Source organism: Sphaeramia orbicularis, chromosome 21, assembly GCF_902148855.1.
Source record: "Sphaeramia orbicularis chromosome 21, fSphaOr1.1, whole genome shotgun sequence".
NCBI classification, from domain to species: domain Eukaryota; kingdom Metazoa; phylum Chordata; class Actinopteri; order Kurtiformes; family Apogonidae; genus Sphaeramia; species Sphaeramia orbicularis.
The window spans coordinates 59,633,374-59,700,950 of record NC_043977.1 but is presented as its reverse complement, the minus strand read 5'-3'; the positions used below and the strand labels follow the sequence as shown (position 1 = coordinate 59,700,950).

The 67,577-nt window shown below is 38.9% G+C and overlaps 2 protein-coding genes across 2 annotated transcripts; one reads left to right on the top strand and one right to left on the bottom strand.

The window, feature by feature from the left end:
• The first annotated feature begins 28,505 nt into the window (after positions 1-28,505).
• Positions 28,506-38,298, top strand: gjc4b (gap junction protein gamma 4b). The gene is made up of 3 exons (XM_030125213.1): positions 28,506-28,649; positions 35,525-36,701; positions 37,126-38,298. Exons 2-3 carry the CDS (start codon positions 35,558-35,560, stop codon positions 37,137-37,139), a joined length of 1,158 nt encoding a protein of 385 aa, XP_029981073.1. The 5' UTR covers positions 28,506-28,649; positions 35,525-35,557; the 3' UTR covers positions 37,140-38,298.
• Positions 38,299-40,698: 2,400 nt separating this feature from the next.
• On the bottom strand, positions 40,699-55,176 carry LOC115412090 (lactase-phlorizin hydrolase-like). Its single transcript, XM_030124383.1, has 17 exons — positions 54,879-55,176; positions 54,669-54,791; positions 53,831-53,859; positions 53,659-53,752; positions 52,564-52,636; positions 51,805-52,477; positions 50,268-50,916; positions 48,623-50,176; positions 48,210-48,478; positions 46,972-47,262; positions 46,683-46,881; positions 46,006-46,208; positions 45,807-45,901; positions 45,505-45,636; positions 44,502-44,758; positions 44,132-44,368; positions 40,699-41,051 (listed from the first exon to the last, which is right to left on the bottom strand). The coding sequence occupies exons 1-17, from the start codon at positions 55,174-55,176 to the stop codon at positions 40,699-40,701; spliced, it is 5,529 nt and encodes a 1,842-aa protein (XP_029980243.1).
• Positions 55,177-67,577: the final 12,401 nt, after the last annotated feature.

Below are 67,577 nucleotides of genomic sequence, written 5' to 3'. Positions count from 1 at the left end.
TAAAGGTTAAATAATGAGTGTGTTTTATATAAGGTTAAATAATGAGTGTGTTCTATATAAGGTTAAATAATGAGTGTGTTCTATATAAGGTTAAATAATGAGTGTGTTTTATATAAGGTTAAATAATGAGTGTGTTTCTATATAAGGTTAAATAATGAGTGTGTTCTATATAAGGTTAAATAATGAGTGTGTTCTATATAAGGTTAAATAATGAGTGTGTTTTATATAAGGTTAAATAATGAGTGTGTTCTATATAAGGTTAAATATGAGTGTGTTTATAATAAGGTTAAATAATGAGTGTGTTCTAGATAAGGTTAAATAATGAGTGTGTTCTATATAAGGTTAAATAATGAGTGTGTTCTATATAAGGTTAAATTATAGGTGTGTTTTATGTAAGGTTAAATAATGAGTGTGTTTTATATAAGGTTAAATAATGAATGTGTTCTAGATAAGGTTGAATAATGAGTGTGTTCTAGATAAGGTTAAATAATGAGTGTGTTCTATATAAGGTTAAATAATGAGTGTGTTCTATATAAGGTTAAATAATGAGTATGTTTTATATAAGGTTAAATAATGAGTGTGTTCTATATAAGGTTAAATAATGAGTGTGTTTTATATAAGGTTAAATAATGAGTGTGTTCTATATAAGGTTAAATTATAGGTGTGTTTTATGTAAGGTTAAATAATGAGTGTGTTTTATATAAGGTTAAATAATGAATGTGTTCTAGATAAGGTTGAATAATGAGTGTGTTCTAGATAAGGTTAAATAATGAGTGTGTTCTATATAAGGTTAAATAATGAGTGTGTTCTATATAAGGTTAAATAATGAGTATGTTTTATATAAGGTTAAATAATGAGTGTGTTCTATATAAGGTTAAATTATAGGTGTGTTTCATGTAAGGTTAAATAATGAGTGTGTTTTATATAAGTTTAAATAATGAATGTGTTCTAGATAAGGTTGAATAATGAGTGTTTTCTAGATAAGGTTAAATAATGAGTGTGTTCTATATAAGGTTAAATAATGAGTGTGTTCTATATAAGATTAAATTATAGGTGTGTTTTATGTAAGGTTAAATAATGAGTGTGTTTTATATAAGGTTAAATAATGAATGTGTTCTAGATAAGGTTGAATAATGAGTGTGTTCTAGATAAGGTTAAATAATGAGTGTGTTCTATATAAGGTTAAATAATGAGTGTGTTCTATATAAGGTTAAATTATAGGTGTGTTTTTTGTAAGGTTAAATAATGAATGTGTTCTAGATAAGGTTGAATAATGAGTTTGTTCTATATGAGGTTAAATAATGAGTGTGTTCTATATAAGGTTAAATAATGAGTGTGTTCTAGATAAGGTTAAATAATGAGTGTGTTCTATATAAGGTTAAATAATGAGTGTGTTTTATATAAGGTTAAATAATGAGTGTGTTCTATATAAGGTTAACTAATGAGTGTGTTCTAGATAAGGTTAAATAATGAGTGTGTTTTATATAAGGTTAAATAATGAGTGTGTTCTATATAAGGTTAAATAATGAGTGTGTTTTGTATAAGTTTAAATAATGAGTGTGTTCTATATAAGGTTAAAGAATGAGTGTGTTCTATATAAGGTTAAATAATGAGTGTGTTTTATATAAGGCTAAATAATGAGTGTGTTCTATATAAGGTTAAATAATGAGTGTGTTCTATATAAGGTTAAATAATGAGTGTGTTTTATATAAGGTTAAATAATGAGTGTGTTCTATATAAGGTTAAATAATGAGTGTGTTTTATATAAGGTTAAATAATGAGTGTGTTCTATATAAGGTTAAATAATGAGTGTGTTCTATATAAGGTTAAATAATGAGTGTGTTCTATATAAGGTTAAATAATGAGTGTCTTTTATATAAGGTTAAATAATGAGTGTGTTCTATATAAGGTTAAATAATGAGTGTGTTTTATATAAGGTTAAATAATGAGTTTGTTTTATATAAGGTTAAATAATGAGTGTGTTCTATATAAGGTTAAATAATGAGTGTGTTCTATATAAGGTTAAATAATGAGTGTGTTCTATATAAGGTTAAATAATGAGTTTGTTTTATATAAGGTTAAATAATGAGTGTGTTCTATATAAGGTTAAATAATGAGTGTGTTCTATATAAGGTTAAATAATGAGTGTGTTCTATATAAGGTTAAATAATGAGTGTGTTTTATATAAGGTTAAATAATGAGTGTGTTTATATAAGGTTAAATAATGAGTGTGTTCTATATAAGGTTAAATAATGAGTGTGTTTTATATAAGGTTAAATAATGAGTGTGTTCTATATAAGGTTAAATAATGAGTGTGTTCTATATAAGGTTAAATAATGAGTGTGTTTTATATAACGTTAAATATAGAGTGTGTTCTATATAAGGTTAAATAATGAGTGTGTTTTATATAAGGTTAAATAATGAGTGTGTTCTATATAAGGTTAAATAATGAGTGTGTTTTATATAAGGTTAAATAATGAGTGTGTTTTATATAAGGTTAAATAATGAGTGTGTTCTATATAAGGTTAAATAATGAGTGTGTTGTATATAAGGTTAAATAATGAGTGTGTTCTATATAAGGTTAAATAATGAGTGTGTTTTATATAAGGTTAAATAATGAGTGTGTTTTATATAAGGTTAAATAATGAGTGTGTTCTATATAAGGTTAAATAATGAGTGTGTTTTGTATAAGTTTAAATAATGAGTGTGTTCTATATAAGGTTAAATAATGAGTGTGTTCTATATAAGGTTAAATAATGAGTGTGTTTTATATAAGGTTAAATAATGAGTGTGTTCTATATAAGGTTAAATAATGAGTGTGTTTTATATAAGGTTAAATAATGAGTGTGTTCTATATAAGGTTAAATAATGAGTGTGTTTTATATAAGGTTAAATAATGAGTGTGTTCTATATAAGGTTAAATAATGAGTGTGTTCTATATAAGGTTAAATAACGAGTGTGTTCTATATAAGGTTAAATAACGAGTGTGTTTTATATAAGGTTAAATAACGAGTGTGTTCTATATAAGGTTAAATAACGAGTGTGTTTTATATAAGGTTAAATAACGAGTGTGTTTTATATAAGGTTAAATAACGAGTGTGTTCTATATAAGGTTAAATAATGAGTGTGTTCTATATAAGGTTAAATAATGAGTGTGTTTTATATAAGGTTAAATAATGAGTGTGTTCTATATAAGGTTAAATAATGAGTGTGTTTTATATAAGGTTAAATAATGAGTGTGTTCTATATAAGGTTAAATAATGAGTGTGTTCTATATAAGGTTAAATAATGAGTGTGTTCTATATAAGGTTAAATAATGAGTGTGTTCTATATAAGGTTAAATAATGAGTGTGTTTTATATAAGGTTAAATAATGAGTGAGTTTTATATAAGGTTAAATAATGAGTGTGTTTTATATAAGGTTAAATAATGAGTGTGTTCTATATAAGGTTAAATAATGAGTGTGTTTTATATAAGGTTAAATAATGAGTGTGTTCTATATAAGGTTAAATAATGAGTGTGTTTTATATAAGGTTAAATAATGAGTGTGTTCTATATAAGGTTAAATAATGAGTGTCTTTTATATAAGGTTAAATAATGAGTGTGTTCTAGATAAGGTTAAACAATGAGTGTGTTTTATATAAGTTAAGAACATCAGTCAGTAGAACATCTGGATCAGACTGGACTTCCATTGTTGTCCAGGGTCCAGACAGAACTACTCATGTGTGTGAAATCATGTTGGATGGTTGCCATGGCAACCTGGTGTTAATACCATCAAATGGAATGAGTGGTGCACTTGTGTTTTCCTGTGTGTGTGTGTGTGTGTGTGTGTGTGTGTGTGTGTGTGTGTGTGTATCCAGGAAACAGAACAAGGGTTGTTTCATTCACTCTGACATTATGTGTGTGTGTGTGTGTGTGTTGGACCGTCTGCCACATGGTCCTGAAGAATGTGTTCACACACACATCACATGTGTATGAGTGTGTATATAAGTGTGTATAAAATTGTGTATGAGTGTGTACATGAGTGTGTATATAATTGTGTATGAGTGTGTATATGAGTGTGTATGAGTGTGTATATAAGTGTGTATAAAAGTGTGTATAAGTGTGTATATGAGTGTGTATATAAGTGTGTATGAGTGTGTATATGAGTGTGTATGAGTGTGTATATGAGTGTGTATATAAGTGTGTATGAGTGTGTATACGAGTGTGTATATGAGTGTATATATAAGTGTGTATGAGTGTGTATAGAAGTGTGTATGAGTTTGTATATGAGTGTGCATATAAGTGTGTATGAGTGTGTATATGAGTGTGTAAGAGTGTGTATATTAGTGTGTATATAAGTGTTTATGAGTGTGTATATAAGTGTGTATGAGTGTGTATACGAGTGTGTATATGAGTGTATGAGTGTGTATAGAAGTGTGTATGAGTGTGTATATGAGTGTGTATATAAGTGTGTATGAGTGTGTATATGAGTGTGTATGAGTGTGTATATGAGTGTGTATATAAGTGTGTATGAGTGTGTATATGAGTGTGTATGAGTGTGTATATGAGTGTGTATATAAGTGTGTATGAGTCTGTATAGAAGTGTGTATGAGTGTGTATATGAGTGTGTATATAAGTGTGTATGAGTGTGTATGAGTGTGTATATTAGTGTGTATGAGTGTGTGTATATAAGTGTGTAAGAGTGTGTATATTAGTGTGTATATAAGTGTTTATGAGTGTGTATATAAGTGTGTATGAGTGTGTATACGAGTGTGTATATGAGTGTATATATGTGTGTATGAGTGTGTATAGAAGTGTGTATGAGTGTGTATATGAGTGTGTATATAAGTGTGTATGAGTGTGTATATGAGTGTGTATATAAGTGTGTATGAGTGTGTATATAAGTGTGTATGAGTGTGTATATTAGTGTGTATGAGTGTGTATATGAGTGTGTATATAAGTGTGTATGAGTGTGTATACGAGTGTGTATATGAGTGTATATAAAAGTGTGTATGAGTGTGTATATGACTGTGTATATGAAAGTATATGAGTGTGTATATAAGTGTGTATATGAAAGTATATGAGTGTGTATGAGTGTGTATATGAGTGTGTATATGAAAGTATATGAGTATGTATGAGTGTGTATATAAGTGTGTATATGAAAGTATATGAGTGTGTATGAGTGTGTATATGAAAGTATATGAGTGTGTATGAGTGTGTATATGAGTGTGTATATGAAAGTATATGAGTATGTATGAGTGTGTATATGACTGTGTATATGAAAGTATATGAGTGTGTATATGAAAGTATGAGTGTGTATGAGTGTGTATATGAGTGTGTATATGAAAGTATATGAGTGTGAATGAGTGTGTATATAAGTGTATATACCACCAGTCCAAAGTTTTAGACCAGCCCAGTTTTTTCCAGTTCTGTCTGTAAATTCCATCAGTTCCAGTTTAATGAACAGCTGTAAATGGTCCAAAGGTCAGAGTGAACTGACAGAGGAAAAAAACAAAAAAGGTAAGGTTAAAGAAAACTGAAAAATAATGTCCATTTCAGAATTATACAAAAAGGAGAACAAGAAATGGGTTAACAACTGAAAGCAGTTCAGCAGCAATGGAGGTTGATCAAGTCTGGAAAGTTGGTGGTTCAATTCCTGCAGGTGTCCCAACGTTTGTGAATTCCTTCCACCCCCTGTGTCTGCAGAACAGGAGTGTGGAACACACTGTGGTACCAGACCCATGGAGCCGTACTGGAACAGGACTGGACTGAAGAAAGGAGTGTGGTACTGTAATAATGGAAAAGAGGAAAAGGAATGAACCAGAGAAGAGAGACAGAGCATCAGAAGAGGGAAAAATGGAGGTGTGTCCTCCAGAGAAATGTCCAAGAAAGTCCAGGTGTCAGGAAGTCCAGTTTCCTTCAGCATCCAAAGGCACTGAAACTGGACTGGAAATGCAGACAGAAGAGGTCTGGAAGAAGCACAGACACAACAGAAACAGAAGAAGAGTTTAGGACAGAAAACAGCTGGAGTGAGAGGAGACTGACAGGACAACAGCTGAAAGAAGAGAGAAGAGAGAGGAGGAGGAAGAGAGGAAGAGTTTACACTGAACACACTGAACAGATGAGTTTACACTGAACACACTGAACAGGTGCAGGTCTGATGGGTCCAGTTGCAGCTAAAGCCATTGGTGAGACTTCGGAATCAGAAACAGAGGCTTGGCTGGACCATGAAACAGCACCAGTGGAACTACTGAAGACTGTAGACCTCTTTAGAACCAACATATCTTCCACCCACCACAGAAGACTGGAGTGGACCACCCTCAGAGAAGCTGGGACCAACATTTATCTGATGTGATGTCTTTAGGTCAAAGACAAAACTTATTTCATAAGTTGTATAAATTACTTTCATAAATTACAATAAGTTAAAAATAAATAAATGAATAAATAAATGTTAAATCGATGTTAAAATCTGTTAAAATGCAGTTGGCTTAAGAATTGAAAGAAGTGTGATGTCGCCTCCTTAAGGATCTTTGTGTTCAATGTGCCCTAAGGTTGTATACAGAGTGAGCGCTCTTTTGCTAGAGATGATCTTTGATGTATATTTAGGCCGGAGCCAGGTAAAGCGGGCGCAGGGCCTATTGAGTCTGCAGTGGGCGCATGGGGACGAAATCGCCAGTGACGCGGTCACTTTTCGCCACTGTCGCCACTCTCACACATATTCACATTCACGGCGCTGAGACGTTTCCGAAGATGTATATGACATGTGCACAAATCGCATATTTACACCTGCTCAGAATGAATGGGAGTCAATGGGACACGCCCACTCAGGGTCAGTCACGTGGGTGTAAGTGCACGACAGGTGACATCTGACCCCACACACATGTGGGGGAGCTCGAGAGCTTTCAAATAAATTCAAATACGTGGTTGCCACGGAAACGCCTATATTGTTCTTGCTCAGATTATTATTATTTTTCTTTATTTTTCTTTATTTTTCTTCTCCTGCTCTTTGAGCTCAAATTTGACCCCCTGAACATTTACGAAAACTCACCAAATTTTGCCCAAAATTCAGAATTCAAAACTGTTTTTTCGAAAATTTGCCATCACAAAAATTGCTTCAGCTCAGACACACAAACACCGATTTGGCAAAAATTTGACTCAGACGTCTATCTCCCAGGCCTACACCCATTTATTAAAAGAAATTGAAATTTTGCACTATAGCGCCCCCTGCAAATGTACATTTACAAAAATGACATCAGTTCGGACATACGAACACCGATTTGGCTTAAATTTGACTCAGACATCTGTCTCCCAGGCCTACACCTATTTTTCAAAAGAAACTGAAATTTTGCACTACAGCGCCCCCTACAAAAATTTTTAATATTTTTTGTTAAAATTGTTTCAGTTCGGACATACGAACACCGATTTGGCTCAAATTTGACTCAGACGTCTATCTCCCAGGCCTACACCCATTTATCAGAAAAATTTGAAATTCGGTGCCATAGCGCCCCTTACAATTTTACCTTTACGAAAATTACTTCACGTTAGACATACAAACACCAATTTGGCTCAAATTTGAATCAGTTGTCAATCTCCCAGGCCTACACCCATTTATCAAAAGAAATTGCCACTTCGCTAAGTAGCGCCCCCTACAAATTTACCTTCACGAAAATTGCATCAGTTCAGACATACGAACACCGATTTGGCTCAAATTTGACTCAGTGGTACATCTCACAGGCCTACACCCATTCAATGGAAAACATTGAATTTTGGCTCTTAGCGCCCCCTACAGATTTATTTATACAAAATTTTGTTCAGTTCGGACATACGAACACTGATTTGTCTCAAATCAATTGTCAATGTCCCAGGCCTACACCCATTCATCAGAAGACACAAAATTTGGGGCTAGAGCGCCACCTGCTGAACGATGAGCCTACTTCCACTGGACGTGCCCTTGGTGAGGGCCTTTAAAAGCCGCTTGCGGCTTTAATTTTTATTTTTTTTATTTTTTTTTCTTTCTCCTGCGCTTTGAGCTCAATTTTGACCCCCTGAACATTTACGAAAACTCACCAAATTTTGCACAAAATTCAGAAATGTGCAAAATTGAATTTACATATAGGTTTCGGAGATGTCGGTAAAGAAATGTTGCTGCAACGCCCCCTTGAATAGTGGAAATGCATTACGTCAATGGGAGCATGTCAAATATAAAGTTTGTCGTAGAACCACGAAAATCGATACACAGATTCATCATGAGGAGTCAAACAAAAAATATTATTGTGGCCACGCCCCTAAACCAACCCTTTGTCGGCCATATTGGATTGAAATTTCCAAAATGCTGAGTCAGCGTTTTCGCTGACGTCGTATTTTAACTATCTCCTACTAAGCTGTTTGGCCAAATGAGCTCAAAATCGGTGTACAGTATCTAGAGAAGTGGGGCATCAAAAGTTAGCCGAATTTTTTGATTCGGTGTCACCGTTTTTGTGCGACGAGGTTGAAAACATTGCGAAGTGTTTTCGGGAATTTACAATCACAAAAATTGCTTCAGCTCAGACATACAAACACTGATTTGGCTCAAATTTGACTCAGACGTCCATCTCCCAGGCCTACACCCAGTTATTAAAGGAAATTGAAATTTCGCACTATAGCGCCCCCTACAAATGTACATTTACAAAAATGGCATCAGTTCGGACATACGAACACCGATTTGGCTCAAATTTAACTCAGACATCTGTCTCCCCAGCCTACACCTATTTGTCAAAAGAAACTGAAATTTTGCACTACAGCGCCCCCTACAAAAATTTTTAATATTTTTTATTAAAATTGCTTCAGTTCGGACATACGAACACCAATTTGGCTCAAATTTGACTCAGACGTCTATATCCCAGGCCTACACCCATTTATCAGAAAAATTTTAAATTCGGCGCCATAGCGCCCCCTACAATGTTACCTTTACGAAAATTACTTCACGTTAGACATGCGAACACCAATTTGGCTCAAATTTGAATCAGTTGTCAATCTCCCAGGCCTACACCCATTTGTCAAAAGAAATTGCCACTTCGCTCAGGAGCGCCCCCTACAAATTTACCTTCACGAAAATTGCATTAATTCAGACATACAAACACCGATTTGGCTCAAATTTGACTCAGTGGTACATCTCGCAGGCCTACACCCATTCAAAGGAAGAAATTTAATTTCAGCTGCATAGCACCCCCTACAGATTTACTTATACAAAAATTCCTTTAGTTCGGACATAAAAACGAAGATCTGCCTCAAATTTGAATCAGTTGTCAATCTCCCAGGCCTACACCCATTCATCAGAAGACACAAAATTTGGTGCTAGAGCGCCACCTGCTGAGCGACGGAAATACTTCTACTGGACGTGCCCGTGGCGAGGGCCTTTAGATGCCACTTGCGGCTTTAATTAGGCCCGAGCCGAGTAAAGTCGGCGCAGGGCCTATTGAGTTTGCGGTGGGCGCATGGGGACAAAATCGCCAGTGACGCGGTCGCCTTTCGCCACTGTCGCCACTCTCACACATGTTCACGTTCATGGCACTGAGACCTTTCCGAAGATGTACATGACATGTGCACAAGTCGCATATTTACACCTGCGCAGAATGAATGGGAGTCAAAGGGACACGCCCACTTGGGGTCAGTCATGTGGGTGTAAGTGCACGACACGTGACATCTGACCCCACAGACATGTGGGGGACCTCGAGAGCTTTCACATAAGGCCAAATATGTGGTTGCCATAGAAACGGCTATATTGTTCTTGCTCAGATTCTTATTATTTTTTAGGCCCGAGCCGAGTAAAGTCGGCGGGGGGGCCTATTGAGTCTGCAGTGGGCACATGGGGACGAAATTGCCAGTGACGCGGTCGCCTTTTCCCACTGTCGCCACTCTCACACATATTCACATTCACGGCACTGAGACCTTTCCGACGATGTACATGACATGTGCACAAATCGCATATTTACACCTGCTCAGAATGAATGGGAGTCAATGGGACACGCCCACTCGGGGTCAGTCATGTGTGTGTAAGTGCACGACACGTGACATCTGACCCCACAGACATGTGGGGGAGCTCGAGAGCTTTCAAATAAGGCCAAATATGTGGTTGCCATAGAAACGGCTATATTGTTCTTGCTCAGATTATTATAATTTTTTGTTTTTTTTTAATTATTTTTCTTTCTCCTGCGCTTTGAGCTCAATTTTGACCCCCTGAACATTTACGAAAACTCACCAAATTTTGCACAAAATTCAGAAATGTGCAAAATTTAATTTACATATAGGTTTCGTAGATGTCGGTAAAGAAATGTTGCAGCAGCGCCCCCTTGAAAAGTGCAAATGCATTGCGCCATGGGAGCATGTCCAACATAAAGTTTGTTGTAGAGCCACAAAAATCGGTAGACAGATTCATCATGAGGAGACAAACAAAATATATTATTATGGCCACGCCCCTAAACCAACCCTTAGTTGGCCATATTGGATTGAATTTTCCAAAATGCTGAGTCAGCGTTTTCGCAGAAGTTGTATTTTAACTATCTCCTACTAAGCCGTTTGGCTGAATGAGCTCAAAATCGAAGTACAGTATCTAGAGAAGTGGGGCATCAAAAGTTTGCCGTATTTTTTGAATCGGCATCACCGTTTTTGTGTGACGAGGTTGCAAATTTTGCGAAGTTTTTTCGAAAATTTACCATCATAAAAATTGCTTCAGCTCAGACATACGAACAGCGATTTCGCTGAAATTTGACTCAGACGTCTATCTCCCAGGCCTACACCCATTTATTAAAAGAAATTGAAATTTTGCACTATAGCGCCCCCTACAAATGTACATTTACAAAAATGACATCAGTTCGGACATACGAACACTGATTTGGCTGAAATTTGACTCAGACATCTGTCTCCCAGGCCTACACCTATTTATCAAGAGAAACTGAAATTTTGCACTACAGCACCCCCTACAAAATTTTTTAATATTTTTTATTAAAATTGCTTCAGTTCGGACATACGAACACCAATCTGGCTCAAATTTGACTCAGACGTCTATATCCCAGGCCTACACCCATTTATCAGAAAAATTTTAAATTCGGCGCCATAGCGCCCCCTACAATGTTACCTTTACGAAAATTACTTCACGTTAGACATGCGAACACCAATTTGGCTCAAATTTGAATCAGTTGTCAATCTCCCAGGCCTACACCCATTTATCAAAAGAAATTGCCACTTCGCTCAGTAGCGCCCCCTACAAATTTACCTTCACGATTGAGTCTGCAGTGGGCACATGGGGACGAAATCGCCAGTGACGCGGTTGCCTTTCGCCACTGTCACCACTCTCACACATATTCACATTCACGGCAATGAGACCTTTCCGACGATGTATATGACGTGCACAAATCGCATATTTACACCTGCTCAGAATGAATGGGAGTCAATGGGACACGCCCACTCGGGGTCAGTCACATGTGTGTAAGTGCACGACAGGTGACATCTGACCCCACACACATGTGGGGGACCTCGAGAACTTTCAAAAAAGGGAAAATACGTGGTTGCCATAGAAATGGCTATATTGTTCTTGCTCAGATTATTATTATTATTTTTTATTTATTTATTTTTTTGGTCTTATTTTTCTTTCTCCTGCGCTTTGAGCTCAATTTTGACCCTCTGAACATTTACGAAAACTCACCAAATTTTGCCTAAAATTCAGAAGTGTGAGAAATTGAATTTACATATAGGTTTCGTAGATGTCGGTAAAGAAATGTTGTGGCAGCGCCCCCTTGAAAAGTGCAAATGCATTGCGCCAATGGGAGCGCGTCCAACATAAAGTTTGTCGTAGAGCCACGAAAATCGGTAGACAGATTCATCATGAGGAGACAAAAAAAATATATTATTATGGCCACGCCCCTAAACTAACCCTTAGTCGGCCATATTGGATTGAATTTTCCAAAATGCTGAGTCAGCGTTTTCGCCTAAGTTGTATTTTAACTATCTCCTACTAAGCCGTTTGGCTGAATGAGCTCAAAATCGAAGTACAGTATCTAGAGAAGTGGGGCATCAAAAGTTAGCCGTATTTTTTGAATCGGCATCACCGTTTTTGTGTGACGAGGTTGCAAATTGTGCGAAGTTTTTTTGAAAATTTACCATCATAAAAATTGCTTCAGCTCAGACATACGAACAGCGATTTCGCTGAAATTTGACTCAGACGTCTATCTCCCAGGCCTACACCCATTTATCAAAAGAAATTGAAATTTCGCACTATAGCGCCCCCTACAAATGTACATTTACAAAAATGACATCAGTTCGGACATACGAACACCGATTTGGCTCAAATTTGACTCAGACATCTGTCTCCCCGGCCTACACCTATTTATCAAGAGAAACTGAAATTTTGCACTACAGCGCCCCCTACAAACATTTTTAATATTTTTTGTTAAAATTGCTTCAGTTCGGACATACGAACACCAATTTGGCTCAAATTTGACTCAGACGTCTATATCCCAGGCCTACACCCATTTATCAGAAAAAATTAAAATTCGGTGCCATAGCGCCCCCTACAATGTTATCTTTACGAAAATTACTTCACGTTAGACATGCAAACACCAATTTGGCTCAAATTTGAATCAGTTGTCAATCTCCCAGGCCTACACCCATTTATCAAAAGAAATTGCCACCTCACTCAGTAGCGCCCCCTACAAATTTACCTTCACGAAAATTGCATCAGTTCAGACATACGAACACCGATTTGGCTCAAATTTGACTCAGTGGTACATCTCACAGGCCTACACCCATTCAATGGAACAAATTGAATTTTTGCTCATAGCGCCCCCTACAGATTTATATATACAAAATTTTGTTCAGTTCGGACATACGAACACTGATTTGTCTCAAATCAATTGTCAATGTCCCAGGCCTAAACCCATTCATTAGAAGACACAAAATTTGGGGCTAGAGCGCCACCTGCAGAACGATGAGCATACTTCCATTGGACGTGCCCTTTGCGAGGGCCTTTAGATGCCGCTTGCGGCTTTAATCTTTATTTATTATTTTTTTATTTATTTTTCTTCTCCTGCTCTTTGAGCTCAAATTTGACCCCCTGAACATTTACGAAAACTCACCAAATTTTGCCCAAAATTCAGAAGTGCGAGAAATTGAATTTACATATAGGTTTCGTAGATGTCGGTAAAGAAATTTTGCCGCAGCGCCCCCTTGAAAAGTGGAAATGCATTACGCCAATGGGAGCACGTCCAATGTAAAGTTTGTTGTAGAGCCACGAAAAGTGGTACACAGATCCATCATGAGGAGACAAACAAAAAATATTATTATGGCCACGCCCCAAAACCAACCCTTAGTCGGCCATATTGGATTGAAATTTCCAAAATGCTGAGTCAGCGTTTTCGCTGACGTCGTATTTTAACTATCTCCTCCTTGGTCGTTTGGCCGAATGAGCTCAAAATCGGTGTACAGTATCTAGAGAAGTGGGGCATCAAAAGTTAGCCGACTTTTTTGGATAGATGTCACAGTTTTTGTGTGACGACGTCGCAAACTTTGCAAAGTTTCTTCGTGAATTTACCATTACAAAAATTGCTTCAGCTCAGACATACGAACACCGATTTGGCTGAAATTTGACTTAGACGTCTATCTCCCAGGCCTACACTCATTTATTAAAAGAATTTGAAATTTCGCACTATAGCGCCCCCTACAAATGTACATTTACAAAAATGAAATCAGTTCGGACATACGAGCACCAATTTGGCTAAAATTTGACTCAGACATCTGTCTCCCTGGCCTACACCTATTTGTCAAAAGAAACTGAAATTTTGCACTACAGCGCCCCCTACAAAAATTTTTAATATTTTTTTATTAAAATTTCTTCAGTTCGGACATACGAACACCGATTTGGCTCAAATTTGACTCAAACGTCTATCTACCAGGCCTACACCCATTTATCAGAAATATTTGAAATTCGGTGCCATAGCGCCCCCTACAATTTTACCTTTAAGAAAATTACTTCACGTTAGACATACGAATACCAATTTGGCTCAAATTTGAATCAGTGTTCAGTCTCCCAGGCCTACACCCATTTATCAAAAGAAATTGCCACTTCACTCATTAGCGCCCCCTAATAATTTACCTTCACGAAAATTGCATTAATTCGGACATACGAACACTGATTTAGCTCAAATTTGACTCAGTGGTACATCTCGCAAACCTACACCCATTCAATGGTAGAAATTTATTTTTAGCTGCATAGCGCCCCCTACAGATTTACTTACACAAAACTTTATTTTGTTCGGACATACAAACAAAGATTTGCCTCAAATTTGAATCAGTTGTCGATCTCCCAGGCCTACACCCATTCATCAGAAGACATTGAAATTTGGTGCTAGAGTGCCACCTGCTGAACGATGGACATACTTCTACTGGACGTGCCCATGGCGAGGGCCTTTAGATACCGCTTGCGGCTTTAATTCCCATTTGCTATTTTCTCTGCAGTTAAAGTTCAGAAAAACTCATGTTCACTAAGTGTGCTCTACTACTGTGTGCCTTGGAAAATGTTCGTCTTTGTAAGTGTATATATCTGAAAACAATATTAAGTTCTAGATGTTGGTTGATTGAAACTGTTCTGTGAACGTGTAATGAAACTAACATTTATGCTTTTCAAGCTAGCGATGTGAGTTCATTACATGTGTAGTGGAATTAATAAGAACTGTCTATTAGTCATATAAGTTGGATGTATTTTATATGTTGCAGTTACAAAAACATTAAAGAAAAAGTCAAGTAAAGGAGAACCTCCAACTCAGAACAGAAAGCCTTGTTTGGACTCTATTTTTGTTAGCTGGCTGTAGCTGCACAGGCACATGTGAGGACAGCACATCTGACTTTGACTTACTTTTTTAAAATTCTAAGTTAGTTTTAATTTGAAAATGTTGTAATTTCTATTTATTCTCAAAGTTTGTTTTAATTTGAAAATGTTGGCACTGTTTTCCTAAATATGTAAGTGTGCTTTTTGCATTCTGCATTTTAATAAAGCTTGTCTTTATTTTTTTAACATGATCTTGGCAGTTGTGTTCTTTCTTAATTGATATTGGTGGTGATGTTTTCAGTATGTGAATTATTACCCTGCAACAATAAGTAAATAAATAAATAAATAATAAAAACATTATTATTATTATTATTATTATTATTATTATTATTATTATTATAATAATAATAATAATAATAATAATAATAATAATATATATATTATTATTATTATTATCAGGCCCGGACTGGGTAATCGGGAGGACCGGGACAATTCCCGGTGGGCCAGTATAATATTTAGGCCGCAAGGGCTGGAGTTCACTTTATATATATATATATATATATATATATATATATATATATATATATATATATATATATATTTATGTATTTATGTTTTTTTTTTTATGGCGGGGGGGGTTCAGTCATAGCACTGGGTTGATCACGTAAACTGCAACCGCTGTTCCTGGGCCCCACCCCCTCTACTAGCAAGCAGACCCAGACGCACCGTGACCTGCCGTAATCTGTCCGTGCATAGGGTTAGTAGCTCTGTCCTGTATCTGTGGAGCAGATACCATCTGTGCTCTGTAGGCTGTGGATGCTCAGCTGTGTTTACTGTTTGAAACATGGAGAATAGAAAGAACAAGGGTGGTGTGGAGAAGCAAGAATGAAAAAGAGGAAAGCTCTGGAAGCAAACGCAGCCAAATGTGACAAAATCTGAAACTTTTTCACAAAAACCACCTCCGGTTGGAAACAACTAATGAGGACGATGAAGCGGGTAAAGCACCTTTAAAGTGAGTTAATTATGGAGTCAGTGAATTGTGTGGCATTGTGGCGTGGAACATAAGGTTCTGTCATTTAAATAATAGTCTGATGCGAGGCCACAGAAGTGGGAAACTTTGTCTTGTAGCTCCTCAGAGTCAGAAAGCAGATCCAGCAGCAGACAGCAGCCATGAGCCCACAAGTCCAGAGTGGGCAGGTAGGACTGCTCAGAGAGGGAAGAGGATTAGAAGAAATAGGCTCCAATGAAGAGTATGGTGTAGGCCTGTTCAGTATGAAAGGTATCTGAGATGGTTCAGCACTACATGAATGAAACTGACACCAAGGCTTTGGAAACAGAAGGTTTGTGCTGAGAATTCTGAGCATTTAAACTGTGCTTTAGTGTCAGAAGCAGAGCCAGGAGCCAGTAGTGATGAGGGGATTGTTCCTGTCAGGATGGAAGGAAAAGGTGAGCTGTTGGAACAGACTGTGAACAAGCAGTAGTTCCACTAAAACCACTGTCTAGACCCAAACCATAGTCCTGACCTGTTTTAGTTTTATTATTAACAGTGAGACAGTAAATACACAAAGCCCACAACTGAAAGGCAATAGCACAAAGTAATATTAAATAAACCTGCATATTTAGCCAATGTAAAGATCTGAACTGGTTCAGTAAGTCCAAATGTCTGTAGATTTTTTTTATTGTGATCCAGGTGCAGGAGAGTCTAGAGAAACTGGAGGAAGAGTGAAAGGGAGAGCAGAGTCTACTGATGACAGAGGAGCAGCTCAGCAGCACAACCCTGAACCACTAATGACACACATGAAGGTAACATGTACGGTTAGAATTATATGATTTTAATATTAATTGGTCGTGATCTAAAGTGGGCCGGTCTGAGGTATGAAACTCCAGGGCTGAAAATGAGTCTCAGTCTGGCCCTGATTATTATTATTATATTTTTAATGGGTGGGGCATATTATAATGCTGCACAGATGACCAATCACATGTGAGCTGTCCTTTGTGGTCATATCCAATGGGTTGCTATAAAAAAAATAAAAAAAAAACATCCAATGGCTGTTTCTGAGGCCAGACATGGCAGGCACCAGTGACATTCAAATGTAACCCCCCCCCCCCCCGGTTCACTCCGTTTGTGGCAGTTTCCGGCATGGCTGAACTTCTCAGTAAACTCATGATAATTACTGAGAATCTTTGAAGTTGGTGGGCGTTTACGGAGCCAATATTCTGTTTTTTCATGCAGTGCGCAGTCTGGTAGAAGCTGCATTCAAGAGGCTTGGAGATGTTGAAAGACCTTAATCTTCGTAGGAAATAAAGTGTACTTTGGCCCTTCTTGTACAGAGTGTCCATTTGACAGGACCAGCTGGACTCTCAGGTCCCTGTAACTGGAGACCACTTCCACCTCTGTCTTCTGGATGGGGACTGGTACCAGTTTGGACCTCTTCCTCTTAAAATCCAAAACCATTTCCTTGGTCTTGGAAATGTTGAGTTGAAGGTGGTTGAGGTCACACCAATCACAAAAGTCCTTGACCAGGCCCCTGTAGTCCCCCCCCCGATACAACCGACAACTGCTGAGTCATCAGAACATTTCTGAAGAAAGCAGCTGTCTGAGTTAGACCAGAAGTCTGATGTCAACAGTGTGAAGAGGAAGGGGCAAAGAACAGTTCCCTGCAGCACTCCAGTGTTGGACAGGACCGTTCCTGAGACAAATGATGACTAATGACAGTTTAAATAAACTTTATTAAAGGTTTAAATGTCCGATTGGACCCACATTCATCATCTGAGTCTTTTATTGAGCCGTAGAAAACATGAGTCAGTTCAGAGAGTGAACCAGGGCTGAGGTGCGTTCAAAGACCCTGTTTTTTTTTTTTTTTTTTTTTTTTATATATGTTTGACAGCCTTTCAGCCTAACAGTGAGTGGACCAGAGCTGTGGTGCGTTCAAAGACCCTGTTTTTCAAGTGTTTGTGTGTGTATTTTCTTCTATTGTCTGTAGAACTTATATGTGTATTTTCTTCTTTTTTTGTAGAACTCCTGTATTTTCTTCTTTTTTGTTGAACTCGTGTGTATTTTCTTTTGTGGTGAACTCGTGTATTTTCTTTTTTTGTAGAACTCATGTGTGTATTTTCTTCTTTTTGTGTAGAACTCATTTGCATATTTTCTTTTTTTGTAGAACTCATGTGTGTATTTTCTTCTTTTTGTGTAGAACTCATTTGCATATTTTCTTTTTTTGTAGAACTTATGTGTGTATTTTCTTCTTTTTTTGTTGAACTTATGTGTGTATTTCCTTCTTTTTTGTTGAACTCATGTGTGTATTTTCTTCTCTTTTTGTTGAACTTATGTGTGTATTTTCTTTTTTGTTGAACTTATTGTGTATTTCCTTCTTTTTGTGTTGAACTCGTGTATTTTCTTTTTTGTAGAACTTATGTGTGTATTTTCTTCTTTTTTGTTGAACTTATGTGTGTATTTTCTTCTTTTTTGTTGAACTTATTGTGTATTTCCTTCTTTTTGTGTTGAACTCGTGTATTTTCTTTTTTTGTAGAACTTATGTGTGTATTTTCTTCTTTTTTGTTGAACTTATGTGTGTATTTTCTTCTTTTTTGTTGAACTTATGTGTGTATTTTCTTCTTTTTTGTTGAACTCGTGTGTATTTTTTTTTTTTTTTTTGTTGAACTTGTGTGTATTTTTTTTTCTTTTTTGTTGAACTCGTGTGTATTTTCTTCTTTTTTGTTGAACTTATGTGTGTATTTTCTTCTTTTTTGTTGAACTTATGTGTGTATTTTCTTCTTTTTTGTTGAACTCGTGTGTATTTTCTTCTTTTTTGTTGAACTTATGTGTGTATTTTCTTCTTTTTTGTTGAACTTATGTGTGTATTTTCTTCTTTTTTTGTAGAACTTATGTGTGTATTTTCTTCTTTTTTGTTGAACTTATGTGTGTATTTTCTTCTTTTTTGTTGAACTTGTGTGTATTTTCTTCTTTTTTTGTAGAACTTATGTGTGTATTTTCTTCTTTTTTGTTGAACTTATGTGTGTATTTTCTTCTTTTTTGTTGAACTTATGTGTGTATTTTCTTCTTTTTTGTTGAACTTATGTGTGTATTTTCTTCTTTTTTGTTGAACTCGTGTGTATTTTCTTTTTTTGTAGAACTTATGTGTGTATTTTCTTTTTTTGTAGAACTTATGTGTGTATTTTCTTCTTTTTTGTTGAACTTATTGTGTATTTCCTTCTTTTTGTGTTGAACTCGTGTATTTTCTTTTTTTGTAGAACTTATGTGTGTATTTTCTTCTTTTTTGTTGAACTTATGTGTGTATTTTCTTCTTTTTTGTTGAACTTATGTGTGTATTTTCTTCTTTTTTGTTGAACTCGTGTGTATTTTTTTTTTTTTTTTGTTGAACTTGTGTGTATTTTTTTTTCTTTTTTGTTGAACTCGTGTGTATTTTCTTCTTTTTTTGTAGAACTTATGTGTGTATTTTCTTCTTTTTTGTTGAACTTATGTGTGTATTTTCTTCTTTTTTGTTGAACTCGTGTGTATTTTCTTCTTTTTTTGTAGAACTTATGTGTGTATTTTCTTCTTTTTTGTTGAACTTATGTGTGTATTTTCTTCTTTTTTTGTAGAACTTATGTGTGTATTTTCTTCTTTTTTGTTGAACTTATGTGTGTATTTTCTTCTTTTTTGTTGAACTTGTGTGTATTTTCTTCTTTTTTTGTAGAACTTATGTGTGTATTTTCTTCTTTTTGTTGAACTTATGTGTGTATTTTCTTCTTTTTTGTTGAACTTATGTGTGTATTTTCTTCTTTTTTGTTGAACTTATGTGTGTATTTTCTTCTTTTTTGTTGAACTCGTGTGTATTTTCTTTTTTTGTAGAACTTATGTGTGTATTTTCTTTTTTTGTAGAACTTATGTGTGTATTTTCTTCTTTTTTGTTGAACTCATGAGTGTATTTTTTTTTCTTTTTTGTTGAAGTCGTGTGTATTATCTTCTTTTTTTGTTGAACTTATGTGTGTATTTTCTTCTTTTTTGTTGAACTCGTGTGTATTTTTTTTTCTTTTTTATTGAACTCGTGTGTATTTTCTTCTTTTTTTGTTGAACTTATGTGTGTATTTCCTTCTTTTTTGTTGAACTCATGTGTGTATTTTCTTCTCTTTTTGTTGAACTTATGTGTGTATTTTCTTCTTTTTTGTTGAACTTATTGTGTATTTCCTTCTTTTTGTGTTGAACTCGTGTATTTTCTTTTTTTGTAGAACTTATGTGTGTATTTTCTTCTTTTTTGTTGAACTCGTGTGTATTTTTTTTTTCTTTTTTGTTGAACTCGTGTGTATTTTCTTCTTTTTTTGTTGAACTTATGTGTGTATTTCCTTCTTTTTTGTTGAACTCGTGTGTATTTTTTTTTTTCTTTTTTGTTGAACTCGTGTGTATTTTTTTTTTCTTTTTTGTTGAACTCGTGTGTATTTTCTTCTTTTTTTGTAGAACTTATGTGTGTATTTTCTTCTTTTTTGTTGAACTTATGTGTGTATTTTCTTCTTTTTTGTTGAACTCGTGTGTATTTTCTTCTTTTTTTGTTGAACTTATGTGTGTATTTTCTTCTTTTTGTTGAACTTATGTGTGTATTTTCTTCTTTTTTGTTGAACTCGTGTGTATTTTTTTTTTCTTTTTTGTTGAACTCGTGTGTATTTTCTTCTTTTTTTGTTGAACTTATGTGTGTATTTCCTTCTTTTTTGCTGAACTCGTGTGTATTTTTTTTTTCTTTTTTGTTGAACTCGTGTGTATTTTTTTTTCTTTTTTGTTGAACTCGTGTGTATTTTCTTCTTTTTTTGTAGAACTTATGTGTGTATTTTCTTCTTTTTTGTTGAACTTATGTGTGTATTTTCTTCTTTTTTGTTGAACTCGTGTGTATTTTCTTCTTTTTTTGTAGAACTTATGTGTGTATTTTCTTCTTTTTTGTTGAACTTATGTGTGTATTTTCTTCTTTTTTTGTAGAACTTATGTGTGTATTTTCTTCTTTTTTGTTGAACTTATGTGTGTATTTTCTTCTTTTTTGTTGAACTTATGTGTGTATTTTCTTCTTTTTTGTTGAACTTATGTGTGTATTTTCTTCTTTTTTGTTGAACTCGTGTGTATTTTCTTTTTTTGTAGAACTTATGTGTGTATTTTCTTTTTTTGTAGAACTTATGTGTGTATTTTCTTCTTTTTTGTTGAACTTATGTGTGTATTTTCTTCTTTTTTGTTGAACTTGTGTGTATTTTCTTCTTTTTTTGTAGAACTTATGTGTGTATTTTCTTCTTTTTTGTTGAACTTATGTGTGTATTTTCTTCTTTTTTGTTGAACTTATGTGTGTATTTTCTTCTTTTTTGTTGAACTTATGTGTGTATTTTCTTCTTTTTTGTTGAACTCGTGTGTATTTTCTTTTTTTGTAGAACTTATGTGTGTATTTTCTTTTTTTGTAGAACTTATGTGTGTATTTTCTTCTTTTTTGTTGAACTTATTGTGTATTTCCTTCTTTTTGTGTTGAACTCGTGTATTTTCTTTTTTTGTAGAACTTATGTGTGTATTTTCTTCTTTTTTGTTGAACTTATGTGTGTATTTTCTTCTTTTTGTTGAACTTATGTGTGTATTTTCTTCTTTTTTGTTGAACTCGTGTGTATTTTTTTTTTTTTTTTTTGTTTAACTTGTGTGTATTTTTTTTTTTTTTTGTTGAACTCGTGTGTATTTTCTTCTTTTTTTGTAGAACTTATGTGTGTATTTTCTTCTTTTTTGTTGAACTTATGTGTGTATTTTCTTCTTTTTTGTTGAACTCGTGTGTATTTTCTTCTTTTTTTGTAGAACTTATGTGTGTATTTTCTTCTTTTTTGTTGAACTTATGTGTGTATTTTCTTCTTTTTTTGTAGAACTTATGTGTGTATTTTCTTCTTTTTTGTTGAACTTATGTGTGTATTTTCTTCTTTTTTGTTGAACTTGTGTGTATTTTCTTCTTTTTTTGTAGAACTTATGTGTGTATTTTCTTCTTTTTTGTTGAACTTATGTGTGTATTTTCTTCTTTTTTGTTGAACTTATGTGTGTATTTTCTTCTTTTTTGTTGAACTTATGTGTGTATTTTCTTCTTTTTTGTTGAACTCGTGTGTATTTTCTTTTTTTGTAGAACTTATGTGTGTATTTTCTTTTTTTGTAGAACTTATGTGTGTATTTTCTTCTTTTTTGTTGAACTCATGAGTGTATTTTTTTTTCTTTTTTGTTGAAGTCGTGTGTATTATCTTCTTTTTTTGTTGAACTTATGTGTGTATTTTCTTCTTTTTTGTTGAACTCGTGTGTATTTTTTTTTTCTTTTTTATTGAACTCGTGTGTATTTTCTTCTTTTTTTGTTGAACTTATGTGTGTATTTCCTTCTTTTTTGTTGAACTCATGTGTGTATTTTCTTCTCTTTTTGTTGAACTTATGTGTGTATTTTCTTCTTTTTTGTTGAACTTATTGTGTATTTCCTTCTTTTTGTGTTGAACTCGTGTATTTTCTTTTTTTGTAGAACTTATGTGTGTATTTTCTTCTTTTTTGTTGAACTCGTGTGTATTTTTTTTTTCTTTTTTGTTGAACTCGTGTGTATTTTCTTCTTTTTTTGTTGAACTTATGTGTGTATTTCCTTCTTTTTTGTTGAACTCGTGTGTATTTTTTTTTTCTTTTTTGTTGAACTCGTGTGTATTTTTTTTTTTTTTTTTGTTGAACTCGTGTGTATTTTCTTCTTTTTTTGTAGAACTTATGTGTGTATTTTCTTCTTTTTTGTTGAACTTATGTGTGTATTTTCTTCTTTTTTGTTGAACTCGTGTGTATTTTCTTCTTTTTTTGTAGAACTTATGTGTGTATTTTCTTCTTTTTTGTTGAACTTATGTGTGTATTTTCTTCTTTTTTGTTGAACTCGTGTGTATTTTTTTTTTCTTTTTTGTTGAACTCGTGTGTATTTTCTTCTTTTTTTTGTTGAACTTATGTGTGTATTTCCTTCTTTTTTGCTGAACTCGTGTGTATTTTTTTTTTTCTTTTTTGTTGAACTCGTGTGTATTTTTTTTTCTTTTTTGTTGAACTCGTGTGTATTTTCTTCTTTTTTTGTAGAACTTATGTGTGTATTTTCTTCTTTTTTGTTGAACTTATGTGTGTATTTTCTTCTTTTTTGTTGAACTCGTGTGTATTTTCTTCTTTTTTGTAGAACTTATGTGTGTATTTTCTTCTTTTTTGTTGAACTCATGAGTGTATTTTTTTTTCTTTTTTGTTGAAGTCGTGTGTATTATCTTCTTTTTTTGTTGAACTTATGTGTGTATTTTCTTCTTTTTTGTTGAACTCGTGTATTTTTTTTTTTTCTTTTTTATTGAACTCGTGTGTATTTTCTTCTTTTTTTGTTGAACTTATGTGTGTATTTCCTTCTTTTTTGTTGAACTCATGTGTGTATTTTCTTCTCTTTTTGTTGAACTTATATGTGTATTTTCTTCTTTTTTGCTGAACTCGTGTGTATTTTCTTTTGTGGTGAACTCGTGTATTTTCTTTTTTTGTAGAACTCATGTGTGTATTTTCTTTTTTGTAGAACTTCTGTGTATATTTTCTTCTTTTTTGTTGAACTCATGTGTGTATTTTCTTCTTTTTGTGTAGAACTCATTAGCATATTTTCTTTTTTTGTAGAACTTATGTGTATTTTTTTCTTTTTTGTTGAACTTATGTGTGTATTTTCTTCTTTTTTTTGTTGAACTTATGTATTTTTTTTCTTTTTTGTGGAACTTATGTGTGTATTTTCTTCTTTTTTGTTGAACTTATTGTGTATTTCCTTCTTTTGGTGTTGAACTCGTGTATTTTCTTTTTTTGTAGAACTTATGTGTGTATTTTCTTCTTTTTTGTTGAACTTATGTGTGTATTTTCTTCTTTTTTGTTGAACTTATGTGTATATTTTCTTCTTTTTTGTTGAACTCGTGTGTATTTTTTTTTCTTTTTTGTTGAACTCGTGTGTATTTTTTTTTTCTTTTTTGTTGAACTCGTGTGTATTTTCTTCTTTTTTTGTTGAACTTATGTGTGTATTTCCTTCTTTTTTGTTGAACTCGTGTGTATTTTTTTTTCTTTTTTGTTGAACTCGTGTGTATTTTCTTCTTTTTTTTGTTGAACTTATGTGTGTATTTTCTTCTTTTTTGTTGAACTTATGTGTGTATTTTCTTCTTTTTTGTTGAACTCGTGTGTATTTTCTTTTGTGGTGAACTCGTGTGTATTTTCTTCTTTTTTGTTGAACTTATGTGTGTATTTCTTTCTTTGTTTTTGAACTCGTGTGTATTTTCTTTTTTTGTAGAACTTATGTGTATATTTTCTTCTTTTTTGTTGAACTTATGTGTGTATTTTCTTCTTTTTTGTTGAACTCGTGTGTATTTTCTTCTTTTTTTGTAGAACTTATGTGTGTATTTTCTTCTTTTTTGTTGAACTTATGTGTGTATTTTCTTCTTTTTTGTTGAACTCGTGTGTATTTTTTTTTTCTTTTTTGTTGAACTCGTGTGTATTTTCTTCTTTTTTTGTTGAACTTATGTGTGTATTTCCTTCTTTTTTGTTGAACTCGTGTGTATTTTTTTTTTCTTTTTTGTTGAACTCGTGTGTATTTTTTTTTTCTTTTTTGTTGAACTCGTGTGTATTTTCTTCTTTTTTTGTAGAACTTATGTGTGTATTTTCTTCTTTTTTGTTGAACTTATGTGTGTATTTTCTTCTTTTTTGTTGAACTCGTGTGTATTTTCTTCTTTTTTTGTAGAACTTATGTGTGTATTTTCTTCTTTTTTGTAGAACTTATGTGTGTATTTTCTTCTTTTTTGTTGAACTCATGAGTGTATTTTTTTTTTCTTTTTTGTTGAAGTCGTGTGTATTATCTTCTTTTTTTGTTGAACTTATGTGTGTATTTTCTTCTTTTTTGTTGAACTCGTGTATTTTTTTTTTTTTCTTTTTTATTGAACTCGTGTGTATTTTCTTCTTTTTTTGTTGAACTTATGTGTGTATTTCCTTCTTTTTTGTTGAACTCATGTGTGTATTTTCTTCTCTTTTTGTTGAACTTATATGTGTATTTTCTTCTTTTTTGCTGAACTCGTGTGTATTTTCTTTTGTGGTGAACTCGTGTATTTTCTTTTTTTGTAGAACTCATGTGTGTATTTTCTTTTTTGTAGAACTTCTGTGTATATTTTCTTCTTTTTTGTTGAACTCATGTGTGTATTTTCTTCTTTTTGTGTAGAACTCATTTGCATATTTTCTTTTTTTGTAGAACTTATGTGTATTTTTTTCTTTTTTGTTGAACTTATGTGTGTATTTTCTTCTTTTTTTTGTTGAACTTATGTATTTTTTTTCTTTTTTGTGGAACTTATGTGTGTATTTTCTTCTTTTTTGTTGAACTTATGTGTGTATTTTCTTCTTTTTGTTGAACTTATGTGTATATTTTCTTCTTTTTTGTTGAACTCGTGTGTATTTTTTTTTCTTTTTTGTTGAACTCGTGTGTATTTTTTTTTCTTTTTTGTTGAACTCGTGTGTATTTTCTTCTTTTTTTGTTGAACTTATGTGTGTATTTCCTTCTTTTTTGTTGAACTCGTGTGTATTTTTTTTTCTTTTTTGTTGAACTCGTGTGTATTTTCTTCTTTTTTTTGTTGAACTTATGTGTGTATTTTCTTCTTTTTTGTTGAACTTATGTGTGTATTTTCTTCTTTTTTGTTGAACTCGTGTGTATTTTCTTTTGTGGTGAACTCGTGTGTATTTTCTTTTTTTGTTGAACTTGTGTGTATTTTCTTCTTTTTTGTTGAACTTATGTGTGTATTTCTTTCTTTGTTTTTGAACTCATGTGTGTATTTTCTTTTTTTGTAGAACTTATGTGTATATTTTCTTCTTTTTTGTTGAACTTGTGTGTATTTTCTTCTTTTTATGTAGAACTCATTTGCATATTTTCTTTTTTTGTAGAACTTATGTGTATATTTTCTTCTTTTTTGTTGAACTCATGTGTGTATTTTCTTCTTTTTGTGTAGAACTCATTTGCATATTTTCTTTTTTTGTAGAACTTATGTGTATTTTTTCTTTTTTGTTGAACTTATGTGTGTATTTTCTTCTTTTTTGTTGAACTTATTGTGTATTTCCTTCTTTTTTGTTGAACTCATGTGTGTATTTTCTTTTCTTTTTTTGAACCTATGTTTGTATTTTGTTCTTTTTTTTGTTGAACTTATGTTTTTTTTTTTTTTTTTTGTGGAACTTATGTGTGTATTTTCTTCTTTTTTGTTGAACTTATGAGTGTATTTTCTTTTTTTTTTGTTGAAATTGTGTGTATTTTCTTTTTTTGTTGAACTTATGTGTGTATTTTCTTCTTTTTTGTTAAACTCGTGTGTATTTTTTTTCTTTTTTGTTGAAGTCATGTTTGTATTTTCTTCTTTTTTGTTGAACTTATGTGTGTATTTTCTTCTTTTTTGTTGAACTTGTGTGTATTTTCTTTTTTTGTTGAACTTATGTGTGTATTTTCTTCTTTTTTGTTAAACTTGTGTGTATTTTTTTTCTTTTTTGTTGAAGTCATGTTTGTATTTTCTTCTTTTTTTGTTGAATTTATGTGTTTATTTTCTTCTTTTTTGTAGAACTCGTGTGTATTTTCTTCTTTTTTTGTAGAAATTATGTGTGTATTTTTTTCTTTTTTGTTGAACTCGTGTGTATTTTCTTCTTTTTTTGTTGAACTTATGTGTGTATTTCCTTCTTTTTTGTTGAACTCGTGTGTATTTTTTTTTTCTTTTTTGTTGAACTCGTGTGTATTTTCTTCTTTTTTTGTTGAACTTATGTGTGTATTTTCTTCTTTTTTGTTGAACTTATGTGTGTATTTTCTTCTTTTTTGTTGAACTCGTGTGTATTTTCTTTTGTGGTGAACTCGTGTGTATTTTCTTTTTTTGTTGAACTTGTGTGTATTTTCTTCTTTTTTGTTGAACTTATGTGTGTATTTCTTTCTTTGTTTTTGAACTCATGTGTGTATTTTCTTTTTTTGTAGAACTTATGTGTATATTTTCTTCTTTTTTGTTGAACTTGTGTGTATTTTCTTCTTTTTATGTAGAACTCATTTGCATATTTTCTTTTTTTGTAGAACTTATGTGTATATTTTCTTCTTTTTTGTTGAACTCATGTGTGTATTTTCTTCTTTTTGTGTAGAACTCATTTGCATATTTTCTTTTTTTGTAGAACTTATGTGTATTTTTTCTTTTTTGTTGAACTTATGTGTGTATTTTCTTCTTTTTTGTTGAACTTATTGTGTATTTCCTTCTTTTTTGTTGAACTCATGTGTGTATTTTCTTTTCTTTTTTTGAACCTATGTTTGTATTTTGTTCTTTTTTTTGTTGAACTTATGTTTTTTTTTTTTTTTTTGTGGAACTTATGTGTGTATTTTCTTCTTTTTTGTTGAACTTATGAGTGTATTTTCTTTTTTTTGTGTTGAAATTGCTTGTATTTTCTTTTTTTGTTGAACTTATGTGTGTATTTTCTTCTTTTTTGTTAAACTCGTGTGTATTTTTTTTCTTTTATGTTGAAGTCATGTTTGTATTTTCTTCTTTTTTGTTGAACTTATGTGTGTATTTTCTTCTTTTTTGTTGAACTTGTGTGTATTTTCTTTTTTTGTTGAACTTATGTGTGTATTTTCTTCTTTTTTGTTAAACTTGTGTGTATTTTTTTTTCTTTTTTGTTGAAGTCATGTTTGTATTTTCTTCTTTTTTTGTTGAATTTATGTGTTTATTTTCTTCTTTTTTGTAGAACTCGTGTGTATTTTCTTCTTTTTTTGTAGAAATTATGTGTGTATTTTTTTCTTTTTTGTTGAACTCGTGTGTATTGTCTTCTTTTTTGTTTGAACTTGTGTGTATTTCCTTCTTTTTTGTTGAATTCATGTGTGTATTTTCTTTTTTGTAGAACTTCTGTGTATATTTTCTTCTTTTTGTTGAACTCATGTGTGTATTTTCTTCTTTTTGTGTAGAACTCATGTGCGTATTTTCTTTTTTTGTAGAACTTATGTGTATTTTTTTTTCTTTTTTGTTGAACTCGTGTGTATTTTCTTCTTTTTGTGTAGAACTCATTTGCGTATTTTCTTTTTTTGTAGAACTTATGTGTATATTTTCTGCTTTTTTGTTGAACTAATGTGTGTATTTTCCTCTTTTTTGTGAAACTCGTGTGTATTTTTTTCTTTTTTGTTGAAGTCATGTTTGTATTTTCTTCTTTTTTTGTTGAACTTATGTGTTTATTTTCTTCTTTTTTGTTGAACTCGTGTGTATTTTCTTCTTTTTTTGTAGAAATTATGTGTGTATTTTTTTTCTTTTTTGTTGAACTCCTGTGTATTTTCTTCTGTTTTGTTGAATTTATGTGTGTATTTTTTTTTTTCTTTTTTGTAGAACTTCTGTGTGTATTTTCTTCTTTTTGTTGAACTTCTTTGTTTATTTTCTTCTTTTTTGTTGAACTTATGTGTGCAGTTTCTTTTTTGTTGAACTTCTGTGTGTATTTTCTTCTCTTTTTGTTGAACTTATGTTTTGTTTTGTTTTTTTTTCTTGTTTGTGGAACTTGTTTGTGCATTTTCGTGTATTTTCGTCGTTTTTGTGTAAGAGTGAGTTAATCTCAGCCTGTGACTCAGGCTAAAGTTGAACCGAGGCTTGGATTGCATCAGTGTTTTGTTTTTTTTTTTTTTTTCCGGGGGGTGGGGTGGGGAGCCCGGCTCCAGATGGGAGGAGGAGCAGGGGGGCTTGGAGGAGTCTTTGTCCTCGGCCCCGCACAAAAACACGCAGAGCAGGAGGAGGAGGACGCGGCCGTGGACTGGGATGGCTTTGTTTTAATCCACAGGAGGAACTCCCGCAAAAAACACCGAAAAAACACCGAAAACACACGCGTCCGGCTTCAACTAAAGGTAAAAACGCACAAACAGAACCAGGACGCATCTGGAACAAGCACGAATACGGTTCGGGTTTGGGTTTAGCTGCAGCCCGGGTGTAGTTGAAGCCTCGCCTTTAACTTTTGCGCCTCATGTTCCGTCGGGTTTTTTTTCCCTGAACCGCATTTCTGATCTGAACATGGTAGAATTCGGGTTTTATGGCGCAACAGCCGTGAAATGTGTTTTTGAACCCGAGTTTACGCACAAGGTTTGAACAGACGATTCAGGAAAAAAGAAGGCTCCATGTGTGCGTTTAGGTTTAACTGGACTGGGGGGGGGGGGGCTGGATCTGGGCTCACATGGACGTTCTGTCCACATGTGGACTCAGTCTGGTGGACTCAGTCTGGTCCACATGTCTCTCTCTCCACACACACTCGAGAGAGATTATAGCAGTGTGGGTGTTGGGGTTAGGGGGGTTAGGGTTATTGGGGTTAGGGTTAGGGGGGTTAGGGTTATTGGGGTTAGGGGGGTTAGGGTTATTGGGGTTAGGGGGGTTAGGTTATTGGGGTTAGGGTCATTGGGGTTAGGGTTATTGGGGTTAGGGGGGTTAGGGTTATTGGGGTTAGGGGGGTTAGGGTTATTGGGGTTAGGGGGGTTAGGGTTATTGAGTTAGGGTTATTGGGGTTAGGGGGGTTAGGGTTATTGGGGGTTTTTGGGGTTAGGGGGGTTAGGGATAGGAGTGTTGGGGTTAGGGTTATCTACTGTTTAATTGTCAGCTGACTTCCTGTGTGACAGTCGAACCAAACCATTTTTTTTTTTTTTTTTTCAGATGGTTCCTCTCGTCTAAACGGTGCACCAGCTTTAACTGGTGCTCATGTCTAACCTTCCATAACTGTGATGTTGTGTCACTTTGATATTCTGCTCAGGGCCTCATTAATTCGTTAGTTTGTTAGTTGGTTCAGTTCATTCTTCTCTGGTTTCTGCTGAAACCTGTTTCCATGGTCGGTTCATGGTGTTAGTTCTTCAGTCCTGCAGAACACTTTAACTGTACAACAGTCTGTGTGACCTTTGACCTGCACACACACACACCTGAACTGTACAACAGTCTGTGTGACCTTTGACCTGCACACACACACACCTGAACTGTACAACAGTCTGTGTGACCTTTGACCTGCACACACACACCTGAACTGTACAACAGTCTGTGTGACCTTTGACCTGCACACACACACCTGAACTGTACAACAGTCTGTGTGACCTTTGACCTGTACACACACACACACACACACACCTGAACTGTACAACAGTCTGTGTGACCTTTGACCTGCACACACACACACACACCTGAACTGTACAACAGTCTGTGTGACCTTTGACCTGCACACACACACACACACCTGAACTGTACAACAGTCTGTGTGACCTTTGACCTGCACACACACACACACACCTGAACTGTACAACAGTCTGTGTGACCTTTGACCTGCACACACACTGTCATTTAGCCTGCGTTTGTTCTGTGTATGGAAACCTGTTTCTGAGGGGGGGGCGGCACAGTTGTGTAGCTGTTGGACTGCGTTCAGAACTGGTTTAATGTGTGTAAATGTACGGGTGTGGTTTCATGTGTGTAAAGGTGTGGGTGTGGTCTAATGTGTGTAAAGGTGCGGGTGTGGTCTACTGTGTGTAAAGGTGTGGGTGTGGTCTACTGTGTGTAAAGGTGCGGGTGTGGTCTAATGTGTGTAAAGGTGCGGGTGTGGTCTAATGTGTGTAAAGGTGCGGGTGTGGTCTAATGTCTGGGCTGAGGTGGACAGATGGACAGGGTGACTCCCCCGTCATTCAACTTCAGCGCTGAAGTCTGGTTGGGGCAGTGGCGCCCCCTGCTGTCAACACCACAAATCCCACTGCGGAAAAGGGCAGTTTATAACAATTGAATAATTATTTATTCGAGCACATTCTTCCTGACAGTTGATTGATTGTCAATTAATAGTTTCCATATGGACCTGGAGCTGATGGAGAACCTTCAGGCTCATTTCTGTTTCTTTAGGGTTAGGCTGTCCCATAAATAGCGTTATGGTTGGGCTGTTCCCTAAATAGGGTTAGGCTGTTCCATAAGTAGGGTTAGGGCTAGGGTTAGGCTGTCCCATAAATAGGGTTATGGTTGGGCTGTTCCCTAAATAGGGTTAGGCTGTTCCATAAATAGGGTTAGGGCTAGGGTTAGGCTGTCCCATAAATAGGGTTATGGTTGGGCTGTTCCCTAAATAGGGTTGGGCTGTTCCCTAAATAGGGTTAGGCTGTTCCATAAATAGGGTTAGGCTGTTCCATAAACAGGGTTAGGCTGTTCCATAAACAGGTTTGTGAGTTCCCAACCCTGTCATGTGTCTCTGCCTTCATACATCCATGCCTCCTGTTCGTTGAATGAGTGTTTGTCACTCAGTCCATCAGAGGGCGCTGCTCTGAACTAACCACACTGGACAAATACCATCAAGAAGAGTGACGTTCTTAGAGAAGAAGAACATCAATAATAACCAACATGGCAACACCAGAGGAGGTTTGACTAATGTGAACATTCAGAAGGGGGAGTGGACGGACTGTGCTCTGCCTCCGACTCCAGCCGGGGTCCGCACATTCCGGCTCATAGCGCTTTCAGCTGGGCTCGGGTCCGCTGTGCTGCTGGGGGTGGAGCTCACTGTAGCCTGGCTCGGCGTGCGTCTCCAACCATGACAGTAGAAGTCCGTGAGTCAGTTGTCTTGCGACGCTCTAATATAAATGCAATCTGTCCAGAAATGGAAACGTCATTTGAAAATTACACGAGCCATACTGTGATACATGCTCGTACTGAACTGTGAGGGGCGTACCGAACAGTACAACAATGCAATGTGTACCATTGCATCTCTTTAAGCCCTGCCTTCATTTCACAGGTGTGTCCAATGGCAGAGCTGGCACAGATACGTTCAGTAGACTCTGGGTTTCAGTGGGTAAGGGCAAACCCTAACCCTGTGCTCTGGATGATTCTATTGGTTGGAACAGTGGTTACTTGTTTATGAATTTATTTTATCAACGATGCCTTGATGCTTGCTGGCTAGCACAGATGTTAGCATACTCACGGTTGTTTGTGTCCAGTAGGTGTGGGTTGATGCAGTTTACTAGATCACCCTTTGTGTGTCTCAGGACTGTTTTTATTACTAGACAGAATTTTGTCAGTTTAATCTAGTTTTTGTTGAATGTTTGTAGTTCATTTTATGACCCACCATCTGAATAATCACTGGCGAAACAGTTAGCCTTGATGTATGATCTTAGCTGGTGTTGTATGATACTTGTCTGTTGTAGTGATGTCCCGATCTGGATTTTTTTGCTTCCAATTTGATTTTTTTAGGATTAGTTTTGTCGATAGCGATCTGATACCGACTTTTTACAATGAAATTTTGATTTAAATTTGGAGTCATTATTTCTAGGTTCTTATTCTATTATTTGACTGTAGGTCCCAGTTGGTCTGAATGTGGAACCTGAACTAAAACAACGATGACACCTTTTGACTTTTAAGAACTTTAGTATAATTTTTGTACTTTCCAAATTCATACTGTGGACAAATTCGAACCTTTGGTGTACCAGTTTTGGCCCATAGGCCGTATGTTTACCCCTGCTGTAGCGCATCTATAGACAGGTTCGTCCAGATGTTACATGGGGGTGAATTCTGTGCCATACATTAGTGATGTGCGGATCAGTGGGTTACTTGCGGGGTGGTTTGGGGCGGACCAAAAGAATGTCAGTTTATTTTTGGAGCAGGTCAGATACTTCCACAAAAGCCCCACGGATTAAAAAAAACCCTGACTTGTGCATCACTACCGTACATTCCTCATTAGGAGTAGGCTACGAGCAGACCATAAAGTGAAACCTACAGACGCTTTACTAATTCCTGTAAGCCTCCCGCTGTTGTGCAGCTCATTTTCCTTTTCCCTACCTTTGGAAACTTTAATTTTAGGGAGCAGGACGTTTCTTTACCCCCACTCCCCTGAACTGGGCCTGGATCAGCCCGATCTTGTGACTAAATCCAATCCAATCATCTAAAAAATGCCAGATCGGTAGCTGATACGGAACTCTCATCTCTAAAGACTGGGACATCCCTAGTCTCTTGCACAGTAAACGTTAGCTCTAGGATGCTAACGGGTGGGAGCTGTTGAGGTATGTTAGCCTGTTAGCTCTTCAGCTGTGCGGCTATGACAAATAGGTAGACTGGGTTGTTAATCCCCAAATGGGGAAATTAAAATCCCATGGACTCATAACACTCATCACATAGTACAAAAAACACAACATCACTATGGGCTCAGCTGCAGACCCTTGGAACATCAGTGCAACAGCCTAATAGCAATTTTAAATAAAGTTATTATAAGAACAACAGCAGGAACTAAAGAGTACCTACATTGTTCAGTAGAAAGCTGGGGCATCACCGTTCACTCGTGAACTAAATAACGTTAGCGGCATGGTGCTAGTGGCTGCAGACCCAACCTTGGAACACCGGTTAGCTCTTAAGCTGAGTGGCTAACGTTAGCAGCGCGGTGCTAGCAGCTGCAGATGGAGCCTCAGGTCCGTGACCCCCCACCCCGACACTCAGACGAACGGGTCACAATGACACGCCAGTTGTGGGTGCAGAGACCAATTGGTCTGAGGTTCCATCTGCAGCCGCTAGCACCGAGCTGCTAACATTAGCCGCAGAGCTTACGAGCAGCTCCAGTTCCGCGACCTCCTCCTTGAAGTGAAAACAAATGCCCGAAACTTCAGTGTCCAGCTAAAGAGCCCCATTCTGCTCTGCTCCTGTAGCGTATTTGATCACTACTTTGTGGTATTCACTTCTGACTTTATATTACATGTAGGTATTAGTGAAAAGTTTTTTGTTTTTTTTTGTGATTTGTTTTGTTGACATTGTTATATTTTTGTTACATTGTTGCTTTTTTATTATTAGGCACTAGTGGCTTTCTCTTTAACAATTGTGCGTAGTAAAATGTGAATTATTTTATTTATTAGGTTTGATTTTTTTTTTTTTTTTTTGTAATATCTTGCAGTTAGTTTATTTTAAAACAAATATGTTTGTTTGCCTAAAATCTTTGTTCTGTGTCTTACCATAATCAAGTAACTAAAGGCAAAATCACAAAATTATTCAACGATCATGACATTTCAAGTAAAAAGTATTGGTATCGGTATTGGCGATATTAGCCCTGTATTTATGGACCAGAGTTTGTTTCCACAGAAAGTCCGGATTTTTTTTTTAGGTGTGAATACAAACATGCAAACTCTGATTCGAATCAAACAAGTGGACCCAGACCTCCTAGAAGAGGTGGTCTGGGTCCGCTTCCAAATGGACTCTGGTCTGGTTCACTTCTGGTGTGAATAGAACCAGCCCAAACAAACCAAAGAATCTTGTGCCTTTTTGTTCTTGAGGAGCCACCGTAGCAGCTGGAAGGAGCAGAGGGTCATGGGTATTCAGAGCTAACAGCCGTAGCCATGAGTCAAGGATAGATGTGGACCAATGAGGACACCAAATGTCTCATGGACATTTGGTCACATGTCCATATTATGAAACTGGCTCCAAATCAGCTGTTCTTGACAGTTAACATTATTTTCGTAAGTGTGTGTCTGCAAAAATAGAATACTTATTGTGAAAATGATAATTGTACATAGGACCTCCACATCTGTTCTCATCAACACCAGCGGTCTCTGATTGACCCCACCCCCACTTTTCTGTCCAGTGCCAGCGCATTTTGTCGCGTTTGTGCTTCTTTTTACGCATTTTGGTCCACTAGCAAAAATTGTAATGAGAATGCGATCCGATCCAAACAAAAAAGTAAAGTCCACATTCGGTCTGATTCAAATAAGCAGAAACACAGGACTTTTGCGATATGAATAGTCCAGTGGTTCTAGACTGATGAATTCAGCACAGATTAAAGATGTCTGGAACAGCTCTTTGGAATGTGGAGGAAGGCGCCTCTTTATTCTGTTATTTGTCTCTTTTTGGAGAAGTTGTCATGGTGTTATGATGCAACGGAATAATGACTGTTTTCTCATGTCTCTGAGCTTGTCTACATGAGGCTCATGGTACAGTTGAGCAGATAATGACTTTCCAGAAGTGAGTATGAGGTTTGTCACAGATGATGTTGACACACAAGAGCTTTCCGTACTCGGTAGTTTGACACTGAATAGTTGTTGGCTAATTGAACTGGAGTTGGTTGAAGTTTTCTGGAGTGTTGGCCTGAGATTGATGTAAACATCAGAGTAGGAGGGAACAGCATCATGACGGTGATCAAAGACGTTTCCCCTTCGGCTACTGGAGGCCCTGTTTTACAGCTTCTGTTGAAGGGAACGTCTGAAGGCATGTTTGGATCGGATCTGGAATGATCAGCTCAACACTGTTGGCCTTGAATAACCCTAACCCTTGAATACTGCAAGCATCCATGATTTTCATCTGCTAGGACTTTGTGTAGTCATTAACACGTACAGTCAGAATCACCTAAAAGGGACCTGGTCTTAACAGGACGGCTGGTTTGAGCTCTGCACAGTGGCGCCTCCTTGTGGCTATTATTTACCAACACAGGACCAGAGTGAATGTAACCTTGAACGTAGACACTGTATCAGCCTCTGAACCAGATCACATGTGCTGGACCTGATTGTAGAAAGCAGATTGAATCAAGTCTGTGCTTAAGTCTGGACTGGTCATAAACTCTGATCAGGTTCAAAGGAGACCGTGTTCATGAAATGAAGGAATGTACAGCTTTTTAAACTCGGCTGTTGTGTAGCATTTGTGATACATGTGGGGTCAAGTCTGAGACGGAACAAACAGAACTCTGTAGTGCAGTCACCATGCGTACTTTCTGCTGTTTTGCACTGGTTAACTTTAATGTTTGTCTCTGGTCTCTGTACAGGTCTGAGAGGATTCCTGCTGCTCCAGAGCCAACATGAGCTGGAGCTTCCTGACACGTCTGCTGGATGAGATTTCCAATCATTCCACCTTTGTGGGAAAAATCTGGCTGACCCTCCTGATCGTCTTCCGCATTGTGCTGACGGCAGTTGGGGGCGAATCCATCTACTATGATGAACAGAGTAAATTTGTTTGCAACACTCAGCAGCCCGGTTGTGAGAACGTGTGTTACGATGCCTTTGCGCCGCTGTCGCACATCCGCTTCTGGGTGTTTCAGGTGATTATGATCACCACCCCCACCGTCATGTACCTCGGCTTCGCTATGCATAAGATCGCCCGTATGGATGACGAAGACTACCGGCCCCGGGGCAGGAAGAGGATGCCCATAGTGAGCCGAGGGGCCAACAGGGATTACGAAGAAGCTGAGGATAATGGGGAGGAGGACCCCATGATTCTGGAAGAGATTGAGCCAGAGAAGGAAAAGGACGTTGTGGAGAAGCCCAGCAAAAAGCACGACGGACGCCGTCGCATTAAGAGAGATGGTCTGATGAAGGTCTATGTGTTCCAGCTGCTGTCCAGGGCCATCTTCGAGGCCTCCTTCCTGTTTGGACAGTACATTCTTTATGGACTGGAGGTGGCGCCGTCGTACATTTGCACCCGCTCTCCCTGTCCTCACACTGTGGACTGCTTTGTCTCACGTCCAACTGAGAAGACCATCTTCTTGCTCATCATGTATGCGGTCAGTGCCTTGTGTTTGCTCTTTACGGTGTTGGAGATACTTCACCTCGGCTATAGCGGCATCCGGGATTGTTTTTGCACGCCCAGGTCTCGGCCCCCGACCCCCCGTCACCCTGCTTTGGCCAGCCAGAGGTCGTCCATCTGCCGTCAGCCGTCCGCGCCTCCAGGCTACCACACCGCTCTGAAGAAGGACCCGTCAGGAAAGATGGGCTTCAGGGACAACCTGGGCGACTCAGGCCGCGAGTCCTTTGGGGACGAGGTGTCTTCACGAGAGCTTGAGAGGCTGCGCAGGCATCTGAAACTGGCCCAGCAGCATCTGGACATGGCCTACCAGAATGAAGAGAACAGCCCGTCCCGCAGCAGCAGCCCGGAGTCCAATGGGACGGCAGTCGAACAAAACAGACTCAACTTTGCCCAGGAGAAGCAGAGCACCTGTGAGAAAGGTGAGTCTACAGCCAGCATTTGTAAACTGAGCCTGATCCAGACCTAGACCCAGACCCAGTGTGTTCTGTGTCCGTTTCCCTCCTGGTCTAAACCCAGTCTGTCTCAGTCTATCCTAAACCTTCTTCCTGTCCACTGCTGTGAGCTGAACTGGTCCTAAACCACTGAAAGGACTGACACGTCTGGGTTTGGTCTGAGGTTGAAGGAGACCAACTGAACAGACACACGGAGGACAGAGGACGGTGACGGAGGAGGACGATGGATGTAGGAGTTTAAAGTAGTGGCTGTGGGACAGTCCCAGGTCTACTGTCTGTGCTCAATAAACTGTCCTCAGTCCAAACCTGGACTAATAATGATGGAACCAACTCTAACCCTGAGGAAATCAGAAGACAAGGTTGACTAACATGTGTCCATCTGTGTCCACAGGTCTCCGAGCGTAGATGTCCATCAGTCCAACTGACTCTGGATGAAGTTCTCATCAGGACGAAAGAAAGAAAGAGGATCACAACAAGAAGAGAGAGTGTGTGTGTGTTTGTGTGTGTGTGTGTGTGCATCATTCCAGTGTTCGGACCAGCTCCGTTCCAGCATCATGTGAAGGAGGAGGGGCGGAGCCTGTAGTCAGCAGGATGGCGGTGGTGGACGTAGACGTTGGACGGTGTTTGGATCCACAGTGTGGAACCGCAGACGGTGTTTGGATCCACAGTGTGGAACCGCAGATGGCCTCTGTGGAACCGCAGATGTTCTCAGACACCTACGGCGGATCCTGCTGTTCTCCCTCAGGGCAGCTATTGTTTGTTTATTTCTATTATTTGTTTGTGTTCAGACCTGAACGGTTGGTCCAGGTACAAAGGGTTTTCAGTGAGTGCATCTCAACAGTTGGTTCAACCCAAACTGGAATTACTCTGTTTATATTATTATTATTATTATTTTTTATAATTTTTTTTATTATTTTTTAAGTGAAGGCCAAGTTCATTGTAGTGCAAAAGGAGTAGAAGATGTGAGAAGGGGACAGCAGTCAGAGGTGATGAAGGGTGACCCTAACCCTAGGGTGACCCTAACCCGATGGGTTTAAGGATCATCCAAAGGTTCTCCTGAACTGGGTCACCTGTCTGTCTTTGAACAGTAGTTAGTTGTTTTTTTTTTCATGTCTGGTGCCAGCTATGAGAACTGGAACACAGTTTGGGTGCCTTTGTCCAAAGGAATTAACAAAAACCTGGATAATGCTTGAAAAACATGTTAGTGTTGATGGTTGTGAAACTGTTCAAACCTGGATTTGAAACTGTTGGTTTGTTTTTTTCAGTTAGTATTTTGTTGGTATTGGGATATTGGAACAGGCTCAGTGGAAACCAGTTTAATTTAAATGAGCTCCTGAAGCATGAAGCAGTCTGAGCTCCTGAAGCAGTCTGATAGGAGCCCAGGCTTCAGAGTGAATCCAGTGCCTGCTTCTTCTTCCACTCATCCATGTCCCACAGTGCCCTTAGTGCCCACTTTAAAAAATGTCATCTCAGTTTTATTTTTGAACAATTTTTTTTGTACTTTTATACTTTTTGTACTGATAGTACCTTGTTAGTTTTTGATAATAAACTTTTTCAACAAATACCATCTTCATCAGTGATGTGAGCTGTTTGTTCAACCCTCAGACCCAGGACAGGTGGGTCGAACTGACCCCTCAGACCCAGGACAGGTGCGTCGAACTGACCCCTCAGACCCAGGACAGGTGGGTCGAACTGACCCCTCAGACCTAGGATAGGTGCGTCTAACTCAGGGGTGTCAAACTCATTTTAGTTCAGGGGCCACATACAGCCTAATATGATCTAAAGTGGGCCGGACCAGTAAAATAATCTAAATAATAGGATAAGAACTTATAAATAATGTCACCTCCTAAGTTTTTTTCTCTGTTTTTGAGTGAAAAAGTCAAATTCTGTAATGAAAATGTTTACATCTACGAACCGTACTTGAACATAACATGAACAAATATGAACCTGAAAATTCTTAAGAAAAGTAAGTGCAATTTTAACAATATTTCACCTCAGTTTATCATTTATACATGTGAATCACAGCTTACAGATCAGTGGATCTACAAATACACAAAATGTTTAGTAAGAAGCTGAATATTGGTACAATTCCACATACTTCTCTTAAAAAAATTCAGGTTATTCACATTTTTTACAAAAGGCTAGTCTGTAAATGTAAACATTTTTGTGTAATTTTGCTTTTCTTTTTACACTACAACAAAGAGAAAAATTTGTAGTTTTCATTATTTCTAGGTTATTATGATAGTATTTTACTGATCTGACCCACTTGAGATTGAATTGACCTAAAATGATTCTAGCATCCTTGATTGTTAATATCGTCAGTGTAATTTCTGCATTTCACAAATTCATCACAGGGGCCAAATTGGACCCTTTGGCGGGCCGGTTTTGGCCCCCGGGCCGCATGTTTGACACCTGTGATCTAACTGATCCCTCAGACCCAGGACAGTTGGGTCTAACCCTAACCCTACACCCCCATCTGGTTCAGTTGGTGTCACCCTTAGTTTCTCTCAGAGGTTTTCAACAAACTGGTCTAAATACTTGATGGAACCTACAGGATGGTTCCCCCTGTTTGGAAACATGGAACCATTCATAAGCAAGAGGATGAAATTTATCTAAAATTAAATTCTGACTGAATTCTACAGAGTATCCGAAGGTCCAGTGGAGCTGCCTTTAAAGAACACTCACAGGGTTAAGGCTAAGGGTTAATGCTAACAGTCAATGCTAAGGGTTAATACTAAAGGTTAATGCTAAGGGTTAATATTAAGTGTTAATGCTGAGGGTTAAAGGTAAGGGTTAATGCTAGCAGGTAATGCTAAGGGTTAATACTAAGAGTTCATGCTAAAGGTTAATACTAAGGGTAAAGGCTAAAGGTTAAATTCTAAGTGGACTGTAACAGCAGCTCCATGTACAGGACAAGGTTCAAGATGCTTTTGTTGTCATTCAACGTGTAGAACGAAATTCCAACCTCACACAGTTAAATACAAAAAACAAACAACTTCGAACATGGAAAAACTATGAAAGCAGAAAATAATTTTAAAAAATGAAGAGAGAGAGAGGACTGGAATAGAAACACGATAGAAAAGAGGCATCCTCCTCCTCCTTTTTTTGACCTCCTCTGTCCTCCTCCTATCTGCTCCTCCTTCTCTCTTCATGTTTTTAACCCTTTTAACTGGTTATGTCGGTTGGTTCCAGGGTGTGTTCTGGTCCGGTCCAGTCCGGTCCTGGGTCTATGTATTCCAGAGCAGGTGGCAGAAGCCCAGCCTTGTGTGTGAGCTGCAGAGGAACCACCCACAGCTGCAGATGAACCACCCACAGCTTCAGAGGAACCACCCACAGCTTCAGAGGAACCACTCACAGCTGCAGAAGAACCACCCACAGCTTCAGAGGAACCACCCACAGGTGCAGAAGAACCACCCACAGCTTCAGAGGAACCACCCACAGCTTCAGAGGAACCACCCACACCTTCAGAGGAACCACCCACACCTTCAGAGGAACCACTCACAGCTTCAGAGGAACCACCCACAGCTTCAGAGGAACCACCCACACCTTCAGAGGAACCACCCACACCTTCAGAGGAACCACTCACAGCTGCAGAGGAACCACCCACAGCTGCAGAGGAACCACCCACAGCTTGTTGAGTAACAAACTCTGTTTAATCATGAGTCAGAGTTTCAGCTGTGATGAAATATCCAGATTTCATAATAACACTGTACATGAGTTTTGTTCGTACTTAATAACATAGAAAAAAGATCAGTAGATAAAATAGAAAACACATGTAAATGGTCTTTAAAGTGGAATGAGTTTGCACTGCTGAGTGTCTTTTTAATATGAGATATGAAAAATGAAGATTAAAGCAATAATTAAACCAATTAGAGGAAGTGACGGGTGTCGGTCCGAACACAGTAGATTACACACAGATACAGTGGATCAACAGAGGGTACTGATTCGGACTGCATAGTTCCATTCACAGTTGAGTCTCCACGCTCAGAGGACCCTTAGACCTGTTCTTTGTGGAGGACTTTCTGGTTCTACAGAACCAGTAGGATGAACAGATGACGCCAAACACTGCCACTGTCAGCAGAGCGAAGGTGGTGTTGAGTCCAGTCTGAGCGCTGGAGCTGGAAAGCCTCATCCCCAGAAAGTGGACTAGGGGGTCAGAGGGTGGTGCTACGGGGGTGCTGGTACCTGCGGGGGGTGGGGTTACGGGGGCACTGGTACCTGCAGGGGGTGGGGTTATGGGGGCGCTGGTACCTGCAGGGGGTGGGGTTATGGGGGCGCTGGTACCTGCAGGGGGCGGGGTTAAGGGGGCGCTGGTACCTGCAGAGGAAACACACAACAGGACAGTAAACACAAGATCATCTAAAAGTGAACTGGGCCAAAGAACAGTCAGGTCACTGGATTTCAATGTTTTAGGTACAAATCTACATTCTGCAGTGGAGTCCATGTTAAGGTTAGGGTCAGGATCAGGGTTAGGTTTAGGGTTAGGTTTAGGTCAGGGTTAAGGTTAGGGTTAGGTCAGGGGTAGGGCAGTAGTGTAGTCTAGTTTATTCTAGTGGGTATACTCTGATTTTGCCCCTCCCAGCCTCCTGGATGATAGAATACATGCCGAGGCAGATTGCCAACTTCCTGTTGGATTTAGCTCATGAGTGTGAGTATATGATTTTTCGGGCTCGATGAGACCAACATTTTGGCGCTGGTTTCATGTCTGTGCGACATTCCTACTGGCCACTAGGGGCAATTTTGTATGTGTAGGTGGTGCTACAGAGTCCATTTTGGCACCTAAGGGGTTAATTTTGATATTGTATGAAAGTATTCACCAGACATGACATATCTGAAAAGTTTGGTGAATTTCTGAGCATGTTGAGGGGGTCAAATGGCAGGTTAAAGCCAAAAAAGCATAAAAACTAACAATTTCTTATAAATCCATTACTGTACATCCTATCTCAAAAATTTCGGCACGGGAGAGTTGGGGTGATTTTTCTGAACATGTGGATATATAACATTGGGAAAAGTCGAAATTGAAAAATTAGTCCCAAACAACGTATTTTTCTGAACTTATAAAAAAAATAACTAAGATACTAATTAGAAATTTGTGAAGACAGTTTTTGAGAAGGGTTCACTCTATCTTTTGGCGCTATTTAGAAGCCAATATGACAAACTACCTCATACTAGTTTTAAGTTGAGGGTTTTACTTTGAAAGGCAATTTGCTGACTTCCTGTTGGAGTTAGCTCTCGGCGCCCACTGGAACATTTGTAGTGCTCGATGTAATGAACATTTTGGCATTGGTTTCATGTCTCTCGGACATTCCTGCTGGCCGCTATGGCGGTTTCCATGTTTTTTGAGATAGGTGGTGCTAGAGAGCCCATTTTGGCACCTATGGGGTTATTTTTTTCTTTTTATCAAATTTTTCGCCGGACCTGACATACATGCCAAATTTGGTGAGCTTTCAAGCATGTTTAGGGGGTCAAAATCCAGTTCAAAATGGCAGACGGAAAATAATAATTATTAAAGCTGCAAGCAGCATTGGGTGGGACCTCGCACTGGGCGATCCGCCTCCGGTGCGTTCTGCCTCCCGTGCATTCCTCCTCCGGTGCATTCCGCCTCCCGTGCATTCATCTTCCCATGCGTTCTGCCTTCCATATGTTCCGCCTCTGTGCGTTACGCCTCCCGCACGTTCTGCCTCCCATACGTTCTGCCTCCCGTACGTTCCGTCTCCCATACGTTCCGCCTCCCATGCGTTCTGCCTCCCATGCGTTCCGCCTCCGATGGCTGTTGACACCTCAGCTCTACTCACACCTCTCCGTCCCAACACCACCACCCTCCTTTTTGCATCAGTCCTCCTTTCATCCCTACAGAACACCTGCGCCCCTCTGCTGAAACCACCATCACCTTTTAATGAGGCTTTTATTTTGAAAAGCCTACTGTGTGTGTATGCAAATGTGTGTGTGACAGACAGAATCCATTTGAGTGACTTGAAATTGTACAAACAGGTGAGCATAAAACTTATACCATTTTTAATAAGGCTTTGGTTTTGTAAAGCTTTAGTGTGTGTGCATGTACCATTTGCATTTTTATCATGTCCTCATTTTTATTCTAATATATATGTATATATATATATATATATATATATATATATAAAACTGAGGGTTTTACTTTGAAAGGCAATTTTCCAACTTCCTCTTGGAGAGAGCTCATAGCGTCCTCCTATATTTTTGTAGTGCTCAACATAACCAAGGGGGTCAAAATCCAGTTCAAAGTGGCACGGAATAATAATAATAATAATAATAATAATAATAATAATAATAATAATAATAATAATAATAATAATAAAAAACGAACGAAAAACTATAGGGGCCTTGCCTTCTGGCAAAAACTTTATTTTGTGTGTGTATGTGTGTGTTTGTGTGTGTCTGTTTGTGTGTGTGTTTATGTGTGTGTGTGTTTACCATTCACATTTTTATCATGTCTTCAATTTTATTCAACTTGTATTCATATGTAATTTTTTAATTACATACATATATTTCTTATGTAATTTTCATATTTTTTCTGTATTGTTCAAATGTTCTTGTGTGGACCGTTTGACAGTTGTCATGTTGTCACACTTGTCATGTTTTTAGTCAAACTAGGACTCTGTCTGTTCATGGTCTTAGAGCACCACCTGGTGGTTTCATTGTATGCATTCCACAGGAAAAGATTCAGCCAATCAGCTTTCAGGCATCGGTATGCGAAGAATTTGGAGGGTCGTTACTTCTTTAAACTCTGAAAGAGGGAGACAGCTATTCTTTGAAACAAAGTGTTTATTTTATAACCGTACATCGTATCTCAAAAATTCTTGGACTAGAGGAGAACAGAAAGTCTCCTTTGGGGATTAATATATCATATTTGTAATAAGAGATTGAAGTGAATAAGCAGTGATGGTGGAAAAGAGCCCCTTCCAATGAATTCTTTGGAAGTAGAATACAATCAGAGGCAGATTGCCAACTTCCTGTTGGATTTAGCTCATGAGTGTGACTGGACCTGCCCTCTCGGCTTGGTCCCTAATAATAATAATAATAAAAAACGAACGAAAACAATAGGGGTCTTGCCTTCTGGCAAGTCCACTCACACAGTGAGTGGACCTGCCCTCTCGGCTCGGTCACTAAAAACAAACGAAAAACAATAGGGGCCTTGCCTTCTGGCAAGTCCACTCACTGTTTTAAGTTGAGGGTTTTACTTTGACAGGCAATTTGCCGACTTCCTGTTGGAGTTAGCTCTCGACGCTAACTGAAACATTTGTACTGCTTGGTGTAACAAACATTTTGGCATTGGTTTCATGTCTCTCAGACATTCCTGCTGGTTGCTATGGCGGTTTCTGTGTTATTTTTCACATTATATAAACAGTTGATGCTCCATTTACCTTCTGGTTCTGGGTTCAGACACTCGTTGGGTCCGGAGGCGGGGTCTGGGAAACCGTTGCAGCTGATGATGGTGGAATATCGGCTGACGGAGGCCTTGGCCACTCGAGGAAGTTTAGGGTCTGAACGATTGACATAGAAAAGACCAAACCTTTCTGAAAACCCAGTGGCCCATTCCAGGTTGTCCATCAGGGACCAAGCGGTGTAACCACGTACATCCACACCATCCAGTAAATACGCTGCAGGGACCAAAAAAACCACAGATTTCCAACTGAGAAGGAGGTTGTTTCAGTTTGTTCAGTGTTTGGAACAAGCATTACTTGAGGACAGTTTGTCATATGTTCTGATGTTTTACAGATGGACATTTCCTACCTTTCAGGACCTGTGTGATGTATTTTTCATAGTAGTAGCTCCGGTGAACATCATTGAGGTCGACCGGCCCTCGCTCTGAAATGCCGTTCTCAGTGATGATAATCGGTGGGTTCCCATAGTTTTCTTTGATAAAGTTCAAAATCCTTCTGAATCCAAAGGGGGACACTTTCAACCAGCCTGAGCCTGAATCCAGCCAAGTACGATCAGCTATTGTTCCTGCACCCCTGAGAAGACCAGATAAGTGGATCAGCACTGACCTGGACTCTCATCTGGTCTGGGTGGATGTGACCTGGTCTAAGTGGTTCCTGTCCTTGGTCTTTGTCCATTGGCTGAGCCTAACCCTAACCCTGGGCCTTTGTTCTTGTTTGTTCCTGAATGCTGCCCATCTCTACACCTACCTTTTGTACACTGTTATTGTACATAATATTTCTTATACCATCTGTATTATTTGTTATTGATGGTTCCTCTGTGGTTCTTCTGCAGTTCTTGGTTCTAACTAAGTGCCTCAGAACAGATGTTGTTTAAACTGTAAAGCCTTTCATATTGGGTCAGACACACACTTAAACACTTTAGGCCAAATAATTGAACAAGCCCTTGCATTTGAGGAAGAAAAATTATTTGCATTTGTACCTGAATAAAAGTGGAAACTGTTTGTTTGTGACCCAGAACAAAGTTTTTCTTCATCTTGTTTAGGTGTTGTATTTAGTGTGAAGAAGCTCCACCATCGCATACAGTGTATATTTAAGTGCATTTTACAGTTACTGATTATGGGGAATTGTGTTCATTATATTGACATGTAGTCATGAAGATGCACATTATGCACCAACTCAACAAGTGAGTGGGTTGCAGTCTGCAGTTTCACCACTAGATTTCCCTAAAGGTCACAGTGAAACTTCAGAGGTTACATCGGTTCGTGTTATTCATGAAGCCACCAGAAAACCCCCACTGTCTCTGTCTGAAACATGTGTTTGTGTTTAGCTCCCCCTGGTGGACACATGCTCACCTGTCAGCATCATAGTGTTGCAGATTCCCATAGTCCACCGGGAAGGCCAGGACAGTGGTGTAATGGTTGAAGCCAAAGTAATCATAGGTCCCTTTAATCCTCTGGATCTCCTCTGGACTGAACTCAGGCAGCCTGCAATGAGAGGACCTGAACATGACTGGACCTGTTGGAACCCCTACGGTGGCTTTAATGCATGTCCAGGTACCAGGACCCTGAAACCTGCGGTCTTCAGTTCGACTCAGTTTCAAATGATCCTGATGTGACTCTGTAAACTTTAGTATGGATCATACCGAGACTTGGGCAGACCAGCAGCGAGGCTTCTCTCTCTAATGATGGTCTTCATCATGTGGCTGTAGTCCCCGTTGAATATGGGATGTGCAAACCAGCCAATGTAGAACTACATATGGAGTAAGACCATAGTTTGTAAAAAGCATAGCTGCAACTGCTTGCCTGTTCAGATCAACATATACAGTACAGTATGTGCAGATGAAGGGAAACTACCTGCACCACACGTCTGGCAGCGTCTACATCCTCCTGTTTGTACGGGTTTCTGGGTTCGGACCAGTCTGAGTTGATGGTGATGGAAATGATTCCTTTGTGTTCAGCCCGGTACTTGTCGTTGTAGAGGTGCCAGGCCTCAGCATGAGCTTTAATCAAGTTGTGACCCACAGTGTAGGGTGCAGTGCCTGGTCGGAAACTGATCCCTGGGTAAACACGATTAGACTTAAATTAAATATAACCATTTATTAAAAAAAAATATTTAGTGGATCAGGACCTGCTGTACATCTCTGGGCAGGTTACAGGTAACATTTGGAGGGGTCTTATCTCAGGGTAAGGGTCTTAGTTTGAATCTGTTTGAACTGATTCATACGCTCATGCGTCTTTTTCTTCAGTTACTCAGGCTTTGGAAATCAACACAACAATCAATAAATAGTAAATGTAGCTACACCGTACTTTTCTGTCCTTAGACTTATCTCACTCATTCATTGTTTCAATGAGTCGATGCAGTGTCATTGCATTTATTTACTTTTTGGACAGAAGAAGCTCCACCCCATCCGAGCGCTGTCCCACAGACTACCCCTCATGCCTAGTGCTGTGCTCAGTGTTGCCCCCCCACCCCGCACAAACAAACACATTTAGGATAACTTGTCAAATCTAAGCTATTGCTTGGCTCGTACCTGGGGCCGCTGCTCCGTACCCATGGCCTACGTTGGCTATATTATACGGTTCATTAATAGTGATCCAGAATTTCACTTTGTGGCCAAGACGACTAAAGATGAAGTCAGCGTAATCCCTGAATTTGACAACAATTGTCTCATTCTCCCATCCCCCGATATCCTGCAGAGCCTGTGGAAGATCCCAGTGGTAGAGAGTAATCTGCAAAGAGAACCCCAGTAGGTAAAGCTACACTGTCAAATTCAATTTTTGATTGATGCTTATTAGATTGTAGCCATGATTGACACATACATGTGGTTGGATGTTGGCAGCTAGTAGTGTATCCACCAGTTTATGGTAGTAGTTGAGTCCAGCTTCATTGATATGCTTGGTGGTGCCGTCAGGAAGCACTCTCGACCAGGAGATGGAGAAGCGATAATGGGTCACCTTCAGGTGCTTCAATATTTCAACATCCTCTTCAACCTTATGATAACTGTCGCAGGCTATATCCCCATTGTCATCATTGAAGATTCTGAGAGGAGTATGTGCAAACTTATCCCAGATGCTGAGGCCTTTTCCATCAGCTCGCCAACCCCCCTCAATCTGCAGAGTACAACAGTACAAGCATATCATACAGATTTAAAGAGATACAAACACTGAAAGGTCATTTATGAAGCTAATCATCTGCCCCAACCCAACGAACAAAACAAAATATTTTTAATAAATGCCTGAGTATTCTTTTTTTTTTTTTTTTTTTGTAATTTTCTTGGCAAGTAAAAATCTTCAGAAATATTCCTCACAATTACAAACATAAAATACATAAATATATCCAACACACACATCCAAATAATTATCACATGACTTTTAGCACACTTTCATCCCAAGTAATCCACATCCACAACAACAGAGGGCGCTATGAATCACTTCAAAACAAATTCAAGTCAAGATCACATCTGCCAAATGATACACCTCTCTAAATTTGTACTTCATTTACCTTAGAAGGATCAGATGATGTTACCCACACTGTATGTAGGATTATTTTGGAAGCCAAGGTCATTCTGGCACACTTAACTCAAAGCACTGAAACGTTCATGTTTATATATGGTACTAGTCATTGTTGCATTATGAGCTTATTTTGAGATTTGCTTTTCTGGTTTTGGCAAGATGAGTGTAACATGTTTGCAATTTTTATGGTGACCTTAAACATTTTAAAATATTTTGTGAGAAATAACAATATATATAATTATAATGTCTAAAACTGAACATAAACACAATCATGTGGCAGAGCTGATTTTAGCTGAAATTACTCATAGAAACATGTCTGTTTAAAAAGTATACTCTGCATGTTCAAGCCACAATGCAAACTATGCAGTTTCTAGGTCTATCATATGGAACAGCTGACAAATGAGATGAGTGGTATGCATTATAGTGAGAGTGTATGTTGTATATCATTGCGTGTTTTTTCATTCTTCAAATTAAGTCAATGTATAGACAAAGTTCGGATAAGTTTTGTCTTAAACAACTTTAAACTTGTCTTCCTCAAGTGTTACCTGGTATGATGCTGTAGCGGTACTCCAAATGAAATCTTTGCGGAAATGTCCATAAAGAGGCTTGTCATCATCTGTTGTGGGGAAACCATTGTTCTTGATGACCTGATAGTAGAAATGAGCTGAATACTTGGGTGTTCGTGGCCTGTTTGGGTTTGTGAAGTCCACATGATGCAGCCCAAAACCCACTGTATAACCATGAAGCCACTCGAAAGAATCCATGAGCGATGTTGCTGTATATCCTTTCACTTTGACACCATCAATGTCATGGGCTATCAAAACACATCACATAAAAATATAAAACACTAATTAATTAATAAATCACTTATCACAAATCACATGCATAACAATAACAAATCAAAAAAGTAATCATATGAAGGAATTTAGATCAGTTTGCAGTATTTGTCTCAGAGCACCTTTCAGAGCCTCGTTTATGTAGGTCTTGTAATAAAATACTCTGGCAGAATCATCCCATGTTGTCTTTGAATCTGTAGAAACTCCATTCTCAGTAATGTAGATCTGTGGATCTCCATACTCCTCCTTGATCCAGTTGAGTAGCCTCCTCAAACCCCATGCCACAGCTCTCTGGTTACTGATCGCAGTAGTGGGTGAATCTTTTTCTTCATCTTCTGTCAAATCTCGGTCATACTCATAAGACTTGGGGGATAACCTTAATGTGGCATGACTTGCAATCTTTGTGGTGTAATGATTTAAACAGAACATATCAGCGGTCCCTTGGATGAATCTCTTTTCTTCATCACTAAACACTGGTAGTCTTGACTCTGACAGACCTTGGAGTTCACTTTTGTTTCCGACCTGCCACTTCATTGCATCAGGATAATCACCGTTTTTGAAAATGGGGTGTGCAAACCAACCTAGTTGGAACTGCAGAGCGCGGTCAGCAGCCACCACTTCACGAGGTACGTTAACATCTTTAGGCTCAAACCAATCACCATTGAGGGCAATGGATACTAGACCACCTTGGGATCTGCGATATTTATCATCATATGTGTGGTAGGCCTTGGCGTGTGCTTTTATTAGGTTGTGTGCAACTTTGAATGGTGCAGTTCCTGGGTTCTTCACATTTGGCGGAATTTGTCCAAGTCCATATCCTGACCAGGCAATTGTATAAGGCTGGTTGAAAGTCATCCAGAATTTCACCCTGTCTCCAAAAGTGGCAAAACAGAAGTCACAAAAGTCATTAAAAATGTCAATCATGCCCACGTTGTACCAGCCACCATTGTTCTGCAAAGCTTGAGGGAGGTCCCAATAGTAGAGCGTCACCATTGGAGTGATATTGTCTGCTAGCAGACCATCAATGAGTCTGTTGTAATAGTCAACACCTTTCTGGTTCAGGGAGGTACGCAGACCATTGGGGAAAATCCTGGACCAGGACAAAGAGAATCTGTAGGACTTCACCTTGAGAGCTCTTAGCATGTAGAGATCCTCTTTCAGTCGGTGGTAGCTGTCACAGGCCACATCCCCATTGGCTTTATCTGGAATGGATGAACTAGGTTTGTGTGTGAATGTATCCCAAATGCTAGCTCCCTTGCCATCAGCATTCCATCCACCTTCAGTCTGGTAAGCTGAGGATGATACTCCCCAACTAAAGTGTTGTGGAAAAGTGCCATAGTGGTAGAGTTTACGTTGGAATTTTGATTGGTGAGAGAATTTCTCCCAAACAACCTTTGATTTAGATGGGACTTCTGATGGTGGTAACATTTTTGGATGCTGGTTTGGATGAATATGTACCACTTTAGATAAGTCATCTCTGGGGAAACCAAATCCATTTTGCTTGACAACCTGAGAGTAGAAATAAGCAGACTGCTTTGGGGTTCTTGGTCTGTCCGGGTCTTCAAAATTGACATGATGAAGCCCAAATCTCTCACTGTAGCCTTGTTGGCCTTCAAATCCATCCATGAGTGATTGTACTGTGAAGCGTTGCACATCCACTCCGTCTTCAATTATTGCTAAAAAATAGATAGGAAAGACACATAACAAATAATTGAATCAAATATGTCTTTGCTTCATAGCAAGTTGCTGAAAATTCCGAACACGTACCTTTGAGTGCTTCGTTGATGTAACTCCTCATGTACTTTATTCTACCGGTGTCTTCAAGGGTGTCCACACTGTACTCTGAAGGCATCCCATTCCCAGTTATGTAGACCGGCACTTTGGTAATATTCAAGTACTCTATGGAAATGTAGTTGAGAAGCCTTCGGAGACCCCAAGGGGAAGAGTAGATCCAGTCAGAAGCTGTGGAAGGCCAAGAGGGATCCACATGTGCCTGGAAGTCCCCCACCCCCTGAGGACCTGGGGTGCAGCCACCATCACTGTGGTTGACCAGGCGGGAGGTGTAGTGGTTTAAGCCAAAGAAGTCAGCGGTGCCATGTATCCTCTGGCTCTCGTCGTGGGTGAAAACTGGAAGGACAGCCGGTGCAGAGTGGGGACACTCGGCTCTCTTCTGTTCAATCTGAGTCTTGAGTATTGCAGGATAATCTCCATTTACAAATATGGGATGTGCAAACCAGCCCAGCATAAACTGCAGGTACCGATCTGCTGCTGCTATATCCTCAGGTCTGGAGGGGTCCACGGGCTCAGCCCAGTCTGAGTTCAGTGCGATGCCCACTTGACCTCCTTGTGTCTTACGGTATTTATTATTGTAGACGTGCCAGGCTTCTGCATGAGACTTGAGCATGTTGTGAGTGGCCTATTTGAACAGAAAGGGGAAGAGTGAAATATTAGTTTCTAAAGCACACACAAGAATTCGGACTGCAACAAACTTTTATATTAATGAATTCAACCACTACTTTGTCAATTGTAGCTCCTGTAACCAGTCATTTCTGACAGTGTTTATAGGTTCCATACCATTCTTTCAGCATATAGTTTTATTCCAGTGTTTAGAGAAGACTAGGTTTCCTTCTCTGAACTTCGTCCTAAAAGCTTTAGGAAATCTAGTCTCAGTACATTTGGCCTCTGATAGGTTCTTTCAGAGAGGGGAACAGACCATGTACCATTAAACTGTCAGAGTTTCATAGTTTCATAGAGCAGGTGTCTGTATGTTTGGAATGCAGCCCTTCCAGGTCCTGGGAACACATCCAGGTTGGACTTGGCCTTGGCCCATTGGTAGCAGGGATAGACTCCAGCATCCCCTCAACCCTCTCAAGGAAAAGGCTTTTCACAAAAGGAATGAATGAATGGACCCTGTGACGTACTGAGGAAAAATTCTATATTTACACAAGGTTAACTTGCTTTTTTGCCACCCTAATACACACAGGAACCCCAGCATTAGCACATGCATTAGTTGCAGTAAGTTTACACTCTTGGGGACCAACTCAGATCTTCATCAGTCCTGTGGTAAAGAGCCCTGGAAGGTGAACTAACCTATGTGCACCCATTTTTAACGGTGGTACTGGCACCTGGAGGAAACCAGCATGGTGCGGAGAGAACCAGTAAATTCAACATTTGACTGACACTCAAACCTGGAACCTTCTTGCAGTGAGGTGTAGGTGCTATCCACTATGCCACCACACTATCTGAAATTCAATGTAACTGATTACATTAAGGCTTAGATCCAGTTACAACATAATAGAGTTACCTGATAGGAGGCGACCACATAGTCCTTTATTTCAGGCGGATGCTTTCCAGTTCCATATCCAGCATGGCTCACCACCCAGGGGCTGCTCAAAGTGTTCCAGGTCTTTACCCTGTCTCCAAACCTGGAAAAGCAGAAGTCTGCATAGTCCTTAAAGGCTTCCACAGTGGATTGGTTGGTCCATCCGCCATGGTCCTGGAGCGCCTGGGGCAGGTCCCAGTGGTAGAGAGTGACTACGGGTTGAATCCCAGACTCAATGAGAGCATCAATCAGTTTGTGGTAGTAGAGAACCCCTTCCTCTGACTGGGTGTCCTTGTGTCCTGAGGGGAAGATTCGGGCCCAAGAGAGAGAGAACTGGTAGGTGTCGACCTGAAGACCTCGCAGGAGGTAGGTGTCGTAATCCACTTTGTGGAAACTGTCACAAGCCAGATCAGCGGTCTGGTTGTTCAGCACCTTGTGTTCATGACCAAAGCGATCCCAAATGGTCTCTCCCTTCCCACCTTCAGCCCAGCCACCTTCAACCTTGAAAGACTCACTGGAGGTGGCCCATTGGAAGCCCGAGGGGAAGGATTCATTGAGGAAGAGGTCTCGCACTCTTGGGCTCTGCTCCCCAAAGCTCCTCCACACCGTCTGATAAGTGTTGGTCAAAGCTGTCATCCCAGTGGAGTCTGAAAATCTGCAACAGTTCACCAAGACAAGGACAAAACACTAAATACACATGAAAGCCGCTCACATATCAAACCATTTCTGTTAGCGTTCTACCTTATCGGAGGATCCTGCACATCCAGATCACCCATGTCCCATCCCACAATATTCAGCCTGTTTTTGATGAGGTCTATAAACAGCAAGAAACATTTAGTGACACTGAAAGTATCAATTCCATTTCCAGTGGTAACACCTTCTGCATGTTGACAGTGCAGTCAATATAGAAACCTATTCATTTATGTATTTGTATATTTATTTGTATTTGCATTTGTATTTATATTTATGCTCATTCCAAGGGTATTTGGTGGTTTTCTTTCTAACCCTAGACATTAGTTCAGTCCATCCATAGGTCAATCAAACCAGTCCCAACTATAAAAGCATGAACTTGACTGAAGACCACTCCAGCTGTGATGGATGTTTGTAGGATCTGAGTGACAGCTGTTTGTTCTAAGTGAGAACAGACTAAAGGTTCTATCCTGGGTTCATCATAATGGTTGTAAATTTGACCATGACCACTGAAAGAACTGACAGTGATAAGCTTCGATATGATATCACTCCACAGACCACACATTTTATGATTATTGCATGATAAACATTTATGATGTTCTAATGGGAAACACACTGGACTGAAGGCCTCATTACACTGTCTCTGCTCATTAAAAACAGCATCAGTGATGCATTGTGGGAATATTTTAAATTGTGCTTAAGTTAAGGACGTTTGCCAATAGTAATGATTGTCACGATAAATGTCAAATGATTTGACCTTTAAGGCTGATTTTGGATCCACAGTGAAATTTGAAGAACCCAGATTATTCCAGCTGGTTTGAAACTTTCTGGTTCCAACATGACAAACAGTTAGTGAGCAGTGAAAGAGTTCACACATGTGCGGTTCAAAGACAAGCATCAGGAAAAGCAAATACAAACCAGCATAACTTTGAAACGTGCTAAGTATTTCAACTGAGAATGGAAGTCACACAAACCTTCCAGACTAACGGACATGGATATGCTATTAAAGACATTTATCACCACATATAATTACAGTGCAATAATTAGCCTGATTTAATTGGCCAACAAACACTGATGTAACAATATTTGGAGAATATTTGACTGCATTTTCCTGTCCTTACAAGGACTAATGTTCTTCATTTGTACCTTGATAGAAATGTTCCAGAAGCTGGTGCTTAGTGTAGGAACAGTCCCGTACAGTCAGCTGGTAAATGAGAATGGGCAGGTCCTCCCTGAACATCTGCAAAACAGCATCATGTGACCAGAGTCCACAGAAGCGCACCAATAGGACAGAAGAACCCTGCAGCATCTACTCTACCTGGATGTTCTCCAGCATCTCCACAAAGTCTGAGGCACAAGCACAGTTATATTCAATGTGCACCGACAAGAAGTCCACCTAGAACAGAGCAGGGTTAGAACAGGTTCTGTCAGTACACACATCCGCATTTATGTCCATTCAACAGGCACTGTGGTGGAACCGAAGAGGAACACCTGTAGAAGGACACGCACTTCCAATCACAGATGGATCATTTACAGCATTGACTGGATCAACAGGAGGAGACATTTTCAGGGTGTTTGCAAGACATCATTTTAGTGAAAGTCAAAGGAAGAATGGACCACAAACAGGAAATGTGGACCCATGGAACCCCAACCCCTAATCCCTAACCCTAACCCATGGAACCCTAATCCTAACCCCTAACCCAACCCTAACCCTAACCCCTAGCCCAACCCTAACCCTAACCCCTAACCCAACCCTAATCCTAACCCCAACCCCAACCCCTAACCCAACCCTACCCAAACCCCAACTGTACAGTCTTAGCCCCTCCTTCCTTCTACTCTAGCCAATGACAGCAGTAGATGAAGTTCGACATTCAACCCAGCGGTGCCTTCTGTTGAATGTTCCAGTTGTTGTGGACTCTTGACCGGATGAACTGGTCTCAGAGGACCAGTGAAATGTCACTCAAACCTCGACCAGTGTGAGTCAGTGCCAGAGGTGCTTATTGTAAATGGAGCCTAACGGCCTGGACACAGTCATTCATGTCTGCTTTCAAATGCATCCAGTCAATCAGTGCCGTCTTCTGTCCATCTGTCAACTCCACTCAAGTCTCAGGGTCATTGGTTTGGATCTGCTTTGATCTCAGCGGCCAATAGGACACCAGCTATTGTCAGGGTGCTGCGTCCAGCCGCATCCTCATCGCTGTCATTGACTTTGTCCTCTTCTTCATCGCTGTCATTGTCTTCATTGTCGTCTTTTTCATCGTCTTTATCGTCGTCTTCATCTTCGTCATCATTTTTGTCATCTTCATCTTTGTCGTCCTCATCATCATCTTTGTCCTCATCTTTGTCCTCTCTGTCCTCGTCTTCACCCTCTTTGTCTTCGTCCTCTTTATCGTCCTCTTCATCTTCCTCTTCATCCTCTTTGTCCTCGTCTTCATCCTCTTTGTCTTCGTCATAATCTTTGTCGTCTTCGTCATCTTTGTCTTCGTCCTCGTCTTCATCCTTTTTGTCCTCGTCTTCATCCTCTTTGTCTTCGTCTTCAAACTCTTTGTCTTCGTGTTCATCCTCTTTGTCTTCGTCTTCATCCTCTTTGTCTTCGTCTTCATCCTCTTTGTCCTCGTCTTCATCAGTAACCTCTTCTCTGACTAAACTACTGATCAGATTCATTTCATACTTTTCACGTACCTTCCTTGGGACAATGTTCCAAAAGAAAATTGGATTTTTGAAGATTTTACTAATGTGGGAAATATTCAACTGTTCCGTTCCTTCTACTTGTCCCTCTGTTGATGCTTTAGAACATGTCAATGGTTCCACATATCAGTGTAGTTCCTATTGGTCACTGATAGAAGTCAGATATGGACCGGGATTGGATGAGTTAAGTTCTCCTCCAGTGAAAGTCCCGCCCACATTTATTGGGTGATTGATCTGCATCCAGACCACAGGACTGGACCAATGAGAAAGGAACCTGAGAACCTCACACATTCAACTGGGGATTGATTCATATAGAACAGGATGTTTAAATACAGGGACACTGAAACTATTATTTGAAGTCTGTGATTGTACACCTGCAGTTGAAGTTTGTGATTATATACCCACAGTTGAAGTCTGTGATTATAAACCTACAGTTGAACTCTGTGATTATAAACCTACAGTTGAAGTCTGTGATTATAAACCTGCAGTTGAAGTTTGTGATTATAAACCTACAGTTGAAGTTTGTGATTATATACCAACAGTTGAAGTCTGTGATTATAAACCTACAGTTGAAGTCTGTGATTATAAACCCACAGTTGAAGTCTGTGATTATAAACCTACAGTTGAAGACTGTGATTATAAACCTACAGTTGAAGTTTGTGATTATATACCCACAGTTGAAGTCTGTGATTATAAACCCACAGTTGAAGTCTGTGATTATATACCCACAGTTGAAGTCTGTGATTATAAACCTACAGTTGAAGTTTGTGATTATAAATCTGCAGTTGAAGTCTGTGATTATAAACCTACAGTTGAAGTCTGTGATTATAAACCTACAGTTGAAGTCTGTGATTATAAACCTACAGTTGAAGTCTGTGATTATAAACCTACAGTTGAAGTTTGTGATTATATACCCACAGTTGAAGTCTGTGATTATAAACCTACAGTTGAAGTCTGTGATTATATACCCACAGTTGAAGTCTGTGATTATAAACCTACAGTTGAAGTTTGTGATTATAAACCTACAGTTGAAGTCTGTGATTATAAACCTACAGTTGAAGTCTGTGATTATAAACCTACAGTTGAAGTCCACTAAATCCATGTGAAACAAAGGCCTATTTCAGGCTGTTTTTCTAATGTTGAATGTCTTGTATTTTTCCTTTCATTCTCATCAGATATTGTGGGTTGTTCAACATTGGCTGTGGTTTGTGAACTGGAGCAGACAGACGTCGGACCAACCCCCCCCCCCCACCCCCACCCCCATACACACAGGCCTTTGTTCCAGTGTTTTCTCTGGACAGAATCAGTGTGTTCCTGGGGCTGTGGGGGGTGCTGTGACAGAATAAGTGTGTCCCTGGGCCTGTGGGGGGCGCTGTGACAGAATCAGTGTGTTCCTGGGCCTGTGGGGGGCGCTGTGACAGAATCAGTGTGTCCCTGGGCCTTTGGGGGGCGCTGTGACAGAATCAGTGTGTCCCTGGGCCTTTGGGGGGCGCTGTGACAGAATCAGTGTGTCCCTGGGCCTTTGGGGGGCACTGTGACAGAATCAGTGTGTCCCTGGGCCTTTGGGGGGCACTGTGACAGAATCAGTGTGTCCCTGGGCCTTTGGGGGGCGCTGTGACCTGACTGAAGCTGCTGACAGTCTGAAGTTCAGAAGGATCCAGACGCATGAAACCAGACTATGGAGCACATGTTGGAATCATCTGAACTGTGTTGTGTTCAACTTACAGGATGTGAAGCTTTAATGTGGGAAAGGATGGAAACATTGGTGAAGCCAACAGACAGACGTGTCTCTGTGGGGACATGAAGACAGAGGACACTTAGACATACGCAGCACACTTCTATGGGATGGAAAAGGCTCTGATTGGTCTGTTCAACTGGCTCTAATAATCAGCATGTCGTGTGTGTGTGTGTGTGTGTGTCCTATGTGTGTGTGTGTTTGTCTGTCATGTGTGTGTGTCTGTGTGTGTGTGTCCTGTTTATGTGTGTGTGTATGAATCCTTTGTGTGTGTGTGTGTGTGTGTGTCCTGTGTGTGTTTGTCCTGTGTGTGTTTATGTGTCGTGTGTGTGTGTGTGTCTGTGTGTCCTGTGTGTGTGTGTCCTGTGTGTGTGTGTGTGTGTGTGTGTGTGTGTGTGTGAGTGTGTGTGTGTGTGTGTTTGTCCAGGTGCACACACATTCTATTTCAGTCAGATTCAGACTAACAAACACATCCATATTTCCACTAAAGCCTGAGGGACTCTTAGCTGGAACACCTGGGACCAGACCAAAGGGACTACAGTCAGTCCCAGTTCCACCCACACACACCAGTTCCCTGTAGGTCCACTGAAAACTGTCCTTTGGTTTAGTCCCGGTCTACACCTGCAGAGAACCAGAACCAAGAACCATCTGGAACAACTATGAGCCATCTGGAACAACCAATAAGTATGTGTTTTTAAAAGTTACGTGTGTTCTTAAATGTTCTGTGTGTCATTAAATATTCTGTGTGTGTTACTAAATGTTCTGTGTGTTCGTGTGTGGAACCATCTGCTGGTACTGTGTGGACCTGTGGTACCTATGTGTGGAATAGGGATGTCCGATGATATCGGCCCACCGATATTATCGGCCCAATATTGGCATAAAAATGTAATATCGGTGAATATCAGTATCAGTTTTTTGCCTATCATTAAAACCGATAAAATAATGCTTTGATTTCACCGGCATTTACCGACGCGTAAATGAAACATTGTTTGTAGCTGAAAGAAATGTGCAGTTTTCAAAACTGTACAGTAGAGTTGCCACACTGTAACAGACTCATGGAGGGAGGGAGGGAGGGAGGGAGAGAAAAGAAATAAATACGGCATTTTTTCCACAACTTAACTCTTTCCCCACCAGTGACCAGATTTTCCGTCACTCCCTGTTTTCACTGTTATACTGTAGTTGAAGCTGTTGCAGATCGTGTGAATTACTTTCCTTAGTCCAAAAACAAACAATTAAGCAGCTTTTTCGGAAAAATGACGGACCGGGTTTAATGTTTTCACACTGGAGTCTCCGTATCCCATGGCAACGCATCCAGCGTCAGTCACTGAATGAGGAAATGCAGACTGTGCAGGAACCGCACACAGTTTCAAAAGCCTTAAAGATGATTATGGAGACAGAGTCTGACAGTTCAGTATGTGATGGAGCTGCAGAAGAACCATTTAGAGACAGGAACGGAGAAACAGAAGGTGAGGGAGACGGACATGGAACACGGAAACACGGAGCGGCTCAGGTCCGACATGAAGTGGGGGGGGGCACAGAGCGACACGGAGAAAATGACAGACAGGAGGAAGAGAAAAGAAACATTTGTAGAGGACATTCAAGGAGAAGACAGACACACAGACATGGGACAGACAAAGGACTGCTAGTGTTCATCTGTTAGAGTGAGTTCAGATTCAGACTGAGGACACAGAACAGATTCAGCTGTAGAATGTCAGCAGGACACAGGGAAGACACTGTGGGATTTGGCTGGAGTAGGAAAGAAATACATACATATATTCATACAGAGATAAATAACTAGAGGTCCATATAATTATTTACAGATCAAACACAGAAGCTGGTCCAACAGGAGGACCTGGTCCAACAGGAGGACCTGGTGCAGCCAAGGAAAGGCCAGAAATCTACAGTGTTTAGTGAATTTGTTTCTTTTTTTCTTGAAAATGAGGAATATTGAAGTGTTTATATCAAAAAACTAAACTACTGTGTGTTAGACTTATAACTGATGTATGTAAATGTGTAAAGTTTAGTAGGAACCTGGTGCTTTAGAAGATGTTTGGTCTAAAGTTTGGTGTGGATTCCTCTAATATTTTGTGGAATCGTGGGATATCTTAGAGCTGTTTGTTATTATTAGGCCTGAGCCGAGTAAAGCCGGCGCAGGGCCTATTGAGTCTGCAGTGGGCGCATGGGAACGAAATCGCCAGTGACGCGGTTGCCTTTCGCCACTGTCGCCACTCTCACACATATTCACATTCACGGTACTGAGACCTTTCCGACAATGTACATGACATGTGCACAAATCGCATATTTACACCTGCTCAGAATGAATGGGAGTCAATGGGACACGCCCACTCGGGTCAGTCACATGGGTGTAAGTGCACGACACGTGACCTCTGACCCCACAGACCTGTGGGGGACCTCGAGAGCTTTCACATAAGGTCAAATATGTGGTTGCAATAGAAACGGCTATATTGTTCTTGCTCAGATTATTATTATTTTTATTTATTTATTTTTTTATTTATTTTTTTTTTAGGCCCGAGCCGAGTAAAGCCGGCGCAGGGCCTATTGAGTCTGCAGTGGGCGCATGGGGATGAAATCGCCAGTGGCGCAGTCGCCTTTCGCCACTGTCGCCACTCTCACACACATTCACATTCACGGCACTGAGACCTTTCCGACGATGTACATGACGTGCACAAATCGCATATTTACACCTGCTCAGAATGAATGGGAGTCAATGGGACACGCCCACTCAGGGTCAGTCATGTGGGTGTAAGTGCATGACACGTGACCTCTGACCCCACAGACATGTGGGGGACCTCGAGAGCTTTCACATAAGGCCAAATATGTGGTTGCCATAGAAACGGCTATATTGTTCTTGCTCAGATTCTTATTATTTTTCTTTACTTATTTATTATTTTTTTAAATTTATTTTTCTTCTCCTGCTCTTTGAGCTCAAATTTGAACCCCTGAACACTTACGAAAACTCACCAAATTTTGCCTAAAATTCAGAAGTGCGAGAAATTTAATTTACATATAGGTTTCGTAGATGTCGGTAAAGAAATGTTACCACAGCGCCCCCTTGAAAAGTGGAAATGCATTACGCCAATGGGAGCATGTCCAATGTAAAGTTTGTTGTAGAGCCACGAAAATCAGTACACAGATTCATCATGAGGAGACAAACAAAAAATATTATTATGGCCATGCCCGAAAACAAACCCTTAGTCGGCCATATTGGATTGAAACTTCCAAAATGCTGAGTCAGCGTTTTCGCTGACATCGTATTTTAACTATCTCCTCCTTGGCCATTTGGCCAAATGAGCTCAAAATCGGTGTACAGTATCTAGAGAAGTATGGCATGAAAAGTTAGTCGAATTTTTTGGATAGGTGTCACCGTTTTTGTGTGACGACGTCGCAAACTTTGTAAAGTTTCTTTGTGAATTTACCATTACAAAAATTGCTTCAGCTCCGACATACGAACACCGATTTGGCTGAATTTTGACTCAGACGTCCATCTCCAAGGGCTACACCCATTTATTAAAAGAAATTGAAATTTCGCACTATAGCGCCCCCTACAAATGTACATTTAAGAAAATGAAATCAGTTCGGACATACGAGAACCAATTTGGCTCAAATTTGACTCAGACATCTGTCTCCCCGGCCTACACCTATTTGTCAAAAGAAACTGAAATTTTGCACTACAGCGCCCCCTACAAAATTTTTTTATATTTTTTTATTAAAATTTCTTCAGTTCGGACATACGAACACCGATTTGGCTCAAATTTGACTCAGACGTCTATCTCCCAGGCCTACACCCATTTATCAGAAATATTTGAAATTCGGTGCCATAGCGCCCCCTACAATTTTACCTTTATGAAAATTACTTCACGTTAGACATACGAATACCAATTTGGCTCAAATTTGAATGAGTTGTCAGTCTCCCAAGCCAACACCTATTTATCAAAGAAATTGCAACTTTGCTCAGTAGCGCCCCCTAAAAATGTACCTTCACGAAAATTGCATCAATTCGGACATACGAACACTGATTAAGCTCAAATTTGCCTCAGTGGTACATCTCGCAAACCTACACCCATTCAATGGTAGAAATTTATTTTTAGCTGCATAGCGCCCCCTACAGATTTACTTATCCAAAACTTTCTTTAGTTCGGACATACAAACAAAGATTTGCCTCAAATTTGAATCAGTTGTCGATCTCCCAGGCCTACACCCATTCATCAGAATACATTGAAATTTGGTGCTGAATGATGGACATACTTCTACTGGAAGGGCCCGTGGCGAGGGCCTTTAGATGCCGCTTGCGGCTTTAATTTTGTCTTATTTTTCTTTCTCCTTGATTTGAGCTCAATTTTGACCCCCTGAACATTTACGAAAACTCACCAAATTTTGCACAAAATTAAGAAGTGTGAGAAATTGAATTTACATAGAGGTTTCGTAGTTGTCGGTAAAGAAATGTTGCAGCAGCGCCCCCTTGAAAAGTGGAAATGCATTACACCAATGGGAGCACGTCCAACATAAAGTTTGTCGTAGAGCCACGAAAATCGGTACACAGATTCATCATGAGGAGACAAACAAAAATATTATAATGGCCACGCCCCTAAACCAACCCTTAGTCGGCCATATTGGATTGAAATTTCCAAAATGCTGAGTCAGTGTTTTCGCTGACGTTGTATTTTAACTATCTCCTACTAAGCCGTTTGGCCGAATGAGCTTGATATCAGTGTACAGTATCTAGAGAAGTGGGACATCAAAAGTTAGCCGATTTTTTTGAATCGGTGTCACCGTTTTTTTGCGACGAGGTTGCAAACTTTGCAAAGTTTTTTTCAAAAATTTACCATTACAAAAATTGCTTCAGCCCAGACGTACAAACACCGATTTGGCTGAAATTTGACTCAGACATCCAGCTCCCAGGCCTACACCCATTTACTAATAGAAATTGAAATTTCGCACAATAGCGCCCCCTACAAATGTACATTTACAAAAATTACATCAGTTCGGACATACAAAAACCGATTTGGCTCAAATTTGACTCAGACATCTGTCTCCCAGGCCTACACCTATTTGTCAAAAGAAACTGACATTTCGCACTACAGCGCCCCCTTCAAGTTTTTTTAAATTTTTTTTTAAAAAATTGCTTCAGTTTGGACATACGAACACCAATTTGGCTCAAATTTGACTCAGACGTCTATCTCTCAGGCCTACACCAATTTGTCAGAAAAATTTGAAATTTGGAGCTATAGTGCCCCCTACAATTTGACCTTCACGAAAATTACTTCAATTCAGACATACGAACACCAATTTGGCTCAAATTGGAATCATTTGTTTATCTCCATGGCCTACACCCATTTATCAAAAGAAATTGCAATTTTGCTCACTAGCGCCCCCTACAAATTTACCTTCACGAAGATTGCATTACTTTGGACATATGACCACCGATTTGCCTCAAATTTGACTCAGTGGTACATCTTGCAGGCCTACACCCATTCAATTGAAGAAATTTAATTTTAGCTGCATAGCGCCCCCTACAGATTTACTTATACAAAAATTTCCTTACTTTGGACATACGAGCAATGATTTCCCTCAAATTTGAATCAGTTGTCAATCTCCCAGGCCTACACCCATTCATCAGAAGAAACTGAAATTTGGTGCTAGAGCGCCACCTGCTGAACGATGAGCATACTTCCACTGGACGTGCCCTTGGCGAGGGCCTTTAGATGCCGCTTGCGGCTTTAATTATTTTTATTTATTTTTTAATTTTTTTATTTTTTTTGTCTTATTTTTCTTTCTCCTGCGCTTTGAGCTCAATTTTAACTCCCTGAACATTTACGAAAACTCACCAAATTTTGCACAAAATTCAGAAATGTGCAAAATTTAATTTACATATAGGTTTTGTAGATGTCGGTAAAGAAATGTTGCTGCAGCGCCCCCTTGAAAAGTGGAAATGCATTATGTCAATGGGAGCATGTCCAACATAAAGTTTGTCGTAGACCCACGAAAATCGATACACAGATTCATCATGAAGAGACAAACAAAACATATTATTGTGGCCGTGCCCCTAAACCAACCTGAAGTCGGCCATATTGGATTGAAATTTCCAAAATGCTGAGTCAGCGTTTTCGCTGACGTTGTATTTTAACTATCTCCTACTAAGCCGTTTGGCCAAATGAGCTCAAAATCGGTGTACAGTATCTAGACAAGTGGGGCATCAAAAGTTAGCTGAATTTTTTGAATCGGTGTCACCATTTTTGTGCGACAAGGTTGCAAACTTTGCGAAGTTTTTTCGAAAATTTACCATCACAAAAATTGCTTCAGCTCAGACATACGAACACCGATTTGGCTCAAATTTGACTCAGACGTCTATCTCCCAGGCCTACACCCATTTATTAAAATATATTGAAATTTCGCACTATAGCGCCCCCTACAAATGTACATTTACAAAAATGACATCAGTTCGGAGATACGAACACCGATTTGGCTCAAATTTGACTCAGACATCTTTCTCCCAGGCCTACACCTACTTGAGAAAAGAAACTGAAATTTTGTGCTACAGCGCCCCCTACAAGTTTTTTAATTTTTTTTTTTATTAAAATTGCTTCAGTTCGGACATACGAACACCAATTTGGCTCAAATTTGACTCAGACATCTATCTCTCAGGCCTACACCCATTTATCAAAAGAAATTGCCATTTCGCTCAATAGCGCCCCCTACAAATTTACCTTTACGAAAATTACTTTACTTCAGACATACAAACACCAATTTGGCTCAAATTTGAGTCATTTGTAAATCTCCAAGGCCTACACCCATTTATCAAAAAAAATTGCAATTTTGCTTAATAGTGCCCCCTACAAATTTACCTTTACGAAAATTGCATCAGTTCGGACATACGAACACCGATTTTGCTCAAATTTGAATCAGTTGTCAATCTCCCAGGCCTACACCCATTCAATGGAACAAATTTAATTTTGGCTCCATAGCGCCCCCTACAGATTTATTTATAAAAAAATTTGTTCAGTCCGGACATACGAACACTGATTTGTCTAAAATTTGAGTCAATTGTCAATCTCCCAGGCCTACACTCACTCATCAGAAGACACAAAATTTGGTGCTAGAGCGCCACATGCTGAACGATGAGCATACTTCTACTGGATGTGTCTGTGGCGAGGGCCTTTAGATGCCACTTGCGGCTTTAATTTTGTCTTATTTTTATTTCTCCTGCGCTTTGAGCTCAATTTTGACCCCCTAAACATTTATGAAAACTCACCAAAGTTCGCCCAAAATTCAGAAATGTGCAAAACTGAATTGACATATAGGTTTTGTAGATGTCGGTAAAGAAATGTTGCGGCAGCGCCCCCTTGAAAAGTGGAAATGCATTATGCCAATGGGAGCACATCCAACGTAAAGTTTGTCATATAGCCACAAAAATCGGTACACAGATTCATTGTGAGGAGACAAACAAAAAATATTATTGTGGCCATACCCCAAAACCAACCCTTAGTCGGCCATATTGGATTGAAATTCCCAAAATGCTGAGTCAGCGTTTTCGCTGACGTCGTATTTTAACTATCTCCTCCTTGGCTGTTTGACCGAATGAGCTCAAAATCAGTGTACAGTATGTAGAGAAGTGGGGCATCCAAAGTTAGCCAAATTCTTAGGATCGGTGTCACCGTTTTTGTGTGACGACATCGCAAACTTTGGCAAGTTTCTTCGCGAATTTACCATTACAAAAATTGCTTCAGCTAAGACATACGAACACCAATTTTTCTCAAATTTGACTCAGACGTCCATCTCCTAGGCCTACACCGATTTATTAAAAGAAATTGAAATTTCGCACTATAGGGCCCCCTACAAATATACATTTACAAAAATGACACCAGTTCAGACATACGAGCACCAATTTGGCTCAAATTTGACTCAGACATCTGTCTCCCGTGCCTACACCTACTTGTCAAAAGAAACTGAAATTTTACACTAGAGCGCCCCCTACAAGTTATTTTTAATTTTTAGGCCCGAGCCAAGTAAAGCTGGCGCAGGGCCTATTGAGTCTGCAGTGGGCGCATGGGGACAAAATCGCCAGTGACGCGGTCGCCTTTCGCCAACTGTCGCCACTCTCACACATATTCACTTTCACGGCACTGAGACCTTTCCGACGATGTATATGACATGTGCACAAATCGCATATTTACACCTGCTCAGAATGAATGGGAGTCAATGGGACACGCCCACTCGGGGTCAGTCACATGTGTGTAAGTGCACGACACGTGACATCTGACCCCACACACATGTGGGGGACCTCGAGAACTTTCAAAAAAGGGCAAATACGTGGTTGCCATAGAAACGGCTATATTGTTCTTGCTCAGATTATTTTTATTTTTATTTATTTTTTTTTTTTTTGTCTTATTTTTCTTTCTCCTGCGCTTTGAGCTCAATTTTGACCCTCTGAACATTTACGAAAACTCACCAAATTTTGCCTAAAATTCAGAAGTGTGAGAAATTGAATTTACATATAAGTTTTGTAGATGTCGGTAAAGAAATGTTGCGGCAGCGCCCCCTTGAAAAGTGGAAATGCATTGCGCCAATGGGAGCGCGTCTAACATAAAGTTTGTCGTAGAGCCACGAAAATCGATAGACAGATTCATCATGAGGAGACAAACAAAAAATATTATTATGGCCACGCCCCTAAACCAACCCTTAGTCGGCCATATTAGATTGAAATTTCCAAAATGCTGAGTCAGCGTTTTCGCTGAAGTTGTATTTTAACTATCTCCTACTAAGCCGTTTGGCCGAATGAGCTCAAAATCGGTGTACAGTATCTAGAGAAGTGGGGCATCAAAAGTTAGCCGACTTTTTTGGATAGGTGTCACCGTTTTTGTGTGACGACGTCGCAAACTTTGCAAAGTTTCTTCGTGAATTTACCATTACAAAAATTGCTTCAGCTCAGACATACAAACACCGATTTGGCTGAAATTTCACTCAGATGTCTATCTCCAAGGCCTACACCCATTTATTAAAAGAAATTGAAATTTCGCGCTATAGCGCCCCCTACAAATGTACATTTACAAAAATGAAATCAGTTCGGACATACAAGCACCAATTTGGCTCAAATTTGACTCAGACATCTGTCTCCCCAGCCTACACCTATTTGTCTAAAGAAACTGAAATTTTGAACTACAGCGCCCCCTACAAAAATTTTTAATATTTTTTTATCAAAATTTCTTCAGTTCGGACATACGACCACCGATTTGGCTCAAATTTGACTCAGACGTCTATCTCCCAGGCCTACACCCATTTATCAGAAATATTTGAAATTCGGTGCCATAGCGCCCCCTACAATTTTACCGTTACGAAAATTACTTCACGTTAGAAATACGAATACCAATTTGGCTCAAATTTGAATCAGTGTTCAGTCTCCCAGGCCTACACCCATTTATGAAAAGAAATTGCCACTTCGCTCATTAGCGCCCCCTAATAATTTACCTTCACGAAAATTGCATTAATTCGGACATACGAACAGGGATTTTGCTCAAATTTGACTCAGTGGTACATCTCGCAAACCTACACCCATTCAATGGTAGAAATTTTTTTTTAGCTGCATAGCGCAACCCTACAGATTTACTTATACAAAACTTTCTTTAGTTAGGACATACAAACAAAGATTTGCCTCAAAATTGAATCAGTTGTCGATCTCCCAGGCCTACACCCATTCATCAGAAGACATTGGAATTTTGTGCTAGAGTGCCACCTGCTGAACGATGGACATACTTCTACTGGACGTGCCTGTGGCGAGGGCCTTTAGATGCCGCTTGCGGCTTTAATTTTTTTTCTTTCTTCTGCGCTTTGAGCTAAATTTTGACCCCCTGAACATTTACGAAAACTCACCAAAATTTGCCCAAAATTCAGAAATGTGCAAAATTGAATTTACATATAGGTTTCGTAGATGTCGGTAAAGAAATGTTGCGGCAGTGCCGCCTTGAAAAGTGGAAAAGCATTGCGCGAAAGGGAGCACGTCCAACACAAAGTTTGTCGTAGAGCCACGAAAATTGGTACACAGATTCATCATGAGGAGACAAACAAAAAATATTATTATGGCCACGCCCCAAAACCAACCCTTAGTCGGCCATATTGGATTGAAATTTCCAAAATGCTGAGTCAGCGTTTTCACTGACGTTGTATTTTAAATATCTCCTCCTTGGCCGTTTGGCCAAATGAGCTCAAAATCGGTGTACAGTATCTAGAGAAGTAGGGCATTAAAAGTTAGCCGAATTCTTTGAATCAGTGTTACCGTTTTTGTGTGATAACGTTGCAAACTTTGCGAAGTTTTTTCAAAAATTTACCATCACAAAAATTGCTTCAGCTCAGACATACAAACACCGATTTGGTTGATATTTGACTCAGACGTCCATCTCCCAGGCCTACACCCATTTATCAAATGAAACTGAAATTTTACACTACAGCGCCCCCTAGAAAAATTTTTAAATTTTTTTTATTAAACTTGCTTCAGTTTGGACATATGAACACCGATTTGGCTCAAATTTGACTCAGATGTCTATCTCCCAGGCTTACACCTATTTATATGAAAAATTTGAAATTTGGTGCCATAGTGCCCCCTACAATTTTACCTTTACGAAAATTACTT

Bases quoted from the DNA above. Each gene is read 5' to 3' on its own strand.
- gjc4b (XM_030125213.1), top strand. From the start codon at position 35,558: ATGAGCTGGAGCTTCCTGACACGTCTGCTGGATGAGATTTCCAATCAT.
- LOC115412090 (XM_030124383.1), bottom strand. From the start codon at position 55,176: ATGAATCTGATCAGTAGTTTAGTCAGAGAAGAGGTTACTGATGAAGAC. The intron at 46,882-46,971 runs GTATGTGTCAAT...TTCTCTTTGCAG, and splicing joins CTGCCAACATCCAACCACAT to ATTACTCTCTACCACTGGGA. The intron at 46,209-46,682 runs GTACGAGCCAAG...GTGTTTACCCAG, and splicing joins GTACGGAGCAGCGGCCCCAG to GGATCAGTTTCCGACCAGGC.